General features: G+C 39.1%; 1 protein-coding gene across 5 annotated transcripts; it reads right to left on the bottom strand.

Annotated features, from left to right (window-relative positions):
• Positions 1-13,088: 13,088 nt before the first annotated feature.
• On the bottom strand, positions 13,089-68,890 carry LOC104586961 (Integrase-type DNA-binding superfamily protein). 5 transcript variants are annotated; one of them, XM_010244368.3, is made up of 7 exons: positions 68,483-68,890; positions 67,223-67,282; positions 66,910-67,040; positions 53,095-53,179; positions 37,754-37,934; positions 13,622-13,743; positions 13,089-13,493 (listed from the first exon to the last, which is right to left on the bottom strand). In XM_010244368.3, exons 2-7 carry the CDS (start codon positions 67,263-67,265, stop codon positions 13,357-13,359), a joined length of 699 nt encoding a protein of 232 aa, XP_010242670.1. In that variant the 5' UTR covers positions 67,266-67,282; positions 68,483-68,890; the 3' UTR covers positions 13,089-13,356. The 5 variants fall into 5 exon arrangements, with proteins under 5 accessions (XP_010242670.1, XP_019051494.1, XP_019051495.1 ...); XM_019195949.2 differs by lacking the exon at positions 68,483-68,890 and adding an exon at positions 68,134-68,389; XM_019195950.2 differs by lacking the exon at positions 68,483-68,890 and adding an exon at positions 68,007-68,145.
• Positions 68,891-72,089: the final 3,199 nt, after the last annotated feature.

Genomic DNA, 72,089 nt, shown 5'->3' with positions numbered 1-72,089 from the left:
TTTGTAATGGACTCACATTGGACTGGACCGGATTGGACCAAATCCAGTCCAATTGACACCCCTGTTGCAGGATAAATTGTACTTCCTTTATTTTTACTAAAAAAGAGAATCCGAACATATTTAACCAAATCTCATCGTACCAATCTGACCAAGGTGGCTTGAATACCAAGGCTCAGTCCTGAAGGAGTACAAACATTTTGTATTATTTTATATCTATTTGTATTCTAAGACTCAATTTTGAAGGAGTATAAATACAAATATGTACAATGCAAATAAGAGGGACTTTTGTTTTCAAAAAACCAAAGTAAAATTTGCTATCCTTATCGGTCGAAGTAAACCACTATACCTATTGCATCGATAGTTCGACGGAGAAGATAGTGATTCTGAACTGCGATAGAGGTAACGATGTCTCATGTCTGCCTTCAATTTCGATTTTCTCTTCGAGAGTCCGAGAGAGAAGGTAAGTGGTTCTGAATTGCGATAGAGGTAATGATGTCTCATGTCTGCCTTCAATTTCGATTTTCTCTTCAAGGGTTCGAGAGTTTGATCTACTCTTCGATCTATTGAACTCTTATTTTGATTTTTTTTTTTTTCATTTCCAGGTCGCTTCCCTCGTCGAAACAGATCTATCGAACTCTTATTCTTAATTTGATCTTTGCCTTCCTCGTCCCAAACTGATTCAGATCTAAGTCTAGAACTTCACCATCGTGCTCCATTCTCAACTGTAAGTCCAGGTACTGAATTGGGACATATGATGTTCTGCCCATCTCTTCCCAAGCTATGCTTTTCAGCGCGAGATTAGAAGGTTAGTGGATGGTGGATATTACTTAGTTTTCCTCAATTTTTACAATTATTATTTTGTTGATTGCTCAGTGCTTTTTGTAATTGTTTAACTCATGTCACATTTTAATCATGCAACTTTAAATTTCTGAATGATTTTTATGAGATTGGTTCTTCGGCCATAGTTACTTCTTATCTTTTCCTTTGTTGCGTTTACAAATTCATTACTGAAACTGAGCACCTCTTGTGCATATTGGTATTATATGTGCTAGGTCGATTTGGCTGAACTTAAAAGTTGCAATTAAAAGAATTGAGGGGTTTTGTTAAATAGTGTATGTCCTTAACTCCAATCAGAATGATGTACATTATGACATTTATTGTAAATGAATAAAGTACATAGTTGATTCATGTTATTATGGTGTGTTTCTGTGTAATACCTTTAAACTGGACACATATGAGACTCGTGTTAGTTTAGAATCTTCACAACCGTTGGATAGATTTGGGGAGATTTATCCTGCCAAGGCTGATACTGATGTGCCGCCAAGTTGGTTGGAATGGTTTGTTTCAGCTGCCAGGGTGAGACCTGAGCTACATGCAGTGCGGGTTTTCTTGAAACCCTGAACCGGACCAGAATTCCAGTATTGCCCTGGACCTTGGAGATTAATGGGCAAAACTGTAATGTTACACCTGACCCCTAGATTCGATTATGATACTGCACTAGGTGTCGGATTGGGCTGTCTTTGATATGCCAATTAGTGAGATCCTTATAGGGGGTCAAAACCTGGGTATGTTGGGACAGTCCGAGAATTCACCTGAGTGGTTGATCATAGTGACAGGATCAGCCCCTTTGTCGGGCAAAGGTAATGATCAGGGATGCATTCTCTCTGATGGAAACCAAAGCTATCGACAGTCGATTTCAATCGTTGAAATTTGTTTTTTGCAAAATATATTTATATAAAGATATGTATATATTACGGTTTCAAAATGTTTGCAAAATGTTTTAATTCCCGGGATCCATGTGATTAGAAAGTGCAACACTGTTCCTTGTAGCCGAAGGAGAGGTCCTCTCTTGTCGGGCAGTGTTTGATCATTATGGACAGAGAGGTTAAGTGTAAGACCATTGAGGGTAATACCTGATGGGCTAATCTTGCATCTGCCCACAGTCCCTATAAGGTGGCTTGGCCTAGGGACCACTTAGTGTAAGTGTTGGGCCCATTTAGAGCCCATGGTGCTGGACTCAGGGGTTCATTGTCCCTTACAGTGAATTCGGCCAGGTAGTCGTGCCCACATACCCTCCATCGAATTCTTGCTGAAGGATTCGGTTCTTGTGAAGAACCACTTGCTGATTCTGCTCCACCCTACACCGTGTCATCTTTAGTGGGAGTAGTCTTTGGAGTTTTCCTTGGGCGTGAACACCTTTGTTGGGAGTTACTGCTACTCTGTATTAGATATATCCCTCTCCTACCCTTTTGGTTTCAGATCTGGTCCAGTTTAGGTTCAAGATTGATCCTTGAAAATGCAGATTTTCTAAAACAGGGAATGTGATTCCCACATGAGAGAGAGAGAAATTTTTGAAATTTCGCCCAACCTACCTATAGGGTTCAGCCATCCATATGATGGATGTCTCATCCCTTTAGTGGTATCAGAGCCAGGTTCAAATCTTGAACCGAAATAGATCAGATCTGAACCTGCACAAATGGGTAGAAGGCGTTCTACCCGATTTGCACAAATAATTATTTTTCTGGGAAACCGGTTCCCAGATTAAGGGCTGTTGATCTGAAATTAAATATTTATAAATCTTAATGATATTTAGAATAGTCCTTTATATTTGTCTTGATTTATGGGCTATTCGTACGGTGGAGATCGAATTCTTTAATGGCGCAGGAAAACTACGATTTGCAGTTCTTTAATTTTTGGTCTGTAATTAATTTATTTTAATTTTCTAGACTGAATGTATAGGAATTCGATCTAATGTAACATTAATAGAAAATTAGGGTTTTTCTATTTTATTTTATTTCAAGATCGAAGTTGGATACGTAGGAGAAGGAGATTTCGCAGATGGAGAAATCACTATCTACGATTTGCAGTTTGTGAAACTGCAAACTGTGATCTAGCATCTGTTTTGCAGGTTGCAGATGTACGAACAGCCCTAGTTCTGATTTTTCATTGTCTTTAATCAGTGATTTAATTTTTCAGATCAATTCTTGAATTAAAAATCAAACCCTATACCCATTCGAACTAGATTGGACCGAATCTGTGGTTCGATGGGGGCTGACCTCAACCCTAATTTCCCACTCTTGGGTCAAGAGATTGATGTTTAATTGTAAGACTTAATTCGGCCCACACCTGTAAGGCCCAGTTTTAAATGTTAAAATTGTTTAAGCCCACTAACTGTAGAAAAGCTATATGGGCCAAACTGCTAACTATTCAGCCCATATACCTAGATAATATTAATCAATAATATTATGGATTAAATTGGGCTTTAATAATGGGCTTTATAGATATTAATTGATTGGATCAATTCTATCCTTGCATGTGATATGTGTGATGTGCAACGTTCATGGGCCATAAGTACTTGGCCCATGTAGATACGATAGTGGCTCTTGCGCACACCATGGCTGAATGCACATCATTGCCATGGTGTTCCTAAAGATCATTGGATGATCTCCCTTTGTGGTGAGCCCCACACCTCCCTGAAGATGATCCGTGCGGAACCCTAGCCGTTTAGGGCCCACTAAAATCTGGCTTTATGAAAGTCAGTGGGAGCCACTTTGGTTTGACTTAAATTAAACTAGGGCATAACCTTTTGTTCCCTCCTGAAATATGAGTGCATGTGATAGGGAGATTCATATGATGAACTCTCTAAAGGCCTTCCATCATTAGCATGAAGATGGGTCCTTCAGTTATGGGGAAACGCACCATAAAATTGGGTTATCCAAGTGTTGTTGGATCTGTTGGAATGTTTCATAAGATGATAGGGGCATCATAGACCGATGTGGGAGGGGCCTATCCTAAAATGGAAGACTCTCTCACGGTACCTTGGCGTTCACGAATATGATGGGTGAGCACTCACTGGACAGAAAGGTTTAACCTAAAATGGCAATGAACCTTGTCTGACAGAGGCCAAAGGGAAAGATCATACGATAAGTGGATATGATCATTCACAAAAAGGTGGTGGGGTTATGCAACTGAAACGGTTGGCTTCATGCACCCTATGTGATTTCCCACATTTCTAGAGACATAAGTCGTTGTCTCCGTCACTGAGATAGGAGGGAAATCTCGAAGATGAATAAATGGAAATGGAACATAGATTAAAAGCCATATCTATTATCTATGTAGATAATATGAATCAAATTAGGTTGTGCACTGATGTTTGCTTTTTACCAGAAATGACAAACGGACAATTTGCAAAGCTGTTGGATAACAACAAACTGAAATGACCAAACTATACTGACTGGTACCGTAACCTTATGCTGGTCCTAGCTTCTGAAAAGTTGGACAAGGTGGCTAAAAACCCTGCCCCGGAGCGTCCGGGAGATAGGGCTTCTGAGGCCCGAAGGAGGGACTACCAAGAATGGGAAGAGAAAAATTCCCTGGCCCGGTGTTACATCATTGCCTCCCTAGACAATCCGATACAGAGGCAGTTCGATCAGATCGAGCTGGCAAAGGACATATTGGACAGTCTAAATACAATGTATGAAGAGCAGAACCATTCTACTTGCCAAAAGGTCTTGAAGCAGTTCATGACCGCACAGATGTCCAAGAACCAGTAGGTTCATGACCATTGTCTTCGGATGATGGGCTATATCAATGAACTTGAGCCTCTTGGATCCGGGCTTGACCATGTCACAAAGGTAGACACCATCCTGAATTCTCTGCCTCCTTCCTTCAATCCGTTCATCATGAACTATAACATGAACAAGCTGAATGTCAGCATTCAGGAACTCAGCAATATGTTGCAAAGGGCCGAAGAACTGATAAAGAAGGATGAACCTCTTGCTATGCTTGTTGAAACTAGTAAGTCGGGCAAGAAAAAGAGGAAGGCAAAGAAAAAGCCCCAGAAGAAAGCCACCAAGTCCAAGAAGTAGAAGAAGGACAGAGCATCAGATGCTTGTCACTTCTGCAAAAAATCGGCCACTGGAAGAGGAACTGTCCTCAATACCTAGAATCCAAAAAAGGTAATTTCGAATCCTGTGTCATAGAAACCAATTTGTTGGTAACTTTTACTTCCTGGTGTATTGACTCTAGGGCTTCGACTCATGCGTGTAACTCACTACAGGGGTTCAGGATAAGCAGAAGACTGAGTGACGGAGAAGTAACTCTTTACTTGGGGACTTCTGCAAGTGTTGCAGCTACGGCTATAGGAACCGTAGAGTTAATTTTCAGAGAATGAATAATTGTACTGAAAGATTGCCTTTATGTACAGAATTTGAGAAGAAATTTGATTTCTGTTTCAAAAGAAATAACAAATTCCTCGCATACGGGTAACTTGAGAATGGTGTCTATGTTCTCCATCATTCTCTGGAAACTAACATAGTCGAAACTACGTCGGTTGATATCCCCAAGAAAAGAACCCGTGATACAATTAATCCCACGTGCCTGTGGCATTACCGACTTGGCCATATTAATATAGATCGTATCACAAGGTTGGTAAAGGATGGTCCTTTGGATTTTCTAACTGTAGAAGATCTTCCCACTTGCGAAACTTGCCTTCAGGGTAAGATGACGAAATGACCATTTAACGGCAAGCCTGAAAGATGTACAGGCACGCTTGACCTTATACATACTGATGTATGTGGTCCCATGAGTGTTAGGACTCGTAACCAGCACGTGTATTTTATTACATTCACCGATGATTATTCTCGGTATGGTTACATGTACCTAATGAGACACAAGTCTGAATCATTTGAAAAGTTCAAAGAATTCAGACAAGAGGTCGAGAAACAGTTATGGAGAGAAATTATGACCCTTCGATTGGATCAAGGTGGCGAGTATCTCTTTGACGAATTCAGAGACTATTTAAAGGTTAGTAGGATAGTATCACAGTTGGCTCCTCCAGCTACACCACAGTTAAACGGTTTTTCAAAGAGGAGGAATAGGACTTTATTGGATATGGTCCGGTCACTTCTCGTACACTCAGAGTTACCCACATCCTTTTGGGGTTTCGCATTGGAGACTACGATATACATGTTGAACCGGGTTCCAACCAAATCAGTTCCGAACACTCCATATGAACTTTGGACCGGAAAGAAACCAAGGGTCAGAAATTTGAAGATTTGGGGTTGTCCAGCACACGTTAAAAGAACGAATAAGGACAAATTGGAATCCAAGACCATTCGTTGCCTATTCGTAGGCTACCGCAAGGGCTCTGTGGGCTACCTATTCTATGATCCGGGAGAATAGAAGGTGTTCTGTAGTTGAAATGTCCATTTCTTGGAGGATGATTACATCCTAAACAATCATCGTCAGGAAGTTGTTCTTGATGAGGAGAGCTCAGGGTCAGTGGAAGATGTCCCACAAATTCTAGGTAGTGACCAACTTAGAAGATCTACCCAAGTATCTAGGCCTACAGTCTGTTTCAGCTATGACCAGGATAGTTACCTGGTGGAAGCTACGACCAGTGAGGAGAATCCCGTGACTTATACGGAAGTTATGTTGGGCATAGATTCCTTGAAGTGGGTAGATGCCATGAGAGCTGAGATGGACTCAATAGAGACCAATGGAGTCTGGACTCTAGTAGATCCGCCCCCTAGGGTAAAAGCAATTGGTTGCAAATGGATCTATAAGAGGAAGAAGGGCCCCGGTAAGGTTGAGACCTACAAGGCTCGTCTGGTGGCGAAAGGGTATACTCAGAAAGATAGCATTGATTATGAGGAAACCTTTTTGCCGGTGGCCATGCTTAAATCCATTAGGATCCTGGTAGCTGTAGCAGCATACCATGACTACGAGATTTGGCAAATGGATGTCAAAACTGCATTCCTAAATGGAGATCTTATTGAAGATATCTATATGCAGCAACCGTAAGGTTTCATAGCTGCGGGTCAGGAACACATGGTATGTAAGTTAAATAGATCCATATATGGACTTAAGCAAGCTTCTAGGAGTTGGAACATCCGGTTTGACTCTACTGTAAAATAGTTTGACTTTGAGTAGAACCCGGATGAGCCATGCGTTTACAGGAAATCCAATGGTGATAACATTACATTTCTGGTTCTGTATGTAGATGACATTTTACTCATTGGGAATGATGTAGGAATGTTAACTACGGTGAAAATGTGGCTTTCACAGCAATTCTCCATGAAAGATCTTGGAGAAACCTCTTATATACTGGGTCTTCGACTCTATAGAGATAGATCGAAGAGGATAATAGGATTATCCTAATATGCTTACATTGACAAGATAGTCGAAAGATACAACATGGAGAACTCCAAGAAAGGAAATGTTTCGTTTCTCTCCAAGGGCATGTCTCCCAAGACTCCCGAGGAGATTGAGGGCATAAAGGACGTTCCCTATGCCTCAGCCATAGGGAACAAGTTCAACATGATTTCCTATGAGAGGGTGGAGAAGAAAGAAAATTCATTTGATTGATTGGATCAAGGTCTCCAAGCATAAGAAGTTTGGAGGACTGGATGTAAGGAATTAGGGAACTAAACAAAGCTTTGCTTTGTGAGTGGTTAATGAGATTTGGAAGGGAGGGGGACGCTTTATGGAGAAGATTGGTTATTGGTAAATTTGGGTTACTTAGATTTGAATGGGACACTGGAATGGTTTCTTCCTCATATGGTATTTTCTTGTTGAAAAGTATCACGGAACTCCAAAAGGAACTTGTTGAGTTCTCTAAATTTTGGTGGGTGAAGGTAATAGGGTAAGGTTTCAGGAGGATGTGTGGTGTGGTGATGTTAAAATTTGCAAAATTTGTCCTAGATTGTACAAGTTGAGTTACAATTAGAAGTCTAAAAACAATCATAGGATTTCCCCTATCATTTACTTAAATAAGGTTGTTGACAAGTTCAGATCAATAAAAGTTTGGGTTTGTTATGTTTTAGGTGGAGAAAAATTTGCAAGAAGTGATTATAAAACTATAGAAGAGTGTTTATAAAAAATTGCTATGTTTATGCATGGGGGCAATGCAATCATACAACTATGGAATAGATGCTACTAAAATCAAAAGCCTTTCTTAATGGATAATATAATTAAAAGCATTCAAGATAAGTATGTAGGTTGGAAAGAAAATTTTAAAGTTCATTGCCTGGAGATTCCCCTAAAGCAATTGTTTTCGATGCCTATGTTAAAATATCCATTTGGAGGGTAGATGTTTAAGGTGAAATTGTTTGCTGAGAAGAGTGTTATCGATTAAAGATGTGTTTTGGATATTTGTGCAATGGTTAGATAGCAATCCAGTTAATGGAAAAATCTTTGAGGACAACCATAAGGCCTTGACATCTTGTAGGATGTTTGAGCTGTTGGATCTGGTGTCTGATATTTGGTTACAAGTGAAGCTTTAGAAATTCATCTGATAGATTTCCTGAATGGTTTTGTATATTACATCTGATCCTTGTTAGATATTGATAGGGTTGTAAATGGATTAGATTTAGGCTGGATTGGGATGAACTAAGTTCAACTGGATTTTTTACACCCTAGATATGACTTTGATTATATATTTGATTGGATTTGGGAGTTACATTAATAACATCATAAGTTAAAGTAATAATAATAATGAAAAAATGGGAACTAAGTAACCTGCTAAATCCAAATATCAAAAATAATATCATTAGTTTAGATTGCAAAAGATGTGTTTAACGTGCTCAAGCTTGAAGAATAAAATAAAGAAGGAACCAATGCATAGAAGAAGAATATTGGGAAAAAGAAAGATTGAGATTCATCAAAAGAAATAAATTTTTAGCAGGGTTTAGGGGTAAGGTATAGGACTGCATAAGCAATGATCGTAAAATCCCTATGTACAGTAGCTTGTTGAGAATTTGTTAAAATTTGAATGGGTTTGGCTCGAAAGCCCAGGCCCCACACAATGTAAGCTCCTTAACTCAGGTGCTCGACCTGCACCTCCACTAGAGGTTAGAAATACTTCATTGTTATAGTTGTTCAAGACTGAACTTGTAGTGCACTACGATGCCATGCATTTGAATGTAGTTGATGAAATGGTGGTAGTTTTGTTACATTGAGTTTAACTTATAATGGGTAATATAAAAGGTACTTGGAATCAATCACTTAATTTAGTTATTCTTTATACCTCTGAAGGTGGACCTTGTGCAACAATTCCAGATGTTATTCTTCGTGGTATTTGGTAGCACATGTTCACCACCAAAAGTGGAGTCAATGTCATGGAAAGTTAATCAGAATTAGAAATTCTTGGACAGTATATGTCTAAGATGGAGTTCATGGCACAATTATGCAAGTGCAGTTTTAGACTGCCAACATTATAGGGACTGGTCAGAAATGATCCTAGAGGCACTGCTGCACTGATTTTTTTTGGACAATTATGTCAAGATTCTAGTTTGGATGATTAATCTGCATTCAAAATGATATCCTAAAATAAATTTTCTTGCATGTGATCTGAGAATCACAGACACAAAGTAGGCATAATTTTCTTTCTCCCTTTGATTGGTACTATTGGCATATGGTTCTGCTATCTCAAGCACTATTTGAGAGTTCTAGCATGGAGAAGAGGCAACTAAAGCTTTGTGCAACTGATATTTGGGGCCTATAGGCTACAGATTTTTTTAATGAATTTGTTTGCAATTCAATTTCTGAACAAATAGGCTACAGATTTTTTCAATGAATTTGTTTGCAATTCAATTTCTGAACAAATTTGGGTCAATAGGCAGTGTGGTTGTCTTGATGATGTTGATTCTTTTGCTCATATAAGGAGCTAACTACAAATGTTAAATTTTCAATTCTCTCTCTCAGGATGATATGGTAGTTTGACAATTGGCTAACAGCAAAAATCCAATTAAGCATGAAGCTGGGTTATTTCAGGATCAATGATTGATTTGCTAGTGGATCAGTAATGATTAGAATTTACTTAACAGTGGAAGTGGCTAAATTAGCTTTTGAATAGGTAAATTTTAAAATCTAAAAGTAACGGTAAATTATGGCCAAATTTGGTGAAAGTGGGCCAATGGTTAAATTTGATGCCTTAAATGATCAAATTATGTTACAAAAATTGGATGAGCAATTTCAGGAGTTGGACCGCTTTATTTTTGCATCTATCAACAAGCCAAACATGAACAAATACGTTCAATAAAAAATTGCATTTCAAAACAAACAACGAGAGTGCAAAGAGCCCAGACGTCCGGCCCTACTTTGCATATGCTTGGACCGGTTCTGCAAAAAATGTGTAGTGCATATTTGTATAGCACTGCATCCAAACGGAGCCTAAGGAACCGTGTGTTAGGAAACCATTTTTGAGTCCGGAAGTTTTTAATTTGGGTAATTATATCTTTCTTGTAACAACTTTTTAGATTCTATTTTTTGGTAAAAGAGACGAAAACCAAATTCCTCTTCTCGGAGTTCTCAATGATGTCATGACACAAAAAGAGAGAATCTTAGCCAGCTGGATATATCCTTTTTTGTATCGCCTAGTTAAAATTTAAACAATCACTTTTTATATAAATTCGATCACCTTCAAAACAAGAGCTCAAATCAATTCCTCTTAATAGAGTCAGAGCATTCACCTAGATGGCATGTTGGTCTTCATAGCTTCCAAAATGGACAAGTATCTGAACCCTATGATCATGAACAATTAGTGACTTTCTAGGATATATGCTAATTTGTCTAGCTGGAACACTAAAGGTTATATAGCTTATTCATGTTGCTATCAGGATACTTGGCATATATTCTTATAAAAAAATTGAAAGCTTTATTACATGGGTCATTATTAATTCTTGGAGAATGGTCATAAATTTAGAAGCGATAAAAGATCTTTTTTATGGCAAATAAGAATACAAGAGATGCACCAACTATACTCTCTGGATCTGATGTATTAGTAGGTGAATGACATGAATGTCACATTTGGAAAACATGTTCATGATAACAATCTTGTGGAAGAAAAAGAAAATCTTCTTTAAGTTGTCATATTAGAGAGATATTTTATTATTATGTTATATTCTTGATGTCATACATATTGAAAGGAATATATGTGATAACGTAGTTGAGACATTATTGAACATTGAAAAAAAAAGTAAGGATAACCTAAAGTCTCATCAAGACTTGCAAGACCAACATTTCACCTAATGCAAATTGGGTAAAACAAAAGGGTTAAGTACACTACAACTCAATGCAGAATTCTGAATTACAACCCCCTGTAGTTTATCAGTAGCCCCCCTCCCCATAAACCTCATCCTACCCATAGATTTAGCATCAATCCACGGTTAGGATTCATCCCCTGTACAGTGTGGCTAAAAAACTCTAACCTGGACTAATCAGTCATTCTCCCTAAAACAAAACATATTTGCCTCCAACGTGTTTTATAATGGATGATAATAAGGAAAAAGAAATCGATTTCCAAGTCTCAAAACAAGTAAAAGTTTATGATGGTTATACATCAAACATTTCATGATGTATACACTTAGAGTGAAAATATCATGAATGAAGAGTCATGATTGCCATATTTTGATGCAACAATTATTTCTGTTAACTATTTGAAGAATATTACCTAAGAATGTAATTTTAATTTTGATTGAATTAAGCTTATTTAAAAAAAATAAATAAATCATGTTCCACAATTGTTCAGATACATCAGTTTGAAATATTAGAATCTCGAATTTCATTGATCCTTTGTAAACGAGAGAGAACTTTCCCAACACCATTTTTTTTGACACTATGGTGCATTTAATGATCCATTTAACGGGTGACGCTATGATATATGGACTTGTACAACATCGTTGGATGTATCCCATTGAGAAGCATGTATTATTATTTTGAAATTTTAATTTGATTATATACTCAATGCATATTTTTTCCAAATTCATGTGATTATAAGTATCTATCCACATTAAAGTCATACTAACATGATAGAAACCGACCTAAAGGTTCAATTGCAGAATTTCCCAAAACTGACTGTAAATTTTGTGTAGCTGGTATCATGAGGACCTATGACTCCACATTGTCCATAGAAAATCTATAATCTTTCGTATTGGAAAGAGTTCCATTTCTTTGTTCCATCCTCTCTTATCAAATTACCACTCTTATACTGTATGCCTTTTTTCGAAGCGGTTCATCTTCCTCTGATCTTTTTTATGCCTTTTTTCGAAGCGGTTCATCTTCCTCTGATCTTCTCTTTCACCATTGTTCCAACACAACTCACCAATTTTGCCCCCCCAAGCTCAAAATCATTTTTCCATCGATGTATCCAAAATTCTTACATAGGCATCCAATTCTACGAAGGGCAGATTTCTAAGAATAACATTGTGTTCCCATCTCTGTAACATCACTGGATAACACTGGCCCGACCACGTTTCTGATATTTCCTTAAAAAACTATCCCAAGTGTTTCATATTTGATCCATTTCTTTTCGCATATATATTTGGCTAGAAGTTTTTCACCTTCTGGAGAACTCCAAAGGCATTCATCTGTTCATCAATAATTACTTTCCCATACAACACTTTTATAAATTTCTTCAATTTTCCTGTATCTCTATGATCGCCGTCTTCAAATTGATTTTCTTGCAGATTCTACAGAGATAGCCAGCCCTAAAAAGCCAACTAGAAAAAGAACGTCACTCAATGGGAAGAAACGAGGTTGTAAAAGGAGAAAGCTTTAATGCTCCTTAGAGCACCATGTGTTTTCACTTTTCCCACTGAGCTCCTTAGATTAACATTTTGCAAACTAAATATAGAATACTTTGGTTAAGAATGAGAAAACCAAATTAATTGAGTTATTCTTGGAGTTCTAGTCTTATATTAATTTTTGTATTTAATTTTTCATATTAAATCAATTAAAAGATAATTAATATACATTCCAATTAATGGCAATTGAATTCCAAAAATCTTCTGCAATTAATAATGATAAATGAGTTCCCAATGCCTTCGGTTAGTTTTACGTTTTAAAATGAGAGAGATAGGGGGGGAGGGAAAGTTATTTCTTCACCTTTTGGAATATACGTGCATGGCAATTGCTCTTACACTAGTACTACATAAAAATGAACTCACATAGCACCATAGACCACTCATGTGGCCCTTTAGAAAATTACCTTTGACACTGGCTTGGCATTCTGTCCTTTTCCCTAGGTATAGGTGTAAAAGTAGCGTCAATCACGACACGCTTTGGAAGAACAAGTGCAACTCTACAAGTGTAATAAGGCTTTCTATATCTATATTGATTTGAAGATGGTTATACGAGTTCAACTCTACAAGAAGCAATCATGATGATGATTACGATTGGAGACTTTTATTATATTAAAAGGCAATTAGGATCTGCATCTGCTAGCCAATTGACAAATGAAGGTCTACCACAGTTTGCCCTAATAGGGGCCTTTATATACAAAAAATAAGGAGGCTAAACACTAGACCCGATTGCTAAAGATGGGTTATCTCTGCCTAGTTTTCAATATCATAGTAATCAAGAATTTGATGTCTCTGGTCCTACATCTTCAGAAGCTGAATGCCCACCGACCCCTTGCTCACCCTCCCAATCACCACTCTGCGCTGGAGTCTCAGATTTCTTTCGCGACCCTGCTCCAAGCCTTCTCTGGTGTTCTGAGAATCCCCCCCCCCCCCAAAAAAAAAAAAAAGATAATCCAATCAAGAACAGCAATTAAAGAATCCCAAATGTAGGAACTATGAAGGACATACTTTCAGTCTAGGACTTGAAAATAGAAGATTACTTTTGTTTGTAATTGCACTGCGGGTCATTGTCAAGAACTCCTCCCACTTGAATCGCCTTAGCTCTTGCTTCTCCTCCTCAGAAAGCTCGAAGTTTGGCTCTCTCCCACACATAAAAGCTGCCCTGCGAAGTTATAAAGAGAAAATATGTCTTAAAGATATTCAAATGACTCTAAACAAATAAATGTTCCATTACATAAACTGAAAATGAAAAATGATTTGAGGTATCAGGGCCCCAAACAGTTGTATGCTTAGTGGGCCAGCACAGCCCGTAGTGGGCTGGCTTCATGTCTTGCTGTGCCATGTCAGCGGGCCTCAAAACCTAAGCCCAGCATGGCCCAGTTGCTACAGCAACTGGATCATGCTCAGCATGGCCCATATCATGCCAGGATGTGCCACACATGGGACCTACAGGCCAGCATGGTCCACTTTACAGATCTTACCAGGGGGAGTTGTTTTATACATCATATTTGTAAAATTGTGTTCAGAATTATGATGCCGTCTTAACAGAAGTGCACTCTTTCCTTCACATCACAACTGTGCCCAAAATAAGTGATGCTGATAAGGACCTGACCTGACCTGACCAAGGAGATGTTTTATACATCTCATGCACAATCAGCATCACTAATAAGCTCATTAAAAAACCCAGAGCCACTGCATCAATCTAAGATCCTAGGTCAAATTTAATTTACCATCAAATTGTAATATGAATTCCCCATCTATCAAGTGTGATAAGATGCAGTTTCTAACCTACTTTTATCCTGTTTATTAACATTACAAACACTTTATTTCTGCTGGTGTTATCTTACAGCTTTTATTATAGTATTATAGTGATGTATAGCATCAGGGTATTTTGGTCATTGTACTATATTTTAAGAACAGAGTACAAATACCATTGATTAGAGCAGCAGTATCACTTTTCTGCTCCCCTTTTACTTGTTCTTCTCATGTCTTCTGTCTATACTGATTCTCTCTTCCCAGCTCTGCACATTTTGTCTTTGTTTTTCTTTGTTGTTTACTGAACTAAATAGAGATATGCTGCTATCTGCTCAACAACCTGGTATCAGAGCAGGTTTCAGCCTTTGTCAGTTTGTCAAGACCTCAAGTGGGTTTGATCCAGCCAGTTTAAATGAGATAGGTAAGGGGATTGAGCAATAAGTGTTTAAAAGCCTGATTCTTGGAAGTTTCTTGGAATTCTAGGCCCTGTTTGGCAACGTTCCACGAGAGTGCTTCTTCTATTTCTGGCATTCCCGCAGAACAGAAACACGTTTGGCAAAAATAAAATGAAAGAAACGAGCCATTCCCGCATGAGAACAGAACCCAAAGAACAAATCGACACTCTCAAAGAACAGTTCTCTGGGAATGCACGGTTCCCACAACATACCTTATTAGTTACAAATACATATGCCACATTCCCATGTAAGAGTAGGGGCATTTTTGTCACTCCACCCAAAATAATAAACTCTAAACCATAATGTTCATTCATCGTTCCTTCAACCTCATCTCTACCGCTGCACAACCCAGGGAGGTGAACTTAGTCAAGGACAGTGAATGGCCAGAAACACATCTCCGACGACTTTTTTCCAACAAAATCATTTAGACAGGTATGGTTGCTTTCCTTCTTGCCGTTTCTTTGTTGTAGACCCGTGGATGCTCTGTTTTTTGGTCATCTGAACTGTAGTTCTCCCAACCCTTGTTCTGAGATGTTTTAGTGGTCCGAACCAGTCCTGTTCTGAGAGAGAGAGAGAGAAGAAGAAGAAGAAGGAGAGGAAGTTGTCGAACTAGTGAGATTAAACCCTACTAGTCGACCATAATCTGTATTATAATGTAATTAGAGTACAATGTCAAAGCTGCCCCTACTCAAGTATGGGACAAGTGAACTACAAAAGTCAAAACAGAATTGTCACATCATCATATGACTTAAACCATAATGAAAAGACTAATCTACCCTTACTCAACCAACACTAACACTCCCCCTCAAGCTGAGAATATCTGTCATATAATCCCAGCTTATTACATATATTCGCTCTCCCTAAACTCAAACCTTTTATAAACAAATCCACCCATTGATCACCTGAACCCACATGTTCTTTGCTTATCTCTCCAATAAGGACTTTCTCCCTCACAAAATGGCAACCAACCTCTACATGTTTTGTTCTCTCATGGAAAATAAGATTAGATGAGATGTGGATTGCAGCTTGGTTGTCACAATACAATCTCATAGGTCTACCCATTGAGAATTCAGTCTCTTGTAGAAGATTTTTCAGCCATACTAACTCAACAGTCTACTTCTTACTCTTCCATGTCACCAGATTTCCTCCAAGAAATGTGCAATAACCTGTGGTGGATCTCCTATCAGACACTGAGCCTGTCCAATCTGCATCTATATACCCAACTATCTCAAGTCTTCCTCCTGGTTTGTACAATAACCCATGGCCTGGAGCTCCCTTCAGGTACCTTACAATTCTAAGGACTGCATCCCAGTGAGATACCCGGGGATTCTGCATAAATTGGCTCACCACACTAACAACAAAGGAGATGTCTGGTCTTGTGATGGTCAAGTAGTTCAACTTCCCCATTAACCGTCTATATCTTCTAGGGTCATCAAATATTTCACTTGCATCACTACTCAACTTAGCATTCGGTTTCATGGGTGTTTCAGCTGGTTTTGCACCTAACAATCCCGTTTCATCCAACAGATCAAGGACATATTTTCTTTGGCACAAGCTTTCACCTTGTTTTGACCTGGAAACTTCTATACCCAAGAAATACTTTAACTTCCCAAGATCTTTTATTTGAAAATGGTTTTGCAGAAAGGCCTTTAGTCTGTCAATCCCTAATCTATAACTACTAGTTATGACTATATCATCCACATAAACTACTAATAAAATCTTTCCAGCTTCATAATCATAGTTGAACATTGAGTGATCGACCTGACATTGTTTCATTCCAAAATTTTTCACCACTTCAGTAAACTTCCCAAACCAAGCACGAGGAGTTGTTTCAGCTCATAAATTGCCATTTTTCAGTCTACACACCATACCATCCTCCCCCTGAGCAACAAACCCTGGTGGTTGCTCCATATATACCTCCTCCACAAGGTCACCATGGAGGAAGGCATTTTTAGTGTCAAGCTGAAACAGAGGCCAATCATACATAACTACCAAGGAAATTAAGACACAAACTATACCAATCTTTGCCACAGGAGAGAAGGTCTCCATATAGTCCACCCCACATAGTTGAGAATAACATTTAGCAACTAGTCGGGCCTTTAGCTGCTCCACACTACCATCTAGTAAGTATTTAAAAGTATACACCCATTTACAACCTACAACATGCTTATCAGGAGGAAGAGTAGTGACCTCCCACGTGTGAGTATGTTGAAGAGTAGAGAGTTCCTCCTCCATTGCTTGATTCCACTCAAGTGAAGTAAGGGCCTCCTGGACATCCTTAGGTATAGATATAGAGGACAACAGAGAAACAAACTGGCAATGTGAAGTGAAAAGGTGAGAGACATAAACATAATTGGAAATGGGATGTAGGGTACAATTACGTTTACCTTTCTGTAAAGCAATGGGAAGATCAAGCTCAGAAGGTTCTAGGACAGGAGCAACAATAAGATCCGTAGACGAGGTAGAAGCCAAAGGAGGTGCCGGTGTCTGTCGATGAGTATACATGTGCCGGATTGGTGGTCGTTCAATAGGAATCTACACTGGAGGAGGTGATGGTTCAATCATAACAAGAACAACCGGAACAGGGTCACCAACTAGAAGATGAAAATGAACCAATGGTGGAGAGGACGGTACTTCAGGCTCCGAAAAGAATGGTACGGACTCAAAAAATGTGACATCAGGATAAAGAAAAGACTTGAGAGTGATAGGATTGTAACACTTATACCCTTTCTGGGTCCAAGAATAGCCAAGAAAGATACACTTAATAAAGCATGCATCCAGCTTGTCTAAACCAAGACTCAAATTGTGAACAAAGCACACACACCCAAAGACCCGGGGAGTTTAATGGAAAGGGAGACCGACCGTAAAGGATGAAGGAGGGCATCCGATTAATAAGGAAATAAGCAGTAAGCACGTCACTCCAAAAACGTTTAGGAACGTTCATATGATGAAGAATAAACTGAGCAATCTCAAGGAGATGATAGTTTTTTCGTTCAGCCACCCCATTTTGTTGAGGGATAGATGCACACGAAGTTTGATGATTGATGCCATGTTGTTCCAAATATTGTTGAAAGAAGTAAGAAGGTATTCACAACCATTATCTAAACAAAGAACTTTTATTGGAACACCAAATTGTGTACGTATTTCAGCATGAAATTTTTGAAGAATAGAAAATAATTTACTCATTTTCTTTTATTAAATAAATCCATGTCATTCTTGAACAATTATCAATAAAAATGACAAAATACTTGTAACCATTATAGAACTCAATTTGGACTAAAGCAAAAGGACACAACATACAACTATCAACCCTAGGATTGAAGGAAACACGATGGTGTTTCCCATACTGACACGACTCACATTGTCAAGAAGACAAATGACTCAAAGAAGGAACCAGTAGCTTAAGTGCCTTGAGAGATGGATGTCCCAGCCAACAATGCCATTGGAGAGGAGTTAAGGAAGTTTGAAGTGCAACTGACGATCCACCACCGTCAAGATAATACAATCCATAGGCCTTATGCCCTCCACCAATCTTCTTCCCCGTCTTGAGATCTTGAAAAACAAAAGATGAAGGAAAAAATGTAATAGAGCAATTAAGGGCCTTAGTTAATTTACTAACTGACATGCGATTGAATGGAAATTTAGGCACATATAGAACAGATGATAAAGAAAGAGATGCAGTGTCAACATTACCAACACCACAAACGGGGGAAGAAGAGCCATTGGCCAGGGTAACAGTCTGTGATGTGGAAGTTTTAGATAGGGAAGAAAAAACCCTAGAGTCCCAATCATGTGATCAGAGGCTCCAGAATTAATAATCCAGTGAGAAGGTTTGGATGCCAGATAGGCCATACCTGAGTGTGCAACAATGGCAATGGTATGTTGTGAAGTAGTTTGAAGGAACCTCTCATACTCATCTCGTGGTACACTCATCATCTCCTTCCCGGAAGCAGATGTAGATGTGGAAGGTGTTTGATCGGTCTGTTGGTTATCACTCACATCACCCCCACTAGCAACTACATGATTAGCCCATGTAGAAGGTGGGCCATGTAGAGCATAACAGAAATTAATTGAATCTCCTTCCTTACCACAATGTGTACACTTCCTAGTAGCATTGCCTCTTCTTTTACCACGACCTCCTCGTGAGTAACAACCACCACCACTTCCACCACCACGACCTCCTCAAAATGTATGTCCTCCCCCTCTATTACCACATCCACCTCCTCTTGCTACAACAAATACTAATCTGTCAAACGTTGTGGTACTCTCTGTGGGTCCCAATGAAATCCTGCAAAGCCGAGCAAATACTTCCTCAAGTGTAGGAAGAGCAAAACGTCCCAATATTTGTGGTCTAACTAGTTCATACTCTGATTTCAGCCCCACTAAGAACCTAGTTACATCTAGTTGCTCCCTTTGTTGTTGCTGAATTTTAACATCTAGAGTTGGGGGATGATAGACATTGAGTTCATTTCTGAGGTTTCTCATACTGGCATAATACACTTCTAGGGTTTGATTCCCTTGCTACAAATTGAAATGCTCTTGATAAAGCTGATATACTCTCGTAGTATTATCCTATCCAAAATAAAATTTCTTGGCATGTTCCCGTATGTCCTTAGCTGTATCCAAGAACATAAAGTTGACACTTCTTATCTTGGGTTCCATACTGTTCCACAACCATGTCATGATTTGGGCATCTTCTTGTTCCTAGTCATCAAACCCTGGAGATTCAGCTGATGGTTTATCTTCCTTCACATGTTTTACCTTCCTCTTTGCCTTGAGAAAAACTTCCACTGACTTGGCCCATGGCACATAATTTTCACCATTAAGTATAATTGATGTCATCTGCACACCTAGATAGTCTGAGGGGATCATCACACCAGATTTCTGATCACTACCACCAACTCTAGTTGCTGCCATTGTGTCCCCCCATACTATTTCTACTTCTGAATTATCAGCCACCAAACAAATACTGGTGTCAAGTCAACACTACAGCAGTCTCCACATCACTTATAACAATATCTCAACCAGTCACAATCAAAAACTTGATGTAAACCACCATTCAGATCAAAAAAGCTTGATGTAAACTACCATTCAGACACATTCGGCCACTCTCAGCCAAAAAAAATATTTTTCTTTCACACCATTACTGATAACTAATCACCATGACTGTTACTTAAACAACCACCAAGAACCCCTACCATGTTTTAGTGGTTCGAACCAGTCCTGTTCTGAGAGAAAGAAAGAGAGAGAAGAAGAAGAAGAAGAAGAGGAAGTTGTTGAACTAGTGAGATTAAACCCTACAATGTCAAAACTGCCCCTACTTAAGTATGGGACAAGTGAACTACAAAAGTCAAAACAGAATTGCCACATCATTATACAATGTCTCTCAACCTGTTTTGGATGGAACTAGGTCTTAAATCCTAAAACGTAATTATTCTCCCAAAATCAGAGAATCTAACACATTACAAGCAAGGTGAGATAATGGATATACAGCCTCCACACGCTCTTCTCTCAAACAGAATCTGACAATCGCTTCCACCCCAGTTGTTTCCAACCCTTCTGCAAGTTCAACCCCACAAACCCTGTAAACTATCCTCCACCAACTTCCTCTCTAAACCAACATGTACAAGTAGAAAAAGCAAACACATTACTAACGAGACAAGACAAGAGCAATTTCTAATACAGAGTGATTAAGGAAGTTAAGGTGGTGCCGCGTTTTATTGGTGAATGGGAAGATATTACTATAACACTGAAGGCTAAAAGGATGATTGGAAAAGAAAAACAAGAAAAAGCAAGAGTAAAGATGAATTTATTCTAAGAGATGCAAGAGTAACTCCAGTAGCTGAAAAAAAATAAGGGAAAGTAGATAGAGAAGGGTTCACACTTCTTCCAATTGGATTTGTTGGTGGTCTTTCATGCATGTGACCAAACCATCTTAGCCTACTCTCTTCGTTTTTTCTGATAATTGAAATTTAATTAAATTAATCAATAGAGAGAGAGAGAAGGTGGGCCTTGGCACAATGGTTGGGTTGCTCCATTGTGACCAGGGTTCAAATCTTGGAAGCAGCCTCTCTACATGTGCAAGGATAAGGTTGCGTACATCTGTCCCTCCCCAAACCCCGAGTAGAAAGCCTTATGTGCTGATTTCGGCCAAGCTTCTTGTGAAAGGAAGAGGAGAAAGTTGGGGGTTTCAGAAATAGACAGAGGAAAGGGAAGAAAAGGAGAAGAAGGTCGACTAGGATAGTGATACATAACCCTAGCCGCCAGCCCCTCATTCTATTTATAATTAACTTAAATATGGGATATTACAAAGATGCCCCTAGTAGGGAGGCAACTCAACCAAGTACTTACAATTCTTTTAAAAATAAAAGACTAATGGGCCCAAGGCCCAACAACTTCTTAATTTAAAAGAAAACAAACTAAACATAAATCAACCCAACATAAATCAGCCCACTCAACACTCCCCCTCAAGTTAGGAATAGATGTCACACATTCCCAACTTGCGTAGATCATGTTCCAGCTTATTCTTCGCAACACTTTTTGTGAGAACATCAGCAAGTTGTAGATCAGAAGAAATGTATGGAAGACAAACTTCTCCAGAAGTTACCCTTTCTCCGATAAAATGTCTATCTACTTCAATGTGCTTAGTTCAGTCATGCTGGACTGGATTATGGGCAATATTGATTGCTTCCTGGTTATCGCAGTATAGCATTGTAGAGGAGATGAGCCGAATGGCCCATAGACTGTCATTTCATGTTATGTTATGTTTCTCTTTGTTATGGGCCTTATTCTGGGCCCATACCCTGTAACGTTCTGTTTTTTGTATTTTTCTACCCACTCAAGGGCCTCTTTGTAATTTATCAAAGATTAACACCTTAATAAAATGTTTAGAGTGTTAGAGTGAGGTTAAGTTCGAAACTCTCACTCTCTAACACTCATTGCCGCCAGCTCTCTCTCTCTTCTCTACTTCTCTTGTTTGTTTAGTTTCTGTTTTGCATCTAATCTCAAACAGTTCCATACATCAAGTGAACTGTTTTTCAACTTGGTATCAGAGCGGGTCATTGCTTGGTGTGTCCCTCATGTGGTTCTAGTTCAGCCAACTGCATGAGGAGGTTCTAGGGCTGAATGTTTACAGTCATTCGCCTGGTTCTTGGAGGTCATTGGAGGGTGCCCAAGTTTCTATACACTTGGAGAAGGGTTCGGTGACCAGGAAGAATCAGAGAGCAAGTTTTTCAGCCTGATTTGAAATCAGAGAAAAGGGATTTCGAAGCTAGCTCAGAGAGCAAAGTGTTCGGCCTGGTTTGAAGTTCAAACCAGAGATACTGTAAGTTGTTTTCTCAGTTCTTTGCTGAGTTATTTTGTTATTTGGGAGGACTGTTAAAGCATTCAAAGCACACCTCCATTCGGCCCACTGTTGCTGGACTGATTCTACTCAGAAATTTCTGGGTTATTCTGGAAGTGTGGTTCGGCTGTTATTGGACTTCCAAACTGTTGAAAACTGATCTAAACTAAGTGGTACAAGCCTCTACTTTAGTTCAGCTACTTCTCGGACCTAGACGGAGTGTTCTTGAAGTGATTTCTGCTGGTTAATAGTGAAGTGTTGACTGTTGCATACACAGTGTTTGTAAAAAGTCCTCTTAGGTACTATGGACTGTATTTTTTGTTCTCCTTGGGAAATTATTGTTGGGAACCAAGAATACATATTTTTTGGAGGCCTGCTGATTGTTCCTTGAAGGCTGAATCAGGGTTTCTTCTCCTTGAAAGTGCTGCCACCGATCTTGGTTCTCACGGATGTCAAATCTGAACTGAGTTTGTGTGTTGTTGTGTTTGCTATTGTTTCAACTCAATCTGAGTTCTTTGAAATCATCTCATTTTTGAAGGCTTGCCGAAACCCTAGTTGAAGCTGTTACATAATGGACTTCTCAGAAATTGAGAACAAGAGCACTGCTGAATATGGACATAATTCGGGAACTACAACTGATTCCTTGTTGGTTGTAACTACAGTTAAACTGGATGGAACCAATTATTTGGCCTAATCACAATCCGTAAAAATTCATATTTGCAGTAGAGGAGGACCCCTCTTATGAGAAATGGGTGCAGGAGAATTACATAGTGATTGGGTGGCTTGTGAACTCAATGCAGCCACGGATTAGCCAACATTATCTGTGGATGAACTCGGCTAAAGAAATCTGTGATAGTGTTGCAGAAACTTACTCCCAGAAGTTGAATGTTGCCAGAGCCTACAAACTGAGAAGTGATGTGAAGAATCTAAGGCAGGGGGAGAAGTCACTTGCAACATACTTCTCAACCCTGAAATCTCTATGGCAAGAGATTGATTTGATAGAGGCTGTGACATGGGATACCCCCAAGGATGCTGAAACATAGTGGAAATTGGTTGAAAGGAATAGGGTCTTTGAGTTTTTACAGGGCTGAACTCTGAATATGACATTACAAAGCAAAACATCTTGTCCAAGGAAGATGTTTCATTGTCACAAGCATATGCTTTGGTCAGCAGTGAAGAAAGTAGGAGGCAAGTGCAGGTTCAAGGAGTCAGTATCAATGATCATTTTGCAAATATGGGAATTAAACCCAAAGGGGTTACAGGAGCTCACAGTGGCACAGGAAAGAAGGAAGTGGTGTGTGAATATTGTAAGAAGCCGAAACACACAAAGGACAAGTGCTGGAAATTGCATCCCAATCTTGTTCCTATCAGATTCCAGAAAAAGAATGATAGTAGAAAGACAAGAAGTGCACATGCAGCCACAAGCACAGATACAGAGGTTGAGTCTACCAGTGCACAGTTGGCAGCCATGAAAGCTGAATATAAGAAGTTTGGAAAGATGATCAGTCAACTTGAAGGTGTAACTTCATCATCCAACCCTTCTGGAAGTCCAACCACCATCGCATTTGTTCACTCAGGTATAAGGGCTTCTGCTAACCATGCATCCACCTCAGGTAAATCTCAAAACCCCTTGGATCATAGACTCAGGTGCTTCTGATCACATGACCAACCTTTCAACTTTGTTTGTTTCATATGATTTACTTCCTGGTCGTGACAAAATCACCTTAGCTGATGGTTCTCTTGCCCCTATTTCTGGCAAAGGAACTGCCAAGGCTACAGACTCCTTACTCTTATCTTCCACTCTTCATGTACCTAAATTAAATACCAACTTATTATCTGTAAGTAGCTTGACCAAGTCATTGAACTGTTTTGTAACCTTTTTCCCTTCTCACTGTGTGTTTCAGGACCTGAAGTCTCAGAAGGTGATTGGGAGTGGCCATGAAGCGAATGGAATATACTTGCTCGACACCCCTGGCCAATGCTTTGATCATCCCAAGAATGTTGCTTTTGGTTCTACTTTTCCAGAGTCTGTCAATCAAATTATGTTGAGTCATTGTCGGTTGGGTCATTTACCTTTTTCTGCTTTAAGTCATTTGTTTCCCAAACTGTTTAAGGGAGTCAGTGTGTCCAGTTTCAATTGTGAGTCCTGTCAGTTGTCAAAGCATTGTAGAAAAAATTACCCTGTGAGCAATAAAAGATCCTCTTTTCCTTTTCATATTGTGCACTCTGATGTGTGGGGACCTTACCACTTATCCTCTATGGGGGGTTACAAATATTTTATCCTGTTTATTGATGACTTTTCTAGATTCACTTGGATATACTTAATGAAATCCCGGGATGAAGTCCCAAGACTTGTGAGGCAATTTCATGAGCTTGTTTTAACTCAATTTGATACCAGAATTAAGGTTTTCAGAGCTGACAATGCAAAAGAGTATTTTGAGAAGAGTTTATCCTTGTATCTCTCTGACATGGGGGTTATTCATCAAAGCTCCTGTGTTAGAACCCCTGAACAAAATGGAGTTGCTGAGAGGAAAAATAGACATATTGTTGAAGTTGCAAGGAACCTTTTGTTTGCCTCACATGTTCCCACAAGATTTTGGGGTGATGCTGTACTTACTGCTACCTATCTCATAAACCGTATGCCATCCAGGGTTTTAGGGTTTAAATCCCCTTCTGTCTTCTTCATCCAGACAAGGATCTCTTCCCAATTCCTCTTTGTGTGTTTGGCTGTACCTGCTATGTTCACATTCCAAGTGTGCAGAGACATAAGTTTGAACCGAAAGCCCACAAATGCATCTTCCTTGGTTACTCCCCCACACAAAAGGGTTATTATTGTTTTGATCCAAAGACTGGCACCCGACATGTCTCTATGGATGTTACCTTTGATGAACTTTCTCCTTTTTATGGTTCCTCTCAGGAAGGACATTGTCCACAGGGGGAGAGTCTGTCACAAGTTTTTGCTCTTCCTCTTCCTGTCCCAGTTGAGTCTCTTAACAAACATGTATCCTCACCAAACGAATCAAAAGAGGATCAATCACTTCATACCTCTTGTCCTAGTGCCCCTATTTATTTACCTCCTCGTCCTACCCATAATCCCAAAGTGTATCAAAGGCAGAGATCCAGGAATGAGCAAGTAGTTTCCCTTACAACAGATGAGGCTCATACATTCCCAATCACAGATGAGATAACAGGTACTGCTTCAGCTCCTTTGGAATCATCCTTCCCAGACCTTGATGTCCCCATGCTGTTAGGAAAAGGAAGTGGAAGTGTACTGCACACTGCATTTCCAAACACCTTTCTTATGACCTGCTTTCTCCTTCATACTTTGCCTACCTCTCTTCTGTTGCTTCTAACCCCATTCCTAGGTCTGTCTCAGAAGCTATTGGAATTCCAGAATTGAGAGATGCCATGAAGACTGAAATGGATGCTCTACATGCAAATGGTACTTGGGAGGTGGTGGATTTGCCTGAAGGGAAGGATCCAATTGGGTGCAAGTGGGTTTTTACCATTAAATACAGAGTTGATGGAACTATTGAGAGGTACAAGGCCAGACTTGTTGCAAAAGGCTACACACAGACATATGGGATTGACTACCTGGAGACTTTTGCCCCTGTTGCCAAGATGACATCTGTGAGGGTTCTTTTATCTTTGGCAGTTCACTTTGATTGGCCTCTCTATCAGTTAAATGTAAAGAATGCATTTCTGAATGGTGACTTACATGAGGAGGTCTACATGTGTCTTCCTCCAGGAATGTATGGGAAAGATATGCAAGGAAATGTATGTAAATTGAAGAAATCACTTTATGGTCTCAAACAATCTCCTAGAGCCTAGTTTGAGAGATTTAGAGCTGCACTTGTTAAATTCGGCTATGTTCAGACACAGTCAGATCATACTCTGTTTGTGAAGAAAAGTGGATCTCTAGCAGTGTATCTCATTGTGTATGTTGATGACATTATAGTGACTGGTGATGATGCCTCAGGCATTCTGGCCCTTAAGTCTTTCCTCCATACAGAATTTGAGATTAAGGATTTGGGGGAGTTGAGATACTTCCTTAGCATAGAAGTTGCCAGATCCAAGGATGGAATTCTTATTTCCCAAAGGAAACATGTCCTTGATTTGTTGTCTGAAACTGGAAAACTAGGTGCAAGACCAGCTGCAACTCCCATTGATATGAGTCACAAACTTTCAGCTTCGGATGGAACTTTGTTGGAAGACAAAGGGGTCTTTCAAAGACTTCTTGGGAAGCTTCTGTACCTGTGCATGACTAGGCCAGATATTGCGTATGCTGTCAGTTGCATTAGCCAGTTCATGCATGCTCCTAGAGATACTCATATAGCAGCAGTAGAACGGATTTTGTGCTATCTGAAAGGCTCTCCAAGAAAAGGAATTCTATTTACCAAGCATGGTCATCTGAAACTTGAAGCCTATACTGATGCTGATTGGGCTGGAAATATTGATGATAGAAGATCTACTTCAGGGTATTGCAATTTGGTGGTTGGTAATGTTGTCTCTTGGAGGAGTAAGAAACAATCTGTTGTGGCCCGATCCTCCGCAGAAGCAGAGTATAGAGCCATGGCACATGGATTCTCGGAATTGTTGTGGCTAAGGTCCTTAATGGAAGAACTTGGGATTGATCATGACAAACCCATGATGTTGTACTGTGATAATCAGGCTGCCATCAACATTGCTCACAACCCGGTACAACATGATCGAACCAAACATATTGAGGTTGATCGACACTTTATTCGAGAAAGAGTCTCCTCCGGTGAAGTGTGTCTTCCATTCATTACTTTTGAAGGACAATTGGCAGATTTTCTCACCAAAGGCATTTCCAAGGCAAGACTTCAACATGACACTGGCAAGCTAGGCATGATTAACATCTATGCTCAACTTGAGGGGGAGTGTAGAGGAGATGGGCCGAATGGCCCATAGACTGTCATTTCATGTTATGTTATGTTTCTCTTTGTTATGGGCCTTATTCTGAGCCCATACTCTATAATGTTCTGTTTTTTGTATTTTTCTACCCACTCAAGGGCCTCTTTGTAATTTATCAAAGATTAACACCTTAATAAAATGTTTAGAGTGTTAGAGTGAGGTTAAGTTCGAAACTCTCACTCTCTAACACTCATTCCCGCCAGCTCTCTCTCTCTTCTCTTCTTCTCTTGTTTGTTTAGTTTCTATTTTGCATCTAATATCAAACAGTTCCATACATCAAGTGAACTGTTTTTCAACTAGCATCAAAGGTTCTTCTGCCTGTACACCGATTTCTTCTAACAGAGAACAGATCTAGAGAAGTTCTGAAACTCCATGTGTCATGGCCCTATATTCCGCTTCTGCACTTGATCTTGCCACAACTGTTTGTCTTTTACTCTTCCATGAAACTAGGTTACCCCCAACTAGGGTGCACACTCCTGAAGTTGATCTTCTGTCATCAATAGACATGTTCATGGGCCGGGTAGCCCGACGGCCCGGCCCGGCCCTGCCCGCACCCCGGCCGGGCTTGGTCATATAATTAGGCCCGCGGGCCTGACCTCGGGCTTAACACAGTAAGCCCGACTGTGTTTCAGGCCGGGCTCGGGATTTGTCAAAAAAGCCAAGCCCGAGCCCGGCCCGGCCTGACTCAGTATTATATATTTTATAAAATATATAATATGTATTTTATATATTATATAAAATATATAAATAATATAATATTTATAATTTAATATATATATATTATTCTTTTCTTTATAATTTCAATCAATTTCTCTCTCTATTCAGCTACTTCAACATTAATAATAATAATAGTATAGGCTAAATTTCGGGCCCGGGCCCAGGCTCGGGCTTCGGGCTTTTTATGAGAGCCGGTCTTGGGCCCAAGTTGTAGGCCCAATGGTCGGGCCAGGCTCGGGCTCAAGCCTTAAAAAAATTTGTTAATACACAGTAAAAGCCCGGTCCGAGCCCGGCCCGGCCCGGCCCATGAACAGGTCTAGTCATCAAGGCATCCTGCCCAATCCGCATCTGTATAGGTCTCTAGCTTCAGTTGTCCATGATCAGTAAACAATATGCCTATGCCTGGATGTCCCTTCAAATATGCAAGGATCCTGTCAACTGCCTTCCAGTGCTGATCTCGTGGAGCATGCATGTATCGACTCACTACACTTACTGCATAGGAGATGTCCGGTCTTGTCATACACAAGTATAGTAGCCGACCCACAAGTCTTTGGTATCTCCCAAGGTCCTTCACTGGTTCACCTTCTGATGCACTGATTCTATGGTTTTGATCAATGGGGGTGCTAGCAGCCTTTGTTCCAAGCTTCCCTATCTCTTGGAGAAGGTCCAAGACATACTTCCTTTGAGAGAGAAAAATTCCATGTTTCGATCTTGCAACTTCAATGCCTAAGAAGTATCTTAGTACTCCAAGATCCTTAATCTCAAATTCCTTATGCAGGTTCCTCTTCAGACTATCAATCTCACTCAGATCATTCCCAGTGACAACAATGTCATCCACATAAACAATTAGGATTGACACCAAATATCCCCTGCGCTTCACAAACAAGTGTGATCAGATTGAGTTTGAGTGTAGCCAAAAACAATCAGGGCCTTTCTGAATCTATCGAACCATGCTCTGGGAGATTGTTTCAAGCCATATAGTGACTTCTTCAGCTTGCACACCTTTCCCTTTTCAGCATTATCATAAAAACCATCTGGAAGATCCATATACACCTCTTCTTGCAGATCCCCATTTAGGAAAGCATTATTTACATCCAGTTGAAACAAGGGCCAAGAGTATGAGGCAGCAAGAGAAAGGAGTATCCAAACAGAGGTCATCTTTGCAACTAGTGCAAATGTCTCTAGATAATCAATGTCATAGGTCTATGTGTACCCTTTTGCAACAAGTCTTGCCTTGTACCTCTCTATACTTCCATCTGCTTTATACTTTACTATGTAAACCCATCTGCATCCAACTGTCTCCTTGCCTTCTGGTAGGTCCACAATCTCCCATGTCTGATTCTTAATCAAAGCCTCCATCTCTTCCTGCATAGTTGTCTTCTACTCAAGTTTGGAGAAAGCCTCACTAACACCCTTGGGTATAGACACTGAATCAAGAAAAGAGAGAAAAGCACGATAGGAAGGAGAAAGTCCACTATAGGATAAGTACTATGAGATACAATGAGCAGTGCACTTTCTCTTCCCTTTTCTAAGAGCAATTGGGAGATCAAGGTTATCTGTAACAGTGTCAGTAGGATCAATGGGAACTGAAATAGTGGGATCAAGAGGAATACTTGAATCTGTATCAGCCGAATCTAGAGTCTCCAAGGGATCGACAGGAAGTGGTGTGAGTTCTGCTGTAGTGGAATCAACCGCCTTATGAAGTCTCTGCCGTGAGTAATGCTGTGAAATGGAACGCAAAGGAGGTGGCAAGGTGGGTGACATCAGGTGGTGGTCAAGCATAGGAGTAGACACAGAAACTGGAACTGGGAGAGGGATAGACTGCTGACTTACTTCCCCAAAACACTCCCCCTGAGAAGGATCCTTTGAGAAGAAGTACGTAGATTCAAAAAAGGTAACATCCATAGTAACATACCGGTTCCCAGAGACTGAATCATAGCAGCAGTACCCTTTCTGATTCTCTGCATATCCAAGGAAAACACATTTATTTGCCTTGGGATCAAGCTTCGAACGGTAAGGGCCAAGAATATGTGCAAAGCAGACACATCCAAACACCCTTAGAGGAATATGAAACATCTCCCCCTGAGGAAAAAGAAGGCTGAATGGGGTCCTGAATCCGAGTACACGAGAGGGCACTCTGTTAATCAGATATATTGCCGTGAGAACTGCATCACCCCAAAAACGAACCGGAACTATGGCTGTGATCATCATGCTTCTTGCTGTCTCAACGATGTGTCTGTTCTTCCTCTCTACAACACCATTCTGCTATGGACTATAGGAGCAACTGCTCTGATGGACAACACCATACTCAAACAGATACGAGGCAAGATGTCTCAAAATATTCCCTAGCATTGTCAGATCTGAACATCTTTATTCTTGTCCCAAACTGTGTTAGTACCATCTGGTAGAATTGCCTCACCAAGGATGGTACTTCATCGCATGATTTCATCAGGTAAATCCAGGAATATCGAGAGAAATCATCCACAAACAGGAGAAAATAGCGATAGCCGCCCATAGAGGGAACATGATAAGGGCCCCACACATCCGAATGAATAACATCAAAGGGAGAAGAACATCTTTTATTAGTAGGTTTAAAAGAGTGTCTACAATGCTTTCCAAGTTCACAACCCTCACACTTCAAACTTGACAGACTCACAGACTCAAAACAGTTTTGGAAACAAACAACTCAAAGAAGAAAAGGATAAATGACCCAGACGGTTGTGCCAAAGCATAATCTTACCCACAGATTTTGACTCGCCATCTCTGCAAACATGATGGCTTTGGTGAAGAGGGAGAGCATCCAGGAGGTAGATTCCATTCACTTCACGACCACTCCCAATCGTCCTCTTTGAATCCAAATCCTGCAAAATACAGCGTCCAGGAGAAAAAATCACTAAGCAGTTCAGATTCTTAGTCAAACTACTAGCAGATAACAAATTAGTGCTCAATCTAGGAACATGGAGGACAGAGGGTAAGCAAATAGAATCATTAATCTTGACAGATCCCTTCCCAGCAATAGGAACATGGGATCCATCAGCTGTGGAGACCCTATCTTTGCCAGAACAGAGTTGATAAGAGGAGAAAATAGTGGAGCAATGGGTCATATGCTCTGAGGCTCCAGAGTCTATAATCCAAGGAGATCTCTCCTTACCTGAAGCAGAAACATAGTTTGCAGTGACATGTGAACTACCTGTGTGGGCAAAGGAGGTAGAGTGAGCTCCACCTGTGCTACCTGTACCTTGTTGTCCGCTTACGGCTGAACTGGAACTAGCTATATCCCTTTGATTCAGAAGTAACCCAAACCTCTCAAGCTCGGCCCTTACTACAGCAGCTGCAACGGACTCCAAAGCAGCTGTAGTAGGGGGGGCCGGAGTATCACCAGTAACTGCCATGTGCTCATTTCCTTTCTTATTCTTCAATCTGGTCGGCACAAGATGTGGGTGAAGCTTCCAACAAGTGTTTCTTGTATGCTTAGGATTCTTACAGTAGTCACAGACCAAGTCCCTTTTGTCTTCCTTTTTGTTTTCATTGCCATTCTGTTTAGATTTCACAGCACTTACCATAGCAAACTGATCAGAACTGAGATTTTTCATCATTACATCCCTCCTGCACTCCTCTCCTGACACAAAGGCATATGCTTGGGAGAGAGTGACATTGTCCCTAGAAAGAAGATGCTGTCGTGCAATGTCATACTCAGGGTTAAGGCCAGCAAGGAATTCGAACACCCTATACTTCTCTAAATGTCTTTGATAGGTAGCTGCATCCTTGGTGGTTTCCCAAGCAAAGGTCTCTAGATGGTCGATCTCCTGCCACAGGGTCTTAAGGACTGAAAAATAGGCTGCAATAGATCTATCTCCCTGCCTTGTGGCAATAATTTGATTTCTCAGTTGACAAGCCCTAGCAACATTCTCCCTTTGTGAATAAGTTTCTGCAACCCCATCCAATATCTCCTTAGCAGTGTTTGCCCATAAAAAATTTTTACTTATATGTGGCAACATAGAATTACACAACCATGTCATTACCATATAATTTTCCTGCACCCATCGGGAGTTGCCAGTTTCGAGTTTCACCTCTTCACCAGTAATATACCCCAATTTTCCACGAGCCCCAATGGCCATCTTTGTAGATTGGGACCATTCCAAGTAGTTTGTACCATCCAACCTAACTGTAGTAATGGTCCCAGCTCTGAAGGGGTCTCCAGCACCTCCTCCCACTGGTCTCATTTCATTCTCGGGCTTATATTCAACTCTGTGTCCCTCCATGTATCTCAAAAGAGGTACAGAAAACAACCAAAAAATGCAACAAGAACAAACAGAATACCTTCTGGAACCAACAACACTCCTTTGGTGTCCTAGACTTTCTTTCCACGAAAGATTCCTTTTCGATGGGATGGGAGAAGAGAGAGAAAAAGCAACTACCCTCTCTAGAAGCCTCCAAACCACATGGAACTTGAATCGCCCCTTACAAAAAACCCAGAGGAACCCTAAAAAATTAGGGCGCCACTACCTAGGTCAAAATTGAAGAGACCAACAAAATCAAGACTCCTCCCCTTTCTCCAGTTTTTCCTGATTCTGATGAGAAACCCTAGACCAGCTACAGGGCATACAGATCCATCAAGAAAATCCAAAAACTGGGCTTACCTGAGAGCTTCGATCAGCCTCTTAAATCTCCATTCAGTTGGCCGATCTAGGGCTGCAGGAGTGAATCTCTTCAAGAACCTTCAACCTGCTCTGATACCAAGTAGAAAGCCTTATGTGCTGATTTCAGCCAAGCTTCTTGTGAAAGGAAGAGGAGAAAGTTGGGGGTTTCAGCAATAGACAGAGCAAAAGGGAAGAAAAGGAGAAGAAGGTCGACTAGGATAGTGATACATAACCCTAGCCGCCAGCCCCTCATTCTATTTATAATTAACTTAAATATGGGATATTACAAAGATGCCCCTAGTAGGGCGGCAACTCAACTAAATACTTACAACTTTTAAAAATAAAAGACTAATGGGCCCAAGGCCCAACAACTTCTTAATTTAAAAAAAAAACAAACTAAACATAAATCGGCCCAACATAAATCAGCCCACTCAACACCCCGCACTAGCAGGAACCAAGATCCTCGTGCAATGGACTTCCCTTAATCAATAGATAGAGAAAATACATGCATCCCATGGAGAGGCATAAGATGCAACCTCTCCTTTAAAAAGATTACAGAATCGCAAAGCTAATCAATGTAAAGATTACAAAGTAGACCAATATAAGGAATCCCAAGAAACCCCTTGTTTAGTGAATGAATCAACCAAAGTATTTGTTGTCCTAACCACCCATTGAATTCTGTCATTCTTCTAGTCAGCCTTTGACCTTTTTGAGAAGATCCCTATAGCACCAAATAACAAAATCAAGGTCCAACAGCCAACCCACAACCACCTTAGAATCACCTTCAATTAGTAAATTCTCCACCCCAATCTGGTTTGCAAGCAGGATCCCTTGCCCTTGTAGAGTCTCCTATTCCCACTAGTCCAGAAAACAAGGATAAGATGTTACTGTCCTTACCTCTCAAAACCCCTCCTATCCCAAAAGCTTCCTGGTTACCCTGACTACTGTCAAAATTCAGCTTAACAAAGCCTCCAAAGGAGGTGTCCTCCCTGGTTTAATTCTTCTCCTCTTAGAAGAAGTATTAGCCATTGCTACCCAATTCCTCCAAAGATTATCGAATGAAAAGTTATCAATGAACTTTAAGGTGTTCAACACTTCAGCCAATGAATTGTCCTGTCAAAATGCTTTCCTTGACTTCAGAAAGAACTTCATTCCTTCTCTTGAAAAATTCTGGTATTCCTTAACAGCTGCTCTAATACATCTCCACAGATGCACTTCAGATGGCAGGTTCCATCTGCACCCAAATAAACCAAAAATCCAAATCCAAATAGCTGCAACAAAAGAACAAGATACCAGTAAGTGGTAACAGCCCTCATTCTGAGCTTCGCAAGAGTACACCAATTTGGGGATAAGCCTACTCTCTCTCATTTTATCACTTATTGGAGCTACTCCTAGATTTCTATGGATGGCTTCATTCCTGATCCTATCTTTTCTAATTTTTCCACTCATCCATCTTAGCATTCGCATTTCTACCACACTCATTTTCTGAACATAGCTGGCCTTACAGTTGTTTTATAGAATTATTTTAGCTGGATCTAAGTGGCACTCTCCTACCACACAAAAGTCCAAATGCAGCTCTCCATTTTGCCCAACCTGCTCTAATTCTCTGGGTGACATCCTCCTCAATCTCTCCCCATTATCTCTTGGTCTCCAATCCTAAGTGTATCATGATTTGCACTCCTATTATTACTAAATTTACATGTCAGATCTTCTGCTTTAGTCCTACTTATTTTAAAAGCCTCTTGTTTCTAGGGCATGTATCCATAAGCTTAATTTTGCATTTAATCCTTCATTAAATTCATCAATTAAAACAATGTCATCCGCAAAAAACATGCACCATGGAACTTCTTCGTGAATATGTTTAATCAATTCATCCATGATTAGTGCAAATAGATAAAGGCCAAGTGTTGAACCTTGGTGAAGACCCATTGTAATTGTAAAATCTGAAGTCTCTCCCACTAGTATTCTAACATTGGTCTATATACCTTTTTTCTAAGTAAAAAAGAAAAACCATTAATAGAAAAAAAAAAAGTAGTACATCCATGATATAATAAAAATGGAACAAAAAGAAATACAATTTCAAATCTCCATCTCATGGATTTGTAACCCCACCACGTCCAAAATCTATCTCCTAGAACTTCTCCCAACAGATGAGATACCTTAGGCAATATCAAGGCCAAAAGGCCCAAAACTAAAGCAGGTTTGCCTATTGCCGACCTAGTTGTCCAACATCCATTCCTTGTCTTAAGAGATTCCTCAATTCCTTACTAACATCCTTTTTCTACCATCTCGAAAACCCCCCAACAGAGCAGGAAACCAGCCTCATTTTTGTCTTCCCTTCTTATTATCCCATGTAACTTTCTTCCACCAATCCTTCCGCTCTTCTTCAACCCAATTATTTTCTTTCTCTTCTCCTTCCTCCCACTCCTACCCTCCCTCCCCAACTGGTTCTTTCTTATTCTTTTCCTCAGACTGAAAACCCCAAATTAATCCAGCCCTCTGCAATTTTCAAACAAGCCTTCTAACAAATCAAAACCAAATAAGCTCAAAATCCTTCCACATACAAACAAAAGCCAAAGCCCATTCCTAAGACTTGTCTCCCATCTTTCCAAAACCAATCAGACAGACACCCATCCAAACCACTTACCAAATGCAAATCTCACAGCCTTCCTTCAAGTCCTTCATCAGTAGGAGTTGGCACATCTTTTTTCCAATTCATAGCTCTTCTTGTCTTCTTGACCCTTTTATTTATAAAAACTCCAAATTGGTCTCCCCTTAATCTAGTAAAAACCTTTGAAACTATCACATTTCGGTTCTTATTCCGGTGCTTAAATCTATTCACCACATTAGGTAGGATCTTATCGTTCTTCCTCCCCCCCCCCCATTATCATTAATCCTTTCCAGCTCTATGACTGTGTTCTTCTCAAATACTTGCTCTGCTGACAAGCCCACTTCCTTCTCCACTTCATAGGAAGAACCTTGAACCTCAGAAATTGGAAAATCCTTCCCATCAAAATGGAAGGTGATGCACCAACATCATCATCCATCAACTCCCCAAACTTTTCCAAAGTTTGCACTCAACCCACGTGATCACTTGCAAAATCATGTGGACCACCTTCTCCCAACTGACCAAGATCCTAACAAAACTCAACCCCCTGGTTTTTACTCCCTTCACCCAGTTCATCCATACTAATCTTATGTTGCAACTTTTCTTCCTGTGGACCCCACCTTTTATGTAAAAAGGCACCCTTTTTTACACTCTGCAAAAGTCTTAAAACCTGCCCCTCCATCTCTATTTTCACCTTCCTAAGGAACTTGACCCTCAAGAATCTTACCTTTCTCCATTCTCTCCCCCACAGGTTCTCCATTCTTCCAAGATTCCATCCTCTTCTACCTTGGAGCAACTCTTCCATAAGACCGCTTGCCTTCCAACAAAACCCAAACCTTGAAGGCTTGAACCAGAGACCATCTACAAGCAAGTCCAAAGCTCAAGGAACACCATCAAGTTTTATTCCCTCAATCCTAAGTCTCGCAGAATGGAAATCTTGAAGATTAAAGGCAACAAGAACTCCCCCCCAAAGTTTGTACCAATCTCTTAGGAACGATTTCGTTCCAAACGTTGAAAGGAAGCCCCACCAGTTGTAGAACAAAGCTTCCATCAGAGAAATCCTTCTGGTTGCAGGACATATGCCAAGCTTCCACCATCACCAGACCGTCCACCATTTCCACCATCTCCACTGCAGATAACTCGATATTTTCTTTTTCAAGAACCAGGACTGTCTTCCTACCATCAAAAAGGCTTGAGGCTAACAGAATCCGAAAGCTTAAATTTCTCCACAGATGCTTCCAAAATTCTCCCCTAACCATTTATAACTTCGCCTTCTGTTAAAACAAAATTTCTCACCCAAGCATCTTTCTCCACTTCAAACATCATATTCTGGTTTTTTTGGTGGGATACCTTCTTATGGTAATCTTTCCTTCAAACTCTCCCTGCTCCTCTGGACTTTTCTTGGCTCTAAACCAATGCCCCACTTCTGCCATTATTTATCTTCCACCCTCAGCATAAACTCTTGAAGCCTATCTGTGAAAGTATTCCAACCTGTTTTCTCCCTGTCCTCCAGCACAGATTATCTTCCTCCTATTATTACCAAACTGTTTCATAATAGCAACAAACCACCCTTTAATGTTCCTCATTCCAGCTTCATACTTCTTTCCAGACAAACTCACTGAACTCTTCCATCCTGTTTGTTGATGGAATGAACCGCCCCATCCATGAAACCCTTCAGCCATCCAATTGCTTCCACAAACACGAGAATGGTTGCCCTATTCTCTTCCCTGATTTTCACTGATCACTTCACACTATTTTTGCAATCTTTAAACCGAATTTTTTTGGCTTCGATCTCCAACTCTCCCTTCCTTCAAACTGAGATTTTTCGGCTTCCAAGAGGTTTTCTGTTTTCCATGCATAAACCATCCTTGGCAATCCTTCAAACTGAGATTTTGGCACAAGATATGAACACCACATATGGTGTGATGATATTTCATTGAAGAAGTGATTCCCTAATCTGTTCAGCCTGCCTGAGATTTTGCTTACAAACATTGCCAATCGACAAATGATTTAGCTTGAAAATCCTGATAAAAAAGCTTGGATAAAAACAAATTAAATGGGATATCTGCACTTTTACCTGTATCCATGTCCACCTCAACTCTCAAGTCACAGCAAGCTCTTATAGTAGCAAAGGTAAAGTAGCTATACTCCACAAAAAAAAAAAAAAAAACAAAAATGAAAGAAAAAAAATCCTCTCAGCTAAATATGGCAAGCTTCTGAAAAAGCTGTTTGCCTCAGCCAATAAAGGAACAAGAAGCCCAAAAATGCTAATAGTTTAATTCCGTAAAATCTGGTCTTATAAACTGACTCATGAATATCATAAATCATAAGATTTGATAACTATGGTTCAAACCACAACAGGTAGAAAAATCCTCCTTGTGGCATTTCAATCAACAATAGGTAGAAAAATCCCTCAGTTGGCTAAGAAGTTCTAGATAGTTCAGGATCTGCTGTGAAAAACCTAAACAGGAACATATCTAATTAGGTCAACTAAATAATTAAACTTTCTTATGACACCTCCGCAATTTTTTCCTGATTAGTAACAGAATAATATATTAGCCTAGATAACCATGATACCCCTCAACTTTTTGGTTGTTAAGTTAATGAAATTTCAGTGAATACAAGATGGGGGTGGTGATGATGATATTCATTTTATGAATAACATGATCGTACAAATAAATATAACTAGACTGGATAAATGGTGAAAATGATGTGAATACCTGTCATACAAACGAGCAGCTTCTTCTTGTGATCCAACAGTACCCAAGTGGATTTGCTTCTTGTCAACTTTTATTGCTGCTTGCCATTTCATATTCTTAAAATAGACACCTCTCATTACACAAGGTTCCTGGTCTTCAAAATGTTTTCTCCGATGTCGCTTTCTGCGTTTGACTCCTTGACCTAGAAATAGAAGCTGCAAAGTTCAGTGCATGGCAGCATAAAGAACTCTTTCCCATTCTATATATTGGAGTACGTGTAGGCATGCCTATATGAGGAGTGTTTTCAACTAAAAAAGTGCAGACGATCACAAAATACCTTATTTAATAAATGTCATCGAGAAAATTAATGGATATGTGGTCATCAAAAAATAAATTATAAGGAAGAAAAATGTGTTTCTCAGTAACATACATAGTTTTCAAGGCACCAAAGAAAGGCTAGCCGACAGGAGTGCACTTTGTCACTTAGTTGCATAATTTGTTTGTTTCTTAATAAAAACCACGAATTCTAGGCTAATTCCCTAGGTTCCATCACAAACAGCAACTATCTTTTACCAGTAATTGTCTGTAATATATTCATAAAAAATGTATAAACTTCATTTACCATATAGAAAATCAACAATTCATGAAAAAGAATGGAAAAAAAGAAAAGAAATTTCAGAAAATAGAGGGACTGAGCCCCTATTTTTTGTCCTAGGAAAGAAGAAAATAAATGATGAAAAAAGAAGATCAATATGTATCGATTGGATAAAATCTTGAGTTTTTCCACAAAAGAAATTTCAGAAAACAGAGTTTCCTTGCTTATCAATTCAGTTATTAAAGTCATTGAGGGTTAAAGACAGTATACACGTTCATTGAACCCTAATCAAAACAAATAAGAAAATAATACAAATAAACTAGTATATCAACTAACAAACTAAATAATTTAGTTCAATAATCTAAAAATAAGAACATAAAAGATTAGAATTGCACATTGTACAAAATACCATGGTGATTATGCGAGGCGACTATAGGAGACTCTTCGGCCCCACTTTCCCAAACTGATTGGGAATCCATTATAGTAGCAGCAGTGATAACAGAATTGGAGAGGTTTAGACAACTTATGAGTAAGAAAGATTCACCTAGCTCTAGTCTTCCAGATGGACAGCAGAATGCAGGAGCCAACTACACCACTTCCTTTGCACATACAGGTAGTTCATATGCAACTGCAAATCTTGCATCCACTTTAGGTAAGGAGGGATCTCCCTAGATTATAGACTCAGGAGCATCTGAGCACATGACTAATGCCCCTACCCTTCTCAATTCCTATCGGTTGTGCTCTGGTAGAGACAAAGTCTCTACAACAGATGGTTCACATATGCCCATTGCTGGGAAGGGGACAGTTAGAGTGACCAATGATATAACTTTGTCTTTTGTTTTACATGTCCCTAGACTTCATACCAACCTATTGTCTGTTAGTTCTATTTGAATTGTTTTGTGACCTTTCTTCCCGGTAATTGTGTTTTGTAGGATCTGGAGTCAAAGAAGATGATTGGGAGTGGTCGTGAGGTGAATGGAGTCTACCTTGGATGAGATTCCGAGACATCAGGGCCATCATGTTAGCAGCAACAGTAGTAGTGGGTCAGAGTCAGTGAACCAGATTATGCTTTGGCACAATCGCTTAGGACATCTTTCTTTTAGTTCTTTGAAATGTCTTTTCCCAAAGTTGTTTGAATCTATTCAGTTATCTACTTTGGAGTGTGAGAGTTGTCAATTAGGAAAGCATTGTAGATAGTGTTTTAAACCAAATAATAAAAGTACTTTTGCTTTTAATATTATTCACACTGATGTATGGAGGCCATATCATATCCCTTCTATGGGAGGATTCCGTTACTTTCTCTTATTTGTGGATGATTATACACGATATTCTTGGATATATTTGATGAGATCACGTGATGAGGTTCCTAACTTGGTATGACAGTTCCACCAAATGGTTCTCACACAATTTGGAGTGAGAACTAAGGCTTTTAGATCAGATAATGCCAAAGAGTACTTTGAGAAGGATCTGACCACGTATCTCTTAGAACATGGTGTAGTTCATTACCTGAGCCACTACGGGCAGCCTCACAGAAATATCAACACTGGAAGATGATGGTTGACTCCACACATCCTCAACCCACACCACTCTCTGTCAATCCTTTTGAAACTCCAAATTCGGTAGATACAGTTCCAAGTATTCCTCTTGAGCCTAAGCCTGTTATGTTTTCTGATGATAATGTTCCTATCCCTAACACCATTGTTGCAGCTGATCCCACTGACCTTGATCTTCCCATTGTACTTTGTAAGGGGAAGAGAGAGTATGCAACCCACTGCATTTCACACCATCTTTCCTACAGTGCCTTATCACCCTCCTACCATGCTTTTCTTTCTTCCCTGGATTCTATGTCTATACCCAGAAATGTTACTAAGGTTCTCTCCAAACTTGAGTGGAAAACAACCATGCAAGATGAGATGGATGCTTTGGTCAAAAACCAAACTTGGGAAATAGTTGATCTCCCCCCAAAACAATGAAACAGTCGGATGTAGATGGGTATTCACAATGAAGTATAAGGCCAATGGCAAAATAGAGAGACAAGGCAAGGTTGGTAGCAAAAGGGTATACTCAGACCTATGGTGTTGATTATCTGGAAACCTTTGCACCAATAGCTAAGATAAGTTCAATTTGTATCCTTTTATCTCTAGTAGCCACCTATTCATGGCCCTTGTTCCAGTTTGATGTCAAAAATGCCTTCCTCAATGGTGATTTATAGGAGGAGGTATATTATGGACATTCCAACAAGCTTTTATGAAAATGTTGGTAAAGGAAATGTGTGCAGACTCAGAAAACCTCAATATGGACTGAAACAGTCACCTAAGGCTTGGTTTGACAGGTTCAAAGGGGCACTCATCCGTTTTGGACACACACAGACACAATCTAATCACACCCTCTTTGTGAAGAGGAGAGATGCTCTGGTGTCAATTCTGATTGTGTATGTGGATGATATAGTGGTGACAAGAAATGATCTAAAGGAAATTAATGATCTCAAAAAATCATTGTAGCAAGAATTTGAGATCAAGATTTTGGTGAGTTTAGATACTTCTTGGGGATTGAAGTTGCAAGATCCAAGCATGGGATCTTCATTTCACAAAGAAAGTATGTACTTGACCTATTGCGGGAGACTGGGAACCTGGGGACCAAACCAGCAGACACTCCTATTGATCCAAATCACAGAATTAATGGTGTGGATGGTGAGTTGGTAAAGGATGTGGGGAGATATCAAAGAATGGTGGTCGACTGTTGTATTTGTGTATGATACGACCAGATATTTCTTACACTGTTAGTGTTGTGAGTCGGTACATGCATGCACCTCGGGTTCAGCACTGGGAAGCTATTGAGAGAATAATTGCATATCTAAAAAAGCACCTTGGCAGAGGCATTCTTTTCTCAAATAATGAGAATTTGAAGCTAGAATCCTATACAGATGCAGACTGGACAGGATGCTTTGATGACAGGAGGTCTACATCAGGAGTAGGTGGAAACTTGATCTCCTAGAAGAGTAAGAAGCAAGCAGTTGTGGCAAGGTCAAGTGAAAGGCTGAGTATAGATCCATGGCTCATGATGTCTCAGAACTTCTTTGGGATAGATCTCTTTTGAGTGAGATTGGGGTGAAAGCAGAGAAACCTATGATGTTATACTGTGATAGGACAAAACACATTGAAGTTGATAGACACTTTATACGAGAAAGGGTAACAACCGGAGAAGTTTGTTTGCCTTATGTCTCTTCAGAATTGCAGCTGGATGATGTTCTCACTAAAGGGGTGGCAAAGAACAAGCTTGAACATGATCTACGCAAGTTGGGAATGTGTGACATTTACTCCCAACTTGAGGGGGAGTGTTGAAGATTAATTAGTTTTATGATGTTTTTCTGAGTAGATGTTTTATGTTAGTTGTTAGATAGGAGGTGGGGACCACAGTAGTTATGTGGGTCCAAATTTTATTATGTTTTTGAGTGTTATATATGTTGTTTTATGTTTTGCCGCCCTATAAGGGCATAGTTGTCTTTGTACTATTCTTATTTTTAGTATAAATAATAAGTGAAGGGGGCGGCCAGATTATTGCTCTCTCTTCTTCTCTTATTCTCTTCTTCTCTTATTCTCTTCTTCTCCTTCTCTCTTCAATAAACAACTTTTCTTTCATATTTTTTAATTCAGTAGATTTCTACTCTGGAGAAGCAAAAAGCAGAATGTGGTAGCTAGATCTAGTGTTGAAGCTGAATACCAGGCAATGTCTCATGGAGTGGCTGAAAAATTTGTTGAGTTGAGTTTTCCAGTTGAAGGACCTATGACACTATTCTGTGATAATAAAGCAACCATAAGCATTGTTGCTAATCCAGTGTTGCATGATAGAACTAAACACATCGAAGTTGACAAACACTTCAGAAAAGGTCGTCACAAAAGAAGTGTGTACTCCTTATGTTAGCTCTGAAGATCAACTTGCAGACATCTTTACAAAAGGGTTACACCACTCACGGCATCATGATGTATGTGACAAAGTTGGGGATGATTGACATCTATGTCCCAACTTGAGGGGGAGTGTTAAAAGACTGTTATTTATCTAAGTATAGTACCACAGGGGTACTCTTGTGATTTCCTCCTTTTATTTTTTATGTTTCGTCACCCTAGTATATATATCAAAAGCTGGCGCCGCCAGCAGCACTTTTGGCTCTAAGTTCTCTCTTATCTCTTCTTCTCTCTCACTCTTCTCTCTTCTTCCATTCTTCTCTCCTGCACAACAGCCCGCAAGAGATATCCGGATGATGGACACTTCTTCTTTCCAGATTAGATCTAGAAAGACACTTATCTAGAGCCATTGCCCAAACCAGAAAATTAGATTTTGAGGGAGTGATCAGATTCCAGATTTGACTGAAAGAGAAGCATGTAGAACCTGAACTGCTAAGCTTGAGGGCCAGAGATTTGACTGGGAAGCAGACATCACCATTCTACTTCCAGTTCCACTCTTCCTCCAGGTTAATATTTATCCCCTGTCCCTGTAAGAGCTCCAGCAACTCCGCAATCTCATCCAACTCCCACTCAAACAGGTTCCTTCTAAATTGAGGGGTCCAGGTCAGCCCATTTTCAGAGACAATGTAAGAATCAGCCACCGAAGCGTCATGACTAGCAGCACAATGGAACAAGAGGAGGAATGCCTCAGCCAAGGGACCCTCCAAGCACCAAGGGACGTTCCAAAACTTGATTTTGTCACCTTTACACCACTTTGAAACTTACTCCATCCAAAACAGTAGGCAGATTTTTTTTTTTTTTTGATGAGTAACAGTAGGCAGATTTTTCATTATGCATTTCCACAAGGAGCATCCCCAACTTGAAGGGGGACAACAAGACCTCAATTAGCCCACTCCACCCCAAACTTTGCAATCAAAAGATTTCTCCACCAAGCTGTTCTTTCTGAGGCAAATCTCCAGATCCATTTGCTGAGAAGGGAAGACTTGAACAATTTCAACTTCCTAATACCCAGTCCACCTTAATGGGAAGGCATACTTGGTCCCAATTGACTAGATGAATTTTCTTCTCTTCATCCCAACCTTTCCACAGAAAATTTCTCTGCAATTGTTCCAGCGTTTTTGCTGTTTTAGATGGGATAGAAAAGAGGGACATAAAATATGTCGGAAGATTGGAGAGTGTGCTTTTAATTAGTGTCACTCTACCCCCAGCTGAAAGATATTTAGCTTTCCAAGAAGACATCTTTTTCTCCATCCTTTCAATGACTGGAACACAAATAGAAGAGGAGCAACATTTTGCCCTGAGAGGTAAGCCCAAGTATTTAACAGGGAGGAAGTCAATCTGGCAAGCCAACATCCTAGCACACTCCACCAAATTAAACACTTGGCCCACCGGAATAATCATACTTCTACTCAAATCTACTTTTAGCCCAGATACCACTTCAAACCAACTCAGAATCCCCAAAAGGAACTCCAACTGATCAGTGGAGTCATCCACAAAACAAAAAGTACATCAGAAAATTGAAGGATGTTCACCTTTTCCTTCCCAGGAGCAATTGCAAAGCCTTCTCAAAAAACAGAAAGAGCAGCCCTCTTACTAAATAGAGAGAATTTCCATGATACAGATGAATAAAAGGGGAGAGCGAGGGTCTCCCTGTCTTAAACCCCTAGAACTTTCAAAGAAACCTGTGGACTACCCATTTATCAGGCACAAAACCCAAACACCTCCAATTTACATGATCATAAGCTTTCTGTATGTTCAGCTCACACACCAAACCAGGAATTCCTCTCTCTTCATAGAGTCAATAAGCTCATTAGCTATAAGAACAGAATCAAACATTTGCCTCCCCGGAACAAAGGAAAACAGATTATCAGAGACCACGTTGCCTACCACCCTCTTCAACCTTTCAGCCAGCACTTTTGCCAAGATCTTATAGAAGCTGTTCAGGAGACTTATAGGCCTGGAATCTTTGATATTAACAGCCCCTTCAATTTTTGGGATAAGGGTGATAAAGATGGCATTCAAACTTCTTTGCAAGGACGCACTAGAATGGAAAGACTGAAAAACATTTACTAAGTCATGCTTTATAAAATCCCAGCACTTCAAATAGAAGAGATTGGTTAAATCATCTGGCCTAGGGACTTGTCCCCTTCCATCTTACAAATTGCAGCCTTGATCTCCTCCTCCGGAAAGGTATCTCAAGGAGCAATTTCTGATCCTCATTTAACTTCTTGAAAGGTAAATCCACTGGAAGAGGTCTAAAGGCCCAATTTTCCCTATAAAGATTCTTATAAAAGGAGGTGGCAATCAGCTTGATTTCAGCAGCCGAATCCCCAACCTTACCTTCCCATTCCAACCAGCTAATTGAAGCTCTACTCCTAGCATTTGCCATCTTGTGGAAAAAATGTGTACTCTGTCCCCTTCTTTCAGCCAAGTGGTTTTAGCTCTCTGCCTCCATTTAATCTCCTCCTTGACTGTCAACTTATCATACAAAAGTTTTGCCTGAGAGATGAGATCTTTCCAGCTTTAGATCATCCGATAAAGGGCCTAATTCTTCCACTCTATCAATGTCTTCAATTACACTTAGAAAGGCTCTTTTCTCTGTTTCCGAAGTCAAGCTATGTTCTAGCTTCCAGAATTTTTCTTTTTCTTTGATTGCTCCCAACTTCTTCGCCAGGATAAAAGAGCTGGTTCCCTCCACATGGAAATCAAACCACACTGCCTTCAATATAAGATCTTGAAAATTTTATAAGATCGTTTCTCCCAGACTTTTTTATTTTGATAGATAACTGAAAATTTTATTAATAAAACACAGCAAATATACAGAACTATGAACAATCCAAGGACAGGCTAGAAGAACTACCTATCCCCCCCCAAAAAAAAATGATCCCTGTTTACCCCTTGTTTAGCCAGAAAGTCAGCCGTACTATTGCTGACCTTGACACCCACTGAGTGCTAACTCCCAGATTCATAGTCAATCATTTAATTTCCTTAAGCTCCCATCTGTAAGTCCACAAGGCCTTCTCTTCATGAGTTTACCAACTCATTATAACCTTTGAGCCCTCAATAAGCAGATTAGTGAAGTTCAATTGCTTTGCCTGCCTGATACCTTGAGCCCAGCTAGCAGCTCAGCTCTGATAGTCTCCAAACCCTATTCGGCCTGAGAACACTACCTTTACTCCTCCATGTTCATCCCTGAAAACAGCTCCCTTTCTCCCAGACTATCATTAGTAATCAAGCTTTGAATCTAATATTATCCGTTAGAAAGGACCCTAGATATTGTGTTATTAAGAAGATAAGAACTTCCGTCCTTAAAGAGAGGGTTTTGGCACTGATTTTGTAGAGACTACCCACAACTGATGGGCCAGAAGTCCTTATGGTGGGCTGCATCCTGCCTCTTTGAAATTAATGCAATAAAAGCAGCATTAACACCTAGATTATTAATACGTCTCTCATGGAATGTTGTAAAGACTTTCATCCAATATTCTTTTACAATATCCCATAATCCTAATAAAATGACATAGAGGAGCCATCTGGACTTGGAGCTTCAAACCTCATCATTGAAAAAAACTGCTTTTATTTCCTGTTTTTTGGTCAGTAAAAACTGCTTTATTTCTTCCACTCAGTAAAGCTCCTCCACTTGTTATATTGATTTTTTTTTATGAATGAATGGTATTTTATTAAATAGAGATAGAAATAGTACAAACATGAAACTCCCTAAGAGGAGGCACGAGGTGTTACCCCTTAAGGGTGGTTCCAAACCCAACTCTTTTCAGATTATAGTTACAAAGTAGCCAAAAACAAAGAATCCCTTGAAGCCCCTTGTTTAGCTAACTGACATGGTTCTCGTAAGCCATTTGACCTTTTTGATAATGTCCCTATATCCCCAAACAACAATTTCTGGGCCTGACATCCATCTCTCTATCACCTTAGAGTCTCCTTCAACTATCAAATTAGTCACTCCAAGTTGGTTGGAAATCTGTAGTCCTTGTACCACAGCTAGTATCTCGGCCCTTGTAGAGTCTCCATAACCCACTGGGCCTGAGAATAAGGACAGAATGTTGTCATCCTTATTCCTCATGATCCCTCCTATAACCAAAGGTCCTAGATTGCCTTGACTAATCCAATCAAAGTTCAACTTTACAACCCCTTCCGGAGGGGGTAGCCAACTTGCTTGTGATTTTTTTTTCTTGGATGAGGTGGAGGCCACTGCTGCCCAACTCCTTCGAAGGTCATCACTAAAGTAATCCGCAAAGAGATCAATAGTTTTTAGCCAAAGGATTTCCCTTGTCAATATACAATCCTTTATTTCATCAATGCTTCTCTCCTTCTCCTAGAAAATTCTAACATTTCTTTCCTCCCAAATGGTCCATAAGAAGGCTGCCCTGATACATTTCCACATTGCTTTCCCTCTCTTTGTTGGCCAACCAATAAAAGAAGGATTAAAAAGCAGATTTACTTCAAGAGGCAGGTTCCACCTGTACCAAATAGCATAAAAACCCAATTCCAAATATTTACAGTAAAGGAGCAAGAAATCAGGTGAAAACAGTCCTCATTCTGCACTTTATATAAAATACACCAGTTAGGGGACAAGCATGAATAGTCTCTTTTTTTGTACATTGTCCACAATATCAATTTTACCATAATACACTTCCCAACAAAAACTAGCAATTTTAGGTGGAATTGGCCTGGACCAGACTTCTTTAACTGGGTACAACAAAGGGGAAGGAGTAGAGCATAGGGACTTAAAGAAGGAAAAACAAGAGAAGGAGCCACTCGAGCTCAAAGACCAAATTCTTCTATCTGATTTAGGAGGGTCTAGGCAAACAGAAACAAGTAAAAGTAAGAGCTTGAAGGCAGAAATTGATTCCTCATCCCTCAACCCTCTACGAAACCCAAAATCCCAATTAAGAGACAACGGTAGAATGGAGGAGAAAGAAACCTTGAAATAGGCTCCTTTTTATAGAAGGAAATAGAAAAAAGGAAGGGGTAAAGGTCTTTTAAGGGTTGGTTGCCCAATGCCCACCCGAACATCTTCCCAAAAAAAGCACAAAATTACCATTGCAAACATCATACCCCTTACAAACTTGAGAAATTTTGGGAGGATGCCAAAAATAGCCTTCCAAGGTGTAGTCAGTGAAGCCCGTCGAGATACCCCAGCTGAAAAAAACAACTGAAACCGAACCAAAAAATGGCTAACCAAACCGGTCGGTTCGGTTTTGGTTTGATATTTTGAAAAAACCGCTAATTTCGGTTTGGTTTAGGTTAACCTATTTAAAAAACCGATGATTAACCGAACCGACCGGTATATGTTAATAAATAATAATATATTATATATATAATATATAATATTTTTAAAAATTAAAAAATCAAAATCCCTAAGACCCTAGCGCGCCTTTCCCCTTTCTTTCCCAGTTTCCCTCTCGGCTCTCTCTCTCAACTCTCGGACTCTCACTCTCACTCTCTCAAACTCATAACTTCGGAAGTCTGAACTCAGAATCTTCTTCTTCCCCAATGCCACCAACCGAATCACCGAGCCTCCGACGGGTGTGTTCCAGACTTCCAGTGAGTGTTTTGTACTTCCCTATTCTGTGAATTTGTGTTCTCCTTTCTCTCTTAGAATCTAATACCCTTCTTCTTCACAGATTATGTTGTTTTCCCCATTTTTTTTAATTCCGAGGGCATAAAAAAAACCGAAAAACCGAACCGCAATTAACCAGTTGCATCGGTTCGGTTAATTGCAAAAACCGAACATATCGGTTCGGTCCAGAAATGCACCCCACGGTTCAGTTAACCAAACTATGAGCACCCCTAGCCATAAATACTAGCCACCACCTTGTGCACAATCTCTCTTTTTCCAGAGGCCACCTCCATAATCACTTGCCCAAAAGAGCTTCATTCTTATTAACTAGGTTCCCTAACCCTAAGCCCCCTTGTTCGTTGCTTTGACTCACCACCTTCCAAGTTCCAACTAATCAAATGATACTTTTTTCCACACCTAGCTACCACAAGAAATCCCTCATCAACTTTTCTATCTTCTCGACTTCCCTAACAGGTATCTTAAAAACAGACAAAAAGTAGATGGGTAAGTTTGTGAGTGGCCCTAATCAAAGTTATTCTACCCCCCCCCAAAGAGATATAGTTCTTTTATCCAAGTCACCAGCCTTTTTCCAAACTTTTCTACCACTAGGTTCCAAAACCTACTTTCCTTTGGATTTGCACCTAGGGGAAGTCCTAGATAGGTCAAGGGCCAAGCAAAAATAGAGCATTCTAAGCAAGCAACAGTCATAGTTGTCAAGGCGATGCCTAGGTGACAAGGCGCCCTTGGAGGCTCACCTCGCCCAGTCGCTAAGCAGTTTTGTATACTGTCTTATAAAATACTTTTATATTGTTACTTTTTTGAGATTATAATTATAAAATAGACATTATTAAACAAAAATATTCATTTTTTGTGTTTATAAACTAATTTCTTTTTATTATTGTCTTATTTGTTAGGGTTTAATCAACACAAAGAATTGCTAACTACTGTATTGAACCCTCAAAGACTTCAGAATCTGAACCAATAAGTAAAGGAAAAACTTATAAAGTTTTGTCTAATCAACACATTTCTTCTTCTTCTTCTTTTCCTATAACAAAAATAGGGGTTCAGTCCCCATATTTTTTGAATTTTCTTTTCTTTCTTCTTTTTCTTCTCAATATGTTGATTTTCTAAACTTAAACATGAAGTCTATAATTTTCTTATGAAAATTATGGATAGTTATTAAGGAAAGATGGTTATAGAAACATCACCAACCAATGTGAAGAGGAAAGGGGACAACGGATCACCTTGTCTCAAGCCCCTACATGCTAGGAAAAAAACCTTTACTACCTCATTTACTAGAATTAAGTAATGGCAAAATGTCAGACAGCCACCTATCCACTTGCACCATATATCCCCAAAACCACACTTACTGAGCACCTCTGGAAGAAAACTCCAACCCACTAAATCATAGGCCTTTTCAAGATCCAATTTCCAAACAAAACCTTGCCTACCTAATCTTCTCATCTCTTCTACACTTTCATTTGTTATTAGAATTTGGTCAACTATGTCTGCCATGAACAAAAGCACCTTGAGCTTGACTTATGAGGGGGGCAAGAGCCTTTTTGATCTTCAAAGATAAGACCTTTGCCAGTATTTAATAGATGCTTGTTAACAAAATGATAAACCTTTTCTAGTATTTGCCAGTCTTTTTAATTATGCTCCGACAGTCTTGAAAGAAACCCATAGTAAAGCCATCTGGCCCTGGTGCCTTAGATCTATCCATTGAGAAAGGTGCTTGTCGGATTTCCTCCTCCTTAAAACTCCTTTCCAACCACAATTTAATCTCTTCAGAAAGTGTAGGCCAATCCAAACCAGCCAACTCCACTCAACTAGCTAGAGGTTTCCTTAAGATAGATTTGAAGTGGGCTACAAAACAATTGGCTACTTCCTCTTGAGAGTCCAAGTCCACACCATCCACTTCAAGTTTCACCAAGTTTTTCCTTCTTCCATTGGCCATCTCATGAAAAAATTTGGTATTCCTGTCACCTTCCTTGATCCATTTATGCCTAGATTTCTACCTCCAAGAGATCTCTTCTCGCAAAAGAACCTCCTCTAATTCCTTTTTTCAACCTCCACCTTAATTCTCTTTTTCAACCTCCACCTCTAATTCCTTCTCATCCAGGTCCACTATCTGGGTCATCAGATTGAATTTATGTTCCTCTATCCTCCCAAAATGCTCCCTATTCCATTCTCTTAAGTTCACCCTCAAGCTTTTCAACTTATGAAATCTCACCTCTTTCCACTTCACCCCCCTCATATCTTGACTCCACCATTCCTCAATCTTTTTTACAAAATATGGGTGTGTCAGCTGCATATTTTCAAATCTAAAGGGTTTGGGTCCACTCCTGAAAGGTTCTTATCCTAGCTCAATGAGACAATGGTCAGAGGTAACTCTAGATAGAGCTTTGGGTAACAAGTGTTTCCAATGATTTTCCCAACTTTCGTTAAAAAGGAATCTATCAAGCTTTGAGTAAGTTGGGCTTTCTTGGAAGTTGGACCAAGTAAAAAGGCCAGGAACAAGAGGAAGCTCCTTAGTCTCACTACAATTAATAAAATCATTAAATTTTCTCATACTAATTGTAATGAGTTGTTGGGAACATTTCATATTTCTTCTAAAAATGTGATTCAACCAATCAGGTTGATCAACATATATAAAACAATCCTACAATGTAAACAGCATATGGGAACATTTTCTTGCTTTACTTGCTGCTAGGTGAAACCAGATACAGTAGAATCTTTTCATTCAAATTACAATCCAGAAATGCATTAATTGGCTCGATAAAAATCAATCCCTATACTAGGTGAAAACCAAGGAGGTATTCTATCAATTCAAAGTAGATGGTATCCAAAGAAATTGGCTAGTAGTGGCATCATCAACATCCACTCAAAAAGATAGAGATATTAGCAGATGAACAAGGTGTTGAAGGACAATATAGAAACCACAGGGGTAACCTATTCAGGCCCAAAAGGTGTGGGGAAATCTATAAGACCAGAGCTTCATGTCTACAGGGTCTCAGACTGGGTAGAACATCAAAATACATAAACAGGGATTCTAAAATGTTTTCTGGTTAAGTGGTATTTTTGTATTACTAAAACAGGGAAAAACCCTTGTTTTACAAAAAGAGTATAAAGATATATACTCAAGGCACCAAATCCAAGAATTTACAAAAAAACAAAATCACACTGTCCAAACAAAATGCCCACCCAATTAGAAGATGGGAGTACAAGATTCCCTGAAAGTGTTAAGAGGCCCAAACCCAGAAGCACAGGTAGCATTCAGCCAGCTGGATTACAGCCTCCATAGGAGAGGGCTTTGGACTCGAATGTACACAAGTTGCACTCCTTCTAGACAGCCCAGCATATAGCAAGAACCACAAGGTTCCAGAGGATGTGGCCTTTCCAACTTTAACACACAGATATCCTTGCAGAAAGCAGTTCATCCAAACTATCGTGCAGCATCCAATGTCTTCTAAACAAATGAAGGAAGTTGTGCCACAACCTGGTGGCCAATAGCACTGAATAAAGATATGGCTTGAAGACTCACCAGGCATGCCCACAGCCCAAAGCTGTTAGCAACCAATACCCCTCTAAGGGATTAGTTTTCTCTCAGAAGGATCTTGTTCCAGGCTGCAGCCCGAATGAAAATTGGCATTCAGTGGCATCACGGTGTTAGAAATCCAGGCCCAACCAACCAATGCCATTGCCAACCCATCCTCCAACTAGCTGTAGCAGGACCCAATTAAGAAGAAACCAGATCTTATACCAATTCATGTTCTGTGGTCAGGCATAGAAGGCTGGACATGAACCCCACTTAGGAGTTTCAGCAACTGCAAACAGGCCTCATTTCCCAATTGTTCAGGTTGCACCTGAACTGAGGACACCGAGAGATGCCTGCCTCTGAAAATCATAACAACCTCAAACAGTAGCACCCTATTGGTGGAAATCAAGAACAGACTTGGGAATCCAGTGCAAAGAACCTCCTGCCCACATCATTTATCCTTCCAAAGTAGGTGCTTGACCCATTTCCAGGGAAAACACAAATCTAATGATTGAAGTCCTCACTAGCCAACATGATGCCCTCCAAAGGCTAAAGACAAAAGACTGAGATGAGGGTGTAGTGTCCCAATAAGGGGGTTCTACTACCATACTTTTCTCCAATTACCTTCTGCCAGGGCTAATCTTTCTCAACACCAAACCTCCAATGCCATTTAGAGGAACAGGCTTCATTCAAGGATTTAAAACTCCGAAGCCCCAGTTACTGGTTGGCTGAATGGAGACAGAGAACGTCCATGGCAGCTAAGATATTTGATCAGTGAGGAAGGCACTTGGCCAATTTATTGGAAGCAGCGACTGTCCGGATTCCCAAGGATGCAAACTCTATTGCTGATTCCCTAGCCTGACAAGAACTTACTAAGCAGGTTCTGATCTGAGGTGGATAGGCTTTAGGGTAAAGGTATCTTGTAAGTCAAAGCTCCAGTTGGAGCTTCGGGGGAGCAATAATGGGAAGGCCTTGGGAGGGGTAGACTGAAATATGGACCTAACCATTGGCTCCTTTTTTGCACAAAGTGGCTGCTAACTTAGACTCAAGCCCCCTTTCGCATGCTTGCCAGCCCAAGAGTTTACCATTACACCAAGCAAAGGCCCCTATTTAATGTACAAAATGTAACTACAACTGTACATCTTCTCACTAATGAAAAATTTTCAGTTAGCAATAAGAAAATGCATAGATGGAATAGTTATAGCAAGTTGTGAATATCATGATCAATGAGTGGAATGACTAGGAGAGTGGTTGCTTGTACTGTTCATCAGTTTTCTCTTCTTATGCTTAACAAATTACTAGTTGTCATTCATCAATGCAGAGTGAATTTGGTGCAAGTTCAAATCTCTAATACAGCAAAGAAAAGACAGAAAAGGATGTTTGTAGAATTGATGAGAAAAGACAGGTCATTTGATAAAAAATACAGACTTTCATAGAGTGTAATGATAAAATGGGATTTGTTATAGCCAACCCAAAATAATGAAATGATGCTACATTGAGTTAAGTTAATTTGCAGATGCTCATTTTCTATTTTGAGGAAGGGGGAGAGGCCATAAATGTTAAAGACCACCACAAACATGCACACATGGTTTGTGTAATTTTTCTCTTCACCATGTATTAAGAGGTAGTTTAAATACATCTCATGAAATACTTATAAGATTCCAAACATATTCCTCTAAAAGGACAAACCTGATGGTTGTTGATACTGGTCCTCCTTTATTGAGCTAGCACCAGATATATTTGATGATCCAGGAGAACTTTTTGATATATTTACCTGGAAAATCATCATCCACAATGAATGTAACTTCAACCGTAAAATAAACTAAACATACATTGATATATTTTGGGTTTAAACAAAGTGCCTAAAGGCTAGTCAGTTATGGGGAATAAATAATGGTTCTCCTCCACTTTTTAACAATACAGTCAGACACAATTTAGTTCCAACATTACAGTCTTGTACAAGTCCTTCCAATCCTTGAAAAGTTGAAACAAAAGAAAGCCAAATCTTTCCTGGTTAAAGAAAAGAAAACATGAATATAATTGGTCCCTTCCCTACCATATGTTATACACTCAAACTATCAGATCTAACACTAAACTGGTCAACTTACCAGGTTGTCTATACCAAAACAGGAATATCAGTGTGGCTAATTGAATATTAACCATCCAATCTTGGGGAAGAAAAAAAGTATTTGAAAGTCTTTGTTCTTAAGGGAATTTGTGTGAGTATGAACATTATAATAAATACAGTATAAACATCCAGGTGTTAAAATAGACATGTGGCAAGTCATTATTCTGCAATCCCCAGATAGAATTTTGTTCATCATCCAATGTCCCCATACCAAAGCTTTTTGTCTTTATTATTATTTTTTCTTCATTTTTTATTTTATCCTGCTCCACTATGTAGGTAGTGAGATATGGATTTGTCCAGTAAAACCCACTAGACTTGTCTTGTTGATTTGCACTAATTGTTTGTCTGACATTTGGGAGTTGGAACTTGTAGAATAGCCCAGCTTTAGAAAGAAACTGTCTCTAAATTTATTGAATGAAAGTGAAGAATGAACAGTTTTCATGGTGTATTAATTGTGTTGTTTACAACTAAATGCTATTTATAATTAACAAAAAAAGGAATAAAGCTCTCATATGCTATAACTTTTTAGGTGGTGACAATGGAAATAAACCTATTTATAGCATGACAAGCATATCCATCACAGATAACAAGCTCCACAAAGTAAATGAAAAACATAGAAACTAAGACATATAATTTCAAGCAGTTACTTTCAATAGGGGTAATGATGTAGGGCAGAGTTTTGTCCTACAAATTTCAGATGTGATGGTGGCCTTTGTGGGGTTAAAGAAGGGCTTTGGACAATTAGAGATGAAGAATATGGATGGAAAAGCAAGTAGATAGCATGCTGTCAACCAAAAAATGAGCAAGAAATTGAAAGAGAGAGAGAGAGAGAGAGAGAGCTCTTGCTGTTAGGGTAAACAGCAAAGAAATAGATCACTTAGAAGAACAAATAGGTGAGAGACAGAACTCAGAAGAAAGAAGGGAAAATTCTTGGCAACAACCAAAATCCATTGAACCAAACTATATTTCATCATATCAGTTTTTCTTCAATTGTTATTACAGTGATTCTATCTATAGACTCGATATACGAACTTAGATGTCCCTTTACACACTCCAATTTGAACTATGAAACTGACCTAATCAATTTCCAATTGCTTTAGAACTAAGACAAATCAGTAAGTAACCCATAGTGAATCTCATTTAAGAACACCAACTCCTAACACTACACAACTCTAAAATCACTTATAATAATCCTACTGAAACTAACCTAATGTAAAGATACCAGAAATTACAAAAACGTAAATCATGAATTTTCTATAAATAGTAATTATGGGAATTACTATAAATAGTAAAACAGAAAGTTACCATAAATAGAAATTTCAAAGTAATAGCAAATTTTTAGAAAAATTAAAACCATATCCTTAAGACACGTATCAAATATATTTTAAAAACTCAACCAATAGCAATATCCTATGACCCAAAAATTCTGAAACTGGTACAGAAATGGAAAAACTGATTTAATTTTCCACGGATAGAATTCTTTCCTCACTTCTATGTCTGCATCAGGCAGATCAACAACAATATACTGTTTCATCTTCCAGGTTAAAGCCACCACAAATCAGCACAGTTGCGACATAACAAGCCAATGCTACAAGCATAGATCCTTTATCCTACTCAAGCACACGTGGCAGCATATTCCGAATGAATTATAACTTATAATCATTAAACCAAATGAGAAGATTTTTATACATTTCTAAAAATATCGTCCATTATGATTTATACATCATTTTGAAGGTTAGAGTTTTAGTTGGTCTCTAATGAGTAGCAAGTTAGATTAGAAAACTTTCTTGTAGGAGGCAAAAGAGTGCAATCATAGTCTATATAAGGAGTAGCCCATTGTCAGTCAAGTAGTTGAATTAGAATTTTCTCTTAATTATTCAGTGAAGAACTTTCTTCTTCTTGTTTTAGCTTAAGCTCTTTTCTCTGTAGATTCTCTGAACGTGAGTTTTTCCAACCTATGTCAAATAGGGAAGCAAGAGATGAGAAATGGGGGAAAATTAAGATATAATAATGATGCAAAAATCAGTAAATCTACAGGTTTAACAATTTATTTTGCTAATACTCTAAACAATAATCTCTCTATGCAGTGGATATGGAGATCATACATATATAGACATAGATAAAAGAACAAAACTGATAACACAGAGTTTTGACTCTAACAGGTTTCTTTGAGATCAAAAAGAAAAACAAAAGTATCCGAATATCAAAAACTTTGGCTCTAACAACTTTCCTTGAGATAAAAAGACTTTCCAACAACATCACCACTTCCACCTATCTCTCTTAAACATTAAACATTTCTACCCATTACTCAAAGTTTGGTTGTATCAAGTTGCTTGTATCCTAGAAGTGGTGATCAAAGGCATTTCCCAATGTGTGATCATTGGACTAGGGAAGGGTGGATCAGTGGACTGGATATGGACCTAACCTTTGGCTTTTTTTTGGCATATGTGTGATCATTCTCAGACTTGAACCTGCATTGTCATGCTTGTCAACCTGAGATTTTACATTGCACAAAGCAATGATCCCTAGACCCTAAAAAGTGGTGGTAATATCTCTAAATACTGAAAGATGCTTTTTTGTCAATTGATGGCAGATAAGTTAACCACCAATTGGTGTGTTTCATTTTCCTGAGTAAGGTTTGGTGTCCTCTCACTCTGTTTTGGTTGTGTTACCTAAGTGTGATTGCCTTTCTTTGTGATAGATCTTATGGTGGGTTGATAGAATAAGTAGAGGTGGTTAAATAATTTGAAGCTATTCTGTTTGTCGTATACTGGAATTCAGAAAGAATGATGAGTGTAGATAATAATGATACTATCTTGCAAGGGAACCAAGCAAAGGAAAAATAATTTCTTTTATTTTGGTCTTTGATCAAAAATTTTATTGTGTTCCTCTTCTACAGATTGGAGAGTCATTTCATGCCGCCTCTTGGCAGCATTTTTTGATTAAGTCATTATAAACACTGAAAGACATTCAAAAGTAAATATGAGCATTCCAAATGAACACTGCTGAAATATTTATCAAAAAAAAAAATGAACACTGCTGAAATCTGATGGATGTACAAAATGATTTTGTGACAAGCACCTAATATATCTTGTCAACCAATCAGTTATCCAACAGAATTCTAGAAGTAGTTATGGGACAAAGATATACGCACAACAATTCAGGTCCACAACTAAAGTAGTAATGACACAAGGAGGTCGAGGAGAGATTATGTATCTAAATATGATATATATATATATAACACTGACAACAAAGTCTACAAAGTTGCATGTTTTGTGTCTCGCTGATTGCAGTCCCCTACAAATCAAGAAATAAGATAACAAAAGAGAAGAAAGGTGCCTATAACCCTATTAAATATCAACTTGGCATGTTTCACGCTTCAGAAAATCAAAGCAAGATGCTGGTAAAAGCCCCTTTCACTTCTGAAGAAAAGCATATTACATTCAGCCTAACTAAGATAATTGCAGTAATTTCAAGGAAGAGATTGCCAGTTGCAGAAATTGCAGTCTTCCTCTAGCTAGGTATCAAAATTTCAGATATGCTTATAACCTGATTAAATAATGGCACAGATTGCCATGTTCTATCAAGTATGTTTATTGTGTTTGATCACTAGAATTTATGCTCTCTTTCCATCTCTCAAAATTTGAGAGAGATTCAAAAGGGATCGATTGAGAACTGTTATCATGTGATTGTAATTTTCATTCTTTCGTTTGTTTATGTTTTCTTTGAGTTGAAATCGAAAGGTTTTTTTTTGCCCTCTGCAGAGATGTAATTAAGGGAACCATTTAAAAGATACCCTTAATAGGCCTTGCTAAAAAATAATAAAATTCAATACTTTAATTGAGTGAATATGAATTATATTGTATAGAGATTTCTCCAGATTTTTATGTTAACACAGTCCAAAGATTAAACCTAGAAAATAATATCTCACACCTACAGATCTCATAAAAAAATCAATGAAGTCCATTGCTCTTATTAAAATGGAACATGATCCATTAAAGTGAACCCAAGAAGCTGTGAGGCTACACTATCACTATGCTCCTTAGATGGATAGACTGGATCTTATATTAAAACTTTTCATAATTTTAGGACAAATCTGCAACTTGTTACAATCTATCTGGAAGAAATGCTATGGAAAACCAACACGGTTATGGCCTTCTGAGAGCCCAATTAATCACCATTTGAGAGTCATTCTCAATTTCTATTAAGATGAAGATGAAGGAGGAGGTTCGAGTGAAGAAGTTTGGATTGAAGTAGTGGGCATCCCACTGCACGCATGGATCATTTTAACATTTGAAGAGACTGGAAATAACAGAACATGGGAGAAGCTAGATATGGCAATAATATTGGTTGAAGTGGAGGATGCCTCTGCAATTCCAAATAAGATGAACCTTAAAATTTGTAGGGGATAGGTATGGTCTGAGAATCATAGTTGAAGGAGTAATATGGGATGTTCTTAGAGGTGGAGGAAGAGGGCTCGAGTGAAGGAAGGTATGAATGTTGGGAAAGAAGGTGACTGGAAAAGACCGAGCTGGAGAGGTCTCTGGTTTCGGGCTAGAGGAGAAGATGGAGAAGGATAGGGAGTCGAAGAGACACTTGGAAGAAGATGGTGAGGTGACAAATTCAAAGGGCAAAGATGAAAACATGGAGGTTGGGGTGAGAGGATCACTCGATGGCAGACACATGGGTGATGTGTGTAAGCCAATTAAAGCCCAAAGTCTGGTGATTGGGTGGGGGAAGGAGATAGAGAACAGGCATTGGCAAGTAATGCTTAAGAGTAAAATCAAGGTGGGGACCACTTCTTCAAAAAATTGAACAACGAATTAAAAGGGAGGAACTGGATTAAGAGGTCACAAGTAGTGAGGGGTATCTTTGGAAAATGGAGGCATATCTCAAAGGGATTGAGGTTCCATAGTGTTAGGGAGAGTTGAATAAGGGAGGGGAAGCTGAAAGGTGATTGGCTTTGGGTCGTAAAAATATGGTAATGGTAGGAAGATTGTGTTAACAAAAGGAAGACAAAGGAATCTGTGTGTGGTTTACCTCGAAGAGAAGATTTGCAGCAGATTGAAATTAGAGAGGGATAAGAGATTTTGCCACCACAACTGGATTGCAGTAATGACCTAATTCAAGGTAAAAGTCCATCATACCAGAAAAGTCCATTGGCCGAAGTTCAACCACTTAACACCTACACTAAATCTGGGACGATAGTGTCTAGTGAAGTGGAACATTTAGCTAGGGATTTAGTTAATGAGAATCAGGTGGACACTGAAGCGATGGAGGATAGCTCAGGAAGATAATTACCTGGTTCAATAACTCTCAAGATTATTGCCCAATTGAATAATGAGGTGAGTTATGTTCCTCTACCTTCTGTACCTTTTTCCACCTAAGCTGGAAGTTTCTGGTAAGGGGAGATTAGGGGAATTGGGGTTGGAGGAGTGGGAGGTCGAGGAAGCAGGCCGAAGAGGAAAAAATCTAGGGAGGGTGACAAGACTGAGCAACAGTACTGTGTATAATAGAAAGAGAAGAACTTCAGTTCAAGGAGCTACAGGGGTTGCGGTTGAAAGGGGAGAAGTGAAAGACCAGGAGGAGTTGGGGGAGGATAAGGGAGGGAGAAGAGGGGTCAAAGGGGCTTGAAGGAGAGGGAGTTTCAAGAAGGGAAAACATTGACAAGGGGAGGGTGGATATTGAACAGTTAGTGGATAGACAGGTGGTGGATGGAAAGTCACTTAGGTTATTCTTCTTGGGTGGAGAGAGGGCGGTTAGAAAGGCAATTGAACACTTTGAAAGGAATAGAAGGGAAGAATATAATTAAAAAAAAAAAAGCTATTGCGGGTGGGAGGAAGGAGAAAGGAGAGAAGAAGGAATTGTCAACGAAAAATGAAAGGAGTTATTTGAAAATAAAAATAGGGTGGGGTAGGAGGTTGAAGCTGAAAATGAAACTGATATCATGGAATGTTAAGGATTTGAGAGAAGGAAGAAGAGTTTTGGTGAAGCATTTATTGAGAAAACATAACCCAGATGTAGTGATGTTGCAAGAGACAAAGCTGGAAACATTTATCCTAAGATTGAAGAATGAAATCTGGGCCACTAATAATGGGGAGTGGATGGAGGTGAATGTAGAGGGTTGTCCGGGTGGTTTGGTGGTCATCTGGGATCCAAGGGTTCTCAAAAAGATTGGAGAGAAGAGGGGAGTTTTTTCAATTTTGATTTGCTTCCAAATAGTGGAAACGGAGTGGAGCTGGGGGCTCACAAACATGTATGGGCCAAATGAAGAAGGGGCGAGGGTGGAAATTTGGGAGGAATTGGAGAGGCTGAGGCAGGATTGGGGGCATCCTTGGTGTCTAAAGGGTGGGGGCTCACAAACATGTATGGGCCATATGAAGAAGGGGCGAGGGTGGAAATTTGGGAGGAATTGGAGAGGCTGAGGCAGGATTGGGGGTCCTTGGTGCCTAGGGGGTGATTTCAATGTAGTGAGGTAGATGGGAGAAATGAAGCGGGGAGAGAGAGAAGAGAGAGCTTGGGGATGAGAAGATTTGGCGATTTCATTAGGAGAAATGGCCTAATTGATCCTCCACTAAATGGCAATAGATTTACTTGGTCAAGTGGGCAGTGTCCACCTATATTAAGAAGGCTTGGGAGGCGAATGTTGGGGAGATGGTTCAATAAGCATTACCTTTCTTCCTAACTGACCATAAACCAATCATCCTATGAAAGTTTGTGGTGGTGCCGTGGTGGGCCTGGTGGCTAGAGCAAAACCATTTAAATTTGGAAACATGCGGCTTGAGCATCCAAATTTCCTAGATTGGGTGGGAAAGAAGTGGGGCAGTTTACAAGTAGAAGGTTCAACAGGTTTCAAGTTGGTTAGCAAGCTGCAATTATTGAAGGAGGAAATAAAGGGGTGGAATAAAGAAGTGTTCGGGAATGTGGGGATTAGAAAGAGGGAGGTGCTTGAAAAAATGACAGCGGGAAAAATTGGGTGAGGAAAGATTTTTTTTCTAAAGAGGAAAAGTTAGAGAGAGAAAGACTAATAGCTAAATTGGAAAGGTTAATCCATAGGGAAGAGGATAGCTGGAGGCAAAAGTCAAGAATGACATGGCTGAAAGCAGGTGACAAAAATATTGCTTTCTTTCATAACTATCCTAGTGCTATAAGGAGGAATTTGATCTCAAGAATACAGGTGGGAGATGAGGTGGTGGAATCTTCGGGTGAAATCCAGGAGAAGGTGGTTGAGTTCTATAAAAGTTTGTACTCTTCAAGAATATGGAGTTAAGTATCCTTTGGAGCGGTGGTCCCTAGAAAATTAAATGAGTTCTCAATGAACTGGATTGAGGAATTTGAGCTTGAAGTATGTGAAATTAAGGAAGCTTTAAAAGACATAAATGGCGACAAGGCACTGGGGCCAGATGGTTTCAATTTTCTTTTATTAAGGCTTGTTGGAACTTGCTTGAAGAGGAATTTGTGATGACTTTTAAAGAATTCCATGGGGAAAAGGTGCTGGAAAAGATGGGTAATGCTACATTTATATCCTTAATCCTGAAGAAGGATGGAGCTGTAGAGCTGAAAGATTTGAGGCTGAGAAGCTTAATCGGTAGCCCGTACAAGTTCTTAGAATAAGTGTTATCAAAGAGACTTAAAAAGGTGGTTCATGAAGTGGTGGGTCATGGGTGAGACCCTGGTTCGTAATATCAATATCAATGAACATTTCACCATGTTCTAAAAGGAGACTGGAAGATCTTTTTAGCTCCAACATTTTCAGGTGTTCTAAAAGGAGAGGAAAAGTATGGGAAAATGTACTAGAGCAGCAGGGGCCTTGACAATCTGGGAGGAAAGAAATCTGAGGATATTTGATGATAAGGAAAGAGGTAGAGATGCTGTGATTGAATTGATAACTACAAGGGAGGCACATTGGGTGAAAACTTTGAAAACATTTGCAGATTTTAAGACAGAAGATTTCTTCAGATCATGGGGAACAATTGCAAATATGGCTTCTAGAAGACCTATTGTAACTGAATTTTGGTCCCCTCTGGATGTTGGGTGGAAGAAACTAAACTTTGATGGGAGCCGTTTGGGAAACCCTGGCCCATCAGGCACTGGTGGGGTAATAAGGGAGGAGTATGGAAATATCATTGCCATGTTCTCAGGCCCTACCCAGCATGGTGGTGTGGTGAATTCAGAATTGAAGGCAGCAATGTTTGGTGTTGAGAAAGCTAAAGAGTTGGGGATTAACAGATTGATTATTGAAGGGGACTCAAAAGTCATTGTAAACTGGCTGAAAAATGTGGAAGGAGCAATCTGGAGATTAAGAAATGAGTTCAAGCGCTTTAAGCAGGCTTCTAAAGATATGGAAATTCACATAAGATGGATTAGGAGGTCAGCTAATGCCATAGCTGATGGTCTAGCTAAGCAAGGAGTCCAAAGGCAATCTATGTTCTGGGCTATGTTGTAGCTAGTGGGATACCCCTTGGGTCCTTTCGGAGCTTGTTTGTAACTAATGAATTTCTTTGTTGGGTTAAGCTTGGGTCTGTATTGTAATTTGTAATTAGTGGGGTTTAGGTGGACTTTATGTCTACCCGCAACTTCTTGTTGTACACATTCTGATAATCTAATGAATCTTTTTGTGTTGCTGATCAACAAAAAAAACATTTCACCATGTAGAGATATTTCGCTAATTTCGCAAGATATTAGGAAAATCTAAAAGATAAAGAAAGCTTTCTAGAAACATTAAATTAGTTAATAAACCTTCAAGGCATCATTAGAAGAAATATAATTGCATATTTAAGGCTCAAAAAACCATAACAAAGAACTATATAAATCAAATAGGAAAAAATTAAGCAATTGTAATAGGTAAGTTTCTCTTTGTCTCCCTTTTGGTCTTTAGTTATCTTCTTTTCTTTATATATGTCAATTGTCTTTATTGTTACTATATATTTTGATTAGATTGAGAATACTCTTTTGTAGTTATACCCATTAATCCATTTTTCGTTTCCTTTTGAATTATAGTGACTTAGTAAGTGAATCATATCAAAGTAGTAAGCCAATTATCCAATCACTAGTTCCTTGTTGGTTCTTTTAGGAAAATATTTAAAAAAAAAAAAATTATGATAGTTTTAATGAAATATTGAAAAGTCTTTAGTAATATTCAAAAAATTTTTAAACTTTAAATATATAGTATATCAATAAAATCTGAAATATCTTCGATATATTGGAAAAATATCAGAGGTAATTGGGAAAAAAAAGATTCCCAGAAGATTTCGTACTGCCCCTTAGCAAATGGGGATAATCAGAAATATTTTGCCAAATATCGTCGATATTGCAAACCATGGGTGAGACCCAAATGGCTTTTATGAAAGGTATGAAGATTTTGGATAGGGTAATAGTGGCTAGTGAATGTATTGATTCAAGATTAAGGAATGGAAGAGCAGGATTGGTTTTTAAGATTGATATAGATAAAGCTTATGACAATGCAGAGTATGGATTTTTGGAAGAGATAGAAAGGTTAAGGGGTTTTGGGGAGAAGTAGAGAAGCTGGATGTTTGACTGTGTCTTCGATATCATTTTCAATCCTCATAAATGGAGTTTTTTCAGACTTCTATAGGCCTAAGGCAAGGGGATCCAAATCTCTCCCTTGCTCTTTGTGTTACTTATGGAGGTACTAAATCTGTTATTGGAGGAATGTGTGCAGCTGGGTCTGATTGAAAGTTTAAAGTGGGGTCAAGTGGACCTTGTATTTCACATCTGCAATATGCAGATGATACCCTAATTTTTCTGGATGCTTCAGTGGAACAAGTTCTGAATCTGAGAAAAATCTTAGCAAATTTTGAAATGTTAACAGGGCTGAAAGTTAATCCCTCCAAGGGTGTTTTGATAGGAGTGGGGAAGGTAAGGAGGGAGGCGTTATTGGAGAGCATTAGGGCTTTTGATTGCAGGATTGGGGAGCTCCCTTTCTCTTATTTGGGGTTGTGGGCAGTTCAACTTCAAGTGCAATTTGGAAGCCAATTGTAGAAATAATTTAAAGAAGACTGGATGATTGGAAAGCAAAATATCTTTCCTTTGGGGGAGGATAACACTTATTAGAAGTGATTTTTCAAGTTCGCCAACATATTACTTATCCTTCCTAAGAGTGTCATCACAAGTTGCATAGAAAGTGGAGAAAAATCAAAGGGACATTTTATGGGAAGGAGTGGGAGCCAAGAAGTTTCACTTGGTCAAGTGCGAAAAAGTTTGTAGGCCAGAGGAATGAGGGATTTAGGGTTTAGAAGGGTGAGGATTTTCGACAAGGCATTGATTGGAAAGTGGCCGTGGAGATTTGAGTTGGGGAGAGAGGAAAACTCATTATGGAGGAGGGTTGTTGTGGGGTTGGGGGTGAGAAGATGGGTTAGGGAGGTCTGCAAATGGATTGGCTAAGCAAGGAACTCATAGGCAGCACTTGTTTTGAGCTCAATGTTAACTGTATGGGGGGATCTTTGCTGTAAAGGGTCTTTGACCTAACAACTTCTTGTTGTACCTTTTTGTTCTTTAATCTGAATAAGATTTTCTTGAGTTGCTGATCAAAAAAAAAACCTATGGGGTGGTAAGGTTTGGGCAGGATTCAAAGGAGGTGAATTCTTCCTACAGGGTAAGTGTTTGGAAAGGGATAAGGAATTTTAATCAGGAGTTTAGAAGTCTAACCAGCTTCTCAGTAGGGATGGAGCAAGAATCAGGTTTTGGGAAGATGACTGGTGTGGGGTTGGAAAGCTATGTGATTTATATCCAAGGTTGTGTATAGGTTGGCTGAGGCTGATGTGACCATTCTAAACTGATGAGAGGAGAGGGGAACAATTAGTTTGGTATCTAAGGTTCAGAAGGCCATTACTTGATAGGGAAATTGAAGAGTGCATCATTGCACTTTTGGAAAAACTGAAAAGGTTGAAAGTTTCAGCTCATTCAAGGGATGAACTATGGTGGAAGGAGTGCTCAAATGGGATATAATTTGTGAAATCTTGTTACTTAGCCCTCCTTAGGAACCAATTAGGCTCAAACCAGTGGGGCAACCCAGCTCCTCCTAGGGTAGAAGCTTTTGCATGGCTTGTTGCTATGGGTAGTGTCTTGACTGTGGATCATTTGAAGAATAGAGGATTTAACATGGCTAGTATGTGTTTCCTGTGTAAAGAACAAGAGGGAACAGTTAACCACTTGTTCATATCTTGCAAAGTTTCTGGTTTCATTTGGAATCTCTTCATAACATTGTTCAGGGTAAGAAACTTTCAGCCAAGGTTTCCTTCAGAGATTTTCTCATCATGGACAAAGCTCAGAGGCAATAAGAAAGCAAGGTTGATTTGGAGCTGCATACCTTTTGCAAGCTGCTGGAACATCTGGAAGGAAAGAAACAGAAGCATGTCTGAAGATAAAGCTTGGAATTTGGATAGTCTGGTGGCAGCCATTAGCAAATCTGTCTCAGAATGGGTCGTGGTACTGCCAGAATTCAAACAAGTCAATTAAGAGGACCTTGGACACAAAAGCTTGGGGAAGTTTCAGGGTTGCAAATTTGTAATCTGGATGATATGTTTTGACTTGCATTGGTGTTTTAGTGTTGCTTGCAGGTGTTGCCTTAACACCTGATTAGATTGTAATACTTTTTCTTTCAATGAAATTTTAACATTTATTATCAAAAAATAAAAAAACTAGTATGCAGAGTATATTGCAAACACAACCATGAGGCATAGCTCCACTTAATGGAACAATCGATTATAGTTGATTCTTTGACAATGTAAGCCTTAACCAACCAAAGGAAATAAATAAATAAATGATTAGAATTAAGGTACTAGTATTGGAAGAATAAGCACGCCGCCGATGAATGATATGGATAACCTTGTCACTTAACAAGTGATCATTTCTGGATACAAGCTTTAATGTAGGTTTACAAACTAATTTAGTCATCATTGATCTTCAGTCTTCTGCAATATCTGTTTTCTTTATCTTATTTTGTTCCTGGAAGCAAGAACATACAAACTAGAGAATATCCAAGAGTTCAATTTGCTAAGGGACTCAGACTTGATAAAATGATTTATTATTTATTTAATAAAGATGGCTACTATAGGTCTGCACTAAATAAACTCTTTAACATCATCATGCCATATTTAATAAAGATGGCTAAAAATTTTTTCAACATCATAATGCCACAAGTCCCTGACAGTTTAACATAGAGTAGATGACAGGGAAACACCAAGATGGAAGCAAGTGAGATTAAGAATCTAGACTTGGGGCACAGAACTAGGTAAAGTAACCCATGAATACCTCTCTAGTCTCTTCTAAAAGACATAACTATTATCGAACAATGTTCTGATGACTTAGTTTTGACAAATAAAAAATTTAAATGCCTGATCACCGGTCTTCACTTTTTTAGAGGTTTGTCAGTTATATTACTGTTTCCTTGCTGCACTTGATTATACTGTGGGATGTTTTTGTCCCCTGCTATTATGACATAAGATAGAATGGGTTTCCAATACATTAATAAAACCCCTTTTGATCATTTTGCTGATCAAAATAACAAAAGGTAGCTAATGTAAGGATAAAACTGATTAAACAGATTAGGTTTCAAATAAACGGTTAGCATTTATCAAACTGGTGTATTAAGAGGCATCTAGCGCACATAGGCATACTTGCTAGGCTCATTTTGTGGGATGTGTCAAGCCTGAATCCAGGTGCATAACTTGTTGCAATATTTTGATTAAATAACCTTGAATTTAATGTTGACTATGTACCTTACTATATTATAGGTTGTATGGAGTTTGAACAGTTTAGCCCACGTAGAACATCAATGTACAAGGTAATAAATGACCTTAGTGTTAATAATGTATAAGACTTCTTGAAATATTTCATTTCTTTCAGAATATAGATTTGCATATCCTTGTATTTCAAGTTTTTATTTTGTTTTCTCCACAGGTGGCATTTCACGTCATTTAGTCACATGCACCATCTTACCCCTTGTGCTTCAGGCTCTAAAAACCATTTGACTTTTATCTGCGCTTCTAACTTTTAAAACACTGTTTGGAATTAAACGTTAGCACAAGAATATATCAAGAATACACAGAGACAATCTCTTTCAACTATCTTTTTGTTGTCCAAAAGCAGAAAACACAGAGACAATCTGTGTATTAAACTTGTCAAGAGCCCTAGAATCTTTTAGACTCACTAAACTAAACTGCTATTTAGAATGACTAAGATACACCTGGACTAGGTAAATGCCTATATAAAATGCCACTCTTTTTTTATTGGTTATATAATTCCACATTTAATGCATTTCCAATATGCAAAGACAGATACCTTGGCAAAAGAATAGGGTGAATTAAGCCATCTCAATACGAAGAAAGGAAACTATAAGGGAGATGCATGCCTACCTCTTTTGCCTGGCTAGTATCATCTGAAGGCATAGGAACCACACTGCCTGGTTTGGTGTTTTGAATTGGATTCTCAGAGGCATTTCCATTGTCACTGAATTTAGGAAGCTGAACCAAAAAAGAACTTCTTCCTGCAATGGCTTTCTAGATCATCAAAACTAGAGCATGTAACAGGTTTGAACAATCAAATAGTAACATAGAGATAAGACATGAATTTAACACTTGTAATAGGTCCCCACACTGCACTTAGGAATCAGATTCAAAAATGATTTTTTTTTTATTATCTGACATTAGTATTTAGAGATGAGTATACCAGAGCAAAGTCCCAAGAGTTTGCGTCTCCGTAGACTAACCATGGCTGGTTCTGGTTTTCCTATTAACAATATAAACTGGTTCAGTTGATGATCTCAACCGCCAAACAATCCATGCATGTAGCATACTGAAACAGTTACAAAGCAAGCACATGTAAAAGCTGACTAGTTCTTTACTATGTCACCCAGATATGGCAAGGACACAGCTGGACAAGTTGTTACATATGAAATTTAGACTAAAAATGGAAGTGCCCAGCACAATATGTCACCTGCAAAAAGGTACCTAGGTTTCATATGCTCTTTATAGGGTGGTACAACAGAACGCAAAAGATCAAAATGTTTATGTCCTATAAAGTAGTCAACCAACTTAAAATCATAATGGTCAGCCGCTTAGTAAAGAATTGAATGATACAATGTGTAGATTCAGATATTTCATATGCAACTAAAACAACCAATATGATTTGGAAAAGCACAAGGTTCAGGACACAATAAACACCTAACTTGAATTCCTGCCAGTTACAATATCATCTTGAAGAGTTAGAATGATAAAGAAATATGTAATTAGCCAAGTTGAAAACAAAAAGATAATCTTAGCATCAAACAAAGTTTTCATCCAGGCCGACATCTAAGTATTTCAGTTCTCTAACTAAACAAACAAATCAACCACAAAATCCCTCCAAAGTTTTGCTGGAATTGATGTGCGACTAGATCTAATAACAGAGATTATACATTTCATTGATGAGTCTTGAACAAGTTAAACTTGCCAAAAGACAAAGGTGACAAGACCTCAAAGGCCGACGCCGGGACCAGTACAAGAATAACAGAACAAACTAGTCAAAGGGATGCAGCCTTGAAACAACCACTCTCTCACAAAGAACCAGCCAAGACGAAGGAAGAAGAACTGCGCATTCACCTGGACTCATCTTCTCAAGAGATTCCCAATCTCTCTCCCTTCTAATATAAGTCAACCCACCAATCAACCACCACCGACGGAGCATCAACAAAGTAAAAACAAACCCAATTTCACAAAACAAGACCGTCAAAACTTTCACAAGCTTGACCAGCGAAATCAACCGAAACCACCGACCCACATGAGACAAAAAGCTTTCTTCTTCCTTACCCACCAACCCAAACACACATGGCCAACCACCCATTACAGAAACCCAAGCAGACCCACAAAAACCCACATGAAGTTACATGTCAACAAGCTGCAGCAAACAAAAACAATCTTCATTACAAGCAGGGAGACAGTTCGTTCATACCTGGAAGCTGGAAGGCAGAGAAAGCAGAAGCGAGAGCGTAAAAACTGGAGGAAATCAAGGGTATTTGGGGAAATCTGCTGGCAAAGAAAGGGGTCAGAAGGGAAGGTGGCGAGGGTTCTGAGAAAGGAGGAAGCGGTGAAGGAGGGGTGGTTGTTTATGCATCTACCACCTTTTGTCTTTCTTTGCTTTGTGTCCTGTGCGAAGAAGGTGGTGGAGGTGATGGGGGTGGTAATGGGATGGTATATTAAGAGGAGAGAAGAGAAAGGGTTGAAGAAAGGGATGTGAGGGACGAACGTATGTGTTGTGTATTTTAGCATGAATGAAATGCCAAAATCACCCCAAGAATCTTTTGGGATTCCATGGCTGCCCCACTTATCGGTGTTTCTATTGCTGCCTTATTTTAGCAAACAGATGAAATGGAATTTTCCATCTTCCCTCTCTTGGGCCTGAAAGATGGGGCAAAGGAAATCTGGGGTCCGAGATTCTGGGCTACATGTAATCTAAGGTTACCTTTATTGCTTCTAAACTCAGCATTGACCAAACAAGCATTGCAAGTTGCTGTGTCTTCAACACACGTGTCACATTTAAATATGTAGGAGTGGATGGAAAAGCTTCATCCCCACCGGTTGTGCATCACTTTCCCTGCCTTTCTAGACTTGTAGTTTCAGAGACACCATTGGGTCAATGCAAATTGGATGTAATTTTCATGACCAAGAAGAATATGATGAATGATGATGATGATGAGAGAAGTTCCAAGTTGGCAGCTTACATATACCAACCTCAACTAAATTTATTATGAAATTTATAATCTAGGTAGTTTGCTATAACTTATGGTTAACACCAGTTAGGTGTAAAATTATTTTCATGGTTGGAAAGTGCATAACATTCATATATGAGTAGCTAAATTTATATGTATAATAATGTGAGAAGTTAGTATATTTCTCCAATTTAAACTTTTTAAGTAATCAAATTTCTCTTTGTAGGGCTTTTTTTAGGTGGAGGACTATTTTTTTTTTTTTTTTGCTTTATGGGGCTACACAATAGGGGGTAGTTCATCCCCTTTCCCTTACCCTCCCCCTAACCCTAACCCCTGGTGGCAATGGGATTTGATCCTAAGTCTCTACTCCGACGAGTGAGAGAACTTAACAATTGAGCCACCATTAGTTGGCAGCTTAGGTTCCAAAATTGGGGATTAGAAGAGAGGAGTTGGGTGGAAATAGTATGAAATGATTTAAATGCATCCATTAGACAGAATAGAATGGCAAAAACAGGGTTCATGTAACTGATCCCTCATAGTTGATATAATGTTTAGTTGGCAATGATTTGATCGATTTTATCTGTTAATGAACTATTTCTTTTCTTCAGATATAACATGCAATTTCAATCAGTTCACAATTAATTTTTGTGCTTATGGTTGAAGTCATAAAATCACATTGATTTCTTTTTATTGATGTGGTATGGGCAATGGTTATGGTTTACTCTATTTGAACATAAGACACAAATGTACTCATTTAAATGCAAGGTTTTAAAAAAATGAATCATTCAAAGGTCCAGTTCCCGGGTCAAACGGTCTGATCGTTCGAATCGAACGAACGGCCCATTCTAACAAAAAATAAAAAACAACCAAAAATCATTAGATGGTTCAAATGGTTCGACCGCCTGGTAGTTTGCTGACCAATTCAACGGTTTTTGGCCAAAAGACAATTCTAGGGTAAAATGGAACCGATCAAATCCCGATTTTCTGGTCTTGGCCATTTGGTCCAGTCTGGTTTTGAAAACATTGTTTAAATGTTAATTTGTTCTGCAATCTTACATTTTTCATGCTTTAATTAAAAAAATTGCCTTAATTGCAAAAGCATGAAATTCATAAATAACCCAAAAAAAAAACTCTCCAGCTTAATATTTAACCATTTTCATTATCATCTAGCTCAACCTTACTTGCTTCACCATTATGTTCTGTTTAGTGTCATATCTATTATTAAATTATGAATGCTTAAATCATTTCTTACTATTTAAATTAAAAAAAAAAATAGTTTAGTGTCATGTCCCTTTTGATCTTCCTATGACCCTTTCACTTCATTCGACCTGTAACAGACTGCTTTTTCTTACGGGTATTTCTAGGTGGTCTTCTATGCATATGACCAACCTGTCTTGGTTTAATTTCTCTCATTTATACTCTTTAAGTTCCTTTGAACGATATATTTAATTATATGATTTATGTATTACTCAAAACATTATTTCTCTTTCAAATGATAAATTTGTTAATATAAACATCCTAATTTTTTGCCTCATAGAGATGACACTAGTTTAGGTAAAACCATTAAAAACTTCTTTAATCCTAATTTTTAATACAATTGGATAAGTTTCCAGATCATTTTTAAAGGCTGCAATGACCACAAATTAAGTCTATCCAATTTTTACAGTATCATGTAGTTTCATATTTGGTTGTTCAGACTTATAATTATAATCATTGTTTTTATTTGTAAACAGTAACAATAATACAATACATCCATGACCCAACGGCAAAATCTAATCTGGTTTATAGCTAAAACCCGAAATAAATTGTACCAATCTTCTTTGGAGTCATTACTGGTTTTTGAGTTGTTGCTTTCTTTTTCTGATATTGCTTAATAAAGGCAAGTAAAGGGTTCTGTTAAGTAAACATGTTTCAGATAATTGGAAGTTATCGTTCTTATTATCATAATTATCCAACTATTTATGTTAGTAATTAAGGCACTTATTAAGTGCAACCAAACAGGTCCTCACAAGGAAAATTATTGAATTGATAAAACATGATCTTGAGTTCTTAATGAAAATGAGACTTTTACTTCAGGTTTTTTAACTTCTACACCTTTAAGACCCATTTTGGAAAGCAGCTGAAGCATTGGTTGAGCTGCTTTCACTAAACTGTTTTAGAGAAGGCAGTATTTAAAAAAAAAAAAAGTTTCAAGGGAATATCATGTTTTCTAACTTTCAGACATCATTTTGAGCTTTTTTGAGTTTTTGCCAAACATGACTTTATAGGCTGTTCAGGTGGGGGCTGCCCTGCAAAACCACAAGCGGCTGTTTGAAAGCTTTCTCTAAGGAGCTCAGGGACATTTTAGGCATTTTAGGACTGACATGGACAAAACAGGGAAATGGAAGAATATAAAAACTTATAAAAGTTAAAAGAATTGTTTGGGCAATACAGGAGTAGTTTGAGGGTAGATTTGGCATCCGAAGGTTAAAATTATTAATAGGCTAGTTGGTGGGTGAGAGAGGGGGTGAGAGGAGGGATGAGGGAAATAGAGGCACCGACGAAGACGAGGAGGTGATTGGATGGGCGGCCTGCCATTTATGTGTGCGGATAACGTACTGCCAACCCCAATCCAAAACCCTTAACCCTTAACCAAATAAGAATTAAAATTTACTATTTAATTATTATTAATAAAATAATTTTTTTTTATGAATTAAAAAACGAAAAGAAAGGATGGGTCCTTCAACGAGACACAACCATTTGATGATTTAATATTTGAGATGAAAAACAAACGTATAATTTGGAGATTTTAGATTCTTTCCACCAAAAACATGAAAATTTTGATTCCTTAGGTTGGTGTCAAATGGAACC

This window comes from Nelumbo nucifera, chromosome 1 (assembly GCF_055504915.1).
Source record: "Nelumbo nucifera cultivar China Antique chromosome 1, China Antique-T2T, whole genome shotgun sequence".
NCBI classification, from domain to species: Eukaryota; Viridiplantae; Streptophyta; class Magnoliopsida; order Proteales; family Nelumbonaceae; genus Nelumbo; species Nelumbo nucifera.
This window is presented reverse-complemented; position numbering and strand designations above follow the sequence as displayed.

Bases quoted from the DNA above. Each gene is read 5' to 3' on its own strand.
- LOC104586961 (XM_019195949.2), bottom strand. From the start codon at position 68,374: ATGGGTGGTTGGCCATGTGTGTTTGGGTTGGTGGGTAAGGAAGAAGAA. The intron at 67,283-68,133 runs GTGAATGCGCAG...TATTGTTAATAG, and splicing joins TCTTGAGAAGATGAGTCCAG to GAAAACCAGAACCAGCCATG. The intron at 37,935-53,094 runs GTTTGTCCTTTT...TTCTATTTCTAG, and splicing joins CCAGTATCAACAACCATCAG to GTCAAGGAGTCAAACGCAGA.